The sequence below is a fragment of the Tamandua tetradactyla genome, chromosome 10 (genome assembly GCF_023851605.1).
Source record: "Tamandua tetradactyla isolate mTamTet1 chromosome 10, mTamTet1.pri, whole genome shotgun sequence".
Lineage (NCBI taxonomy): Eukaryota > Metazoa > Chordata > Mammalia > Pilosa > Myrmecophagidae > Tamandua > Tamandua tetradactyla.
The window spans coordinates 83,666,706-83,738,794 of record NC_135336.1 but is presented as its reverse complement, the minus strand read 5'-3'; the positions used below and the strand labels follow the sequence as shown (position 1 = coordinate 83,738,794).

Below are 72,089 nucleotides of genomic sequence, written 5' to 3'. Positions count from 1 at the left end.
GATAGAATCTATGCTCCAATTTTCTTATAAGTATTTTCTAAAAGAGACCATACGATATATTTTTATTTTCTTTGTGGCTTGTTTTTCACCACATAATGCCCCCAAGGTTCATTCACCTTGTTGCATATTCACAACTTCATTCCTATCTGTAGCCACACAATGTTCCGTCATTATGTATACACCACACTTCGCTATTCTTCTCAAGTCAATATATCCTACAGCCACTTCCTTCCATTGGGCAGCATGTGTAATGTCCACAGTCAACAATCCCTGTCTCCCATTATCCTCACTTCATTGTAAAATCATTGACACTTTCAATTTCAGACAGTTTTTCAGTGCTTCGAAGAAAAAAAAACAATGAACACACTCACCAAATAGAAAATCCAAGTCTCCCCTTAATTCTTGTTCTCCCCCCAATTATTTCTACCTGATATTGCTATGTTATTGTTGATATCTTCCTGTTAAATGTAGACCATAGCTTGCAATGGTAGATTTTCCCCTATACCCCTCTATTATTTACTCTTTGTTCAAGATTCATACCTTTGAAGTAGTTCATGCAAGAACTTATTGATATTTGTAGTGTTAATTGGTGAGATACATGGCTCTATATAACCTCTTTCAACTGTATTCACTTTAAATATGTCAATATTACTTATAGACCCACTAGTGAACTGCCTTCACTTCTGTCTATTCCCTTACATTTAAGTTCAAACTCATTGGCTAGCCATTCAACTATGTCTGGCTTCTGAGTATGTCTATGTCCTTTATATTCTACATTATAAGCCCCTGAGTCTACCTTAACCAAGGTCATAATAGCAAAATCATATAGTATTTATCCTTTTGTGTCCAGCTTATTTCACTCAGCATTCTGTTCTCAAGGTTCACCCTTGACGACATATGCTTCAGGATACCATTTCATCTTACTGCTGAAAAATATTCCATCCTATGCTTATACTACATTTTCTTTATCCATTTATCTGTTGATGGGCACTTGAATTGTTTTTGTCTTTTGGACACTGTGAATAATGTTGCTATGAACATCTGTGTGCAAGTTCTGTTTCACTGCTTTCAGCTCTTCCAGGTATATATTGAATAGTTGTATTGCCAGGTCATAGAGCAACTTAAAATTTAGCTTACTAAGGAGCTGCCAAACTGTCCTTCATAGTGGCTGTACCATTATACATTCCCACGAGCACTGTATGAGTGTTTCAATTTCTCCGTATTCTCTCCAACATTTGCAGTTTCCTGTTTTTTAACAGCAGCTTTTCTTATAGGTGTGAGGTGATATCTCATTGTAGTCTTGATCTGCATTTCCCTCATAGCTAATGAAATGAGCATCTCTTTATGTGCTTTTAGGCATCTGTATTTGCTCTTCAGAAAAAATGTCTATTCATATCTTTTGTCTATTTTTTAATTGGGTTTTTGTTCCTTTGTTGTTGAGTTGTATGATTTCTTTATGTATACAGGATATCAAACATTTATCCCTTAAGTGATTTCCAAATATTTTCTCCCATTGAATTGGCTGACTCTTCACCTTTTTTGGGAAAGTCTTCTCAGGTGCAGAAGCATTTGATTTTGAGGAGTTCGCATTTATCCATTTTTTTATTTTCATTTCTTGTGTTTTGGGTATAAAGTTTAAGAAGTTACCTCCTATTCCTATGTCTTGAAGATGTTTCTCTATATTTACTTCTGGAATTTTATGGTACTGGCTCTTATATTTAGGTCTTTGATCCACTTTGAGTTAATTTTTATTTAGAGTATAATATAAGGGTCCTCTTTCATTTTTCTGGCTAATGATATTCAGTTATCCCATGCCCATTTATTGCAAAGACTTCTGTCCGAGTTCAGTGGATTTGAGGGCCTTGTCGAAGATCAATTATCTATAGATTTGTGGCCTATTCAGTACTCTTGAGTCAATTCCATTGGTCAATACTTCTATCTTTGTGCCAGTTCCATGCTGTTTTTACCACTGTGGCTTTGTAATATGCTTAAAATATCTGTTAGGATATTGTTAGATATTCAAGGTCTCTATCCTTCCAAATGAATTTGATAACCATCTTTTCCAAGCTTTCAAAGTATGTTGTTGGGATTTTCATTTGTATTGTATTGAATCTGCAGATCAATTTGGGTAGAATTGACATCTTAAGTCATTTAACATTGCTATCCATGAAAAGGGGATGTCTGTTCACTTACTTAAATCTTCTTTGATTTCTTTTAGTAATGTTATGTACTTTTCTGTGTACAAATCCTTTTCATCCCTGGTTAAGCTTTTTCCTAGATACTTGATTCTTTTAGTTGTTACCTAGAATGGAATTTTTTCCTTAATTGTCTCCACAGTTAGGTCATTGCTTGAGTATAGAAACATTGCTGATTTTTACACATTAATCTTGTATCTCACCACTTTGCTTAATTTGTTTATTAGCTCATGAAGCTTTGCCATAGATATCAAGGATTTTCCAAGTATACTCTCATATCATCTGAAAATAATGAAAGATTTACTTCTTCTTTTCTGATTTGGATATATTTAATTCCTTTTTCCTGCCTGATTGCTCAAGTTAGAACTTCTAGTACAATGTTGAACAATAGTGGTGGCAGTGGGCATTCTTATCCTATTCCTGATCTTAGGGGAAAGCTTCAGTCTCTCTATTGAATACAATGCTGTCTATGGGTTTTTCATATATGTCCCTTACCATATCGAGGAAGAGCTTCAACCATGAATGATACCAAGTAATTAAAGAGAAAAGCAAATTTTATACAATATTCTCCTATGAATAAGCAGAGGCAGGCAAAAGTTTCCAGTTACTTAATAAGGCTGGCATCACCATGAATTAAAATTGTAAGGGATATTAGAAGAAATAAAAATTACTGGTGCATTTGATTTGTGATCATGTATGCAAAGTCCTAACTTCGTATTATCAAATGGTTCCCAGGAAACTATGAAAGAGCAATTTTTCCTGCACAGTTTGTTTGGCTCTCAAAAATAAATCAACTTAATTTACCATGTTACCACTTAAATTAAGTGAGAAATCATTTATTACTTAGTTCAAAGGATCAATTATTAAATAAAATTATTAGATTTTGGCTATTTGGGGACCCTTACCTTTCCAAATAAATTTGATCGTTGGCTTTTCCATTTCTGCAACATAGATTGTTAGAATTTTTATTGGGATTACATGGAATATGCAAATAATTTTGGGTAGAATTGATATTTTAACAGTATTTAGTCTTCCAATCTGTGAGTATGGAATGCCTTTCATCTGTTAGGATCTATTTTGATTTCCCTCACCAAAATTTTCTCTGTATAAGTTCTTCATATCCTTTCATAGATTATTCATAGATATGATTATTTCAGCTGCTATTGTAAATGGATTTTTTTTCTTAATTTCATCCTCATTTTTCTCATTGCAAGTGTTTAGAAGCACTGCTAGTTTGCATGCTGAACTTGTAGCTCACCACTTTGCTGAATTAACTCATTACCTCTAGTAGCTCTGTTGTACATTTTTTGGACTTTCTTTCTATAGGATAATGCCATCTGTAAATAATGAACATGCTATTTCTTTCATTCTTCAGATGCCATTTATTCCTTTTTTCCTTAACTTCTCCAGTTAAAACTTCCAGTACTATACTGAATAGTAGGGTAACAGTAAGCATCCTTGTCTTGTTCCTCATCTTAGAGGGAAAGTTTTCAGCCTTCACCATTAAGTACAATGTTGGCTGTGGGTTTTCATATATGCCCTTTATCATGCTGAGAAAGTTTCCTTCCATTACTATTTTTCTAAGGTTTTTTTTTTTAATCAATAAAGTTTGTTGGAATTTGTCAAATGCCTTTTCTACATCAATTGAGATTACCATGTGTTTTTTACCCTTTTTGTTTATAAGAGTTACATTTCTTTTTCTGCAGCAGAAACAGACTATGCTGGTCAATTATTTCTGTTAAGAAGACAATTGCAGTGCTGACTTTAAATCAGTCAACCTAATTGATTCATGAAACTTGTGCAGTCTCATGAAATCCTTTGGCTTATATTAATTTTCTCTAATGGAGACACTATTTAGCAGAACTGATTTAATATTTCAAAGGTTTGCAAGGCTTAATCTCTGATGAAGTGATTATTAAGTCAATACTTTATTTCTCATATAAAATTGGAGAAATAAATAGGAACATATCAACTTAACTAATAGTTAACGAACAGACCTGCTTAATTTAATATCAGTGTCAAGGAGAAAGGCTGAGCCCTTGTTAATAGTTAAAGCTGTGTTCTGATGATGGGAAAGGAGTTTGTAAATATTCCTTATTTACCCTGAATGTTGCAAGATGATTAATGCTCTGAGGTCTAGGTCAGTTGTTTTTAAAGTATGATGCCAAGAACAGCAGCATCACATCACCGGGTGATGTTTTTCTGGAGTACATACAGCGTTTCTCTGGAGTACATACAGCTTCAATCGACCACACATAGAAACTAGTCAGAAACACAAATTCCCAAGCCCCATTGAAAACTATTGAATCAGGAACTCTGGGTCTGGGGCCGGCAGTTTCTCTGTTAACAAGTTCTCCAGGTGATTCTGCTGTTCACTAGGGCTTCAGAATCACTAACACAGGTGAATGACAGGCTTTTATTCAATTCCAATTACTAGCTTTCTGATGAGTCTCTCTGCATACAGAAGAAAAGTATTACCTGTAGATGGAGAGAATTATAATTTTAAATGGATTCTTTACCTGCCTATGTTTGTCATATATTTGGGGAAAAGAAGAACTGGAAGGTGAAGTTAACCAGCATAGATAACTAACTGGATGCTTGTTCAACTTCTGCATTACCTACTACATAAAAACTTCCATAAGCCATATTCATATGTCAATGTTGTGTCATTGAGGGATGAGTAATGAATCTCAGAGAATTTTGTGTGGCTCGAGCCAAATAATTATAAAATCATATTACTAAGGAAGTACCTGGCGTCAATAGTCTAAGGAAAAAAATATGAAAAGTACATTTGTTGGTGGGGTAGAGCTGTAGTATGAGTTAAATTAGTTTATGTTGAAATAGCAGTAAAAAATATAACTTTTTAAACCAGCAGCTAAAATGCATGTATTTGAATGATTTTGTACATAACTAGACATGTTATTAGAGATTTTAAAGCTTCATGAGGTGACAACACTTGTATAATTATTACTGCTTTGCAAATACTCAACAAAAATCTATTATTTTACATAACTTTGTGTAGTGGAAGTTCTATCTAAATGGAGATAGTGTATAATTTAAACTGGGAGCTTTGATAGCAGTGTTGTAAATTGTCAGCTTTTAATGTTGACAATCCAAAGTAAGTATTTTCACTTAGGAAGCTTTAAACTTAACTATGCAGAACCAGTACATTTTGATATTTTGTCCATATTAACCAAATTAGATCTGGAAACTCATTTGCTTTTTTTATCATGTAAAATTGATATTTAAAAGTCATTATGCAGGTATATCTTTCTGATGAGAGATTTTTTCATTTATTTATCCTTCTGCATTTATTACAATTATTTCCACAAGAGAGAAGCAATAAAATAGGGAGATATTATATTTTAAAATATGAAAATATGAATAAAATTTATTTTAAATAGTTCATATTTTAGTCAAACTTAGAAGATTGAATTTTAAAACACATTTATGTAAATACTACATGTTGTTTCTATCCTTCCACCAAATCAGTTTCATGTACATCAAAATGATATTATTGATGGGCAGGAGGTGTTTTGAACTGTAAATAATGGAAGTACCACTCCGCAAATAGAAAGTTCTGCCTTTCCCAAGGCAATAAATTATTTTCACAAAATTTCCTTTGAATAATAAATATAGAGTATTTTCTATGAAATGTAAAATGTATGCATGTATATATGGAAATGTAAAAGGAATAATGAAATATCATCTAAAGTAGAAGTTATTACAGATTTCCGATTTTCACAATAAACAAAGAATTGTTGTTTACAAATGCCAAATTATCTTAAGCCAAAATAAAGAGGAAATGTGACATAAGGCCTACTCATACACTTATGTTCTTGTGGGGCCACAGACTCAGGAAAACTCTAAATTGGAAAGGATCTACACACAGTGAAAGGGAAACTAGGAGGAAATCTAACTATGCTGCCTGAGATTTAGGTAAGAAAGAAGTTTCACCTGTGTATTGAAACTCCTAGATCTTGCAAAATAAATTAGAATTTATGCTTCTAGTAAGTTGAGAATTGATTGTGTCCTTATTGAGATTAACAGGGTTCTAGAGTGCACAGCAGAAACAAACAAAATCCTCTGAGAAGAAACACCCTCAATGCAGACCTGTCAAGTTTCCCACAAATTAAAATCATCCAACCTGATTTTGCAAACACAGTTTTAACCACAAGAGGATAAATCCAAAGTGGAAGGGTCAGCAGAGCCAATGGTCATTAGCAATAGATTCCACTATCTTCACATATCTGAAATTTAAGATAACGAAAATGACATAATATGTTCAAAAAAGCAAATGATTACCAAAAAATAATTAAGAAAGGAAATCAGTACTGCCCAAAAAAGATTGATATGTTTTAGAAGAAACTAGAGCTTTAGAAATCACTAATATTTTTGGAATTAATGTTAATTTTACATGTAAAATATATGTTAACTTGCATACAAGATAGATAATTTTACAAACTAAAAATCTGAAGTAACTACCTTAGACTCATACATTAGGAAGTGCACACAATGACAAATAGATTCAACACACACAAAAAATGAAGAGTTGGGAAAGAAAGGAAAATTGAGAGACTTTCATAATAGAACGACATAAATATCTGTTCAATTTCTGTTGCAGAAAAAACTAATAGAGCAAACATGATGTTAGAGGATATTCAAAGAATTTGCTCTGAAAATTTCCTAAAATTGACATGATACACAAATTATCAGATTAAGAAATTATCACACCTCCCAAATGAAACATATACACTGATAATACCATGGTAACAAATAAAAGACATCTTACGGTAGCCTGGCAGAGAAATGGTACCTCTTCAGGAATAAAAAAACAAAATTCTCTACAAAAAAGAAACTGAGGGAACTCAAGAAGAAATAGACCTCATCCACAGTCACTCTTTTACTTTGATGGCTTTGCTTTTACCCTTTTAGTAATTCCTAGATCGAGCCGATAGATAAAAAAGAATATTAAAGATTTAAATGGCACACTCACAACGATTGATCTTAGAAATATATATAATATACTGTGGCTATAAATTAGAGTGCACAGGCACAGATTTTTATTAAAAATACTTGAGTCATTTATAAAACTGAACAAGTTTGTAATTCATAGAAAAAGAAAGTATCAAAGGAACACAAGATCCTAATGGAGAATTATAATAAAAAACTTTGCTAAAAGGCATTAAATAGGTCTTTTATAATGATATACACCATTCTCATGCATAGGAAGGTTCAATATAATAAATATGTACATGTCTCTCAAATTAAACCACAAATGATAAATCATAATTCTAGTCGCAAGACCAATTGCGATTTCCCTAAAACTCAATTAAGTTGATTGTGTGTGCTGGGGAAGTCTCAGAAACATGGCCAAGTAGCCATCTCCCAGCCTCTCATATTGGACCTTAAACCTAGAAACCAGGAGCAAGAAGCCCCAGCTACTAATCAAGGAAGGAATTTTCAGTAGCAGGATCTCCTCCCTCTGAGGTGAATAAAAAAATACACTCAAGCACTCCCATGCTAAGTGGGACCTATGAAACCGCCATCTACTGACCCTGACTTGAGCAGTTTTGAACTCCCCAGGAGACCATCCATGATGGGACTCCTTCCCTTGGTCTTTCAGACTCTTTATGCTGTATATGTAATAAAGAGGTTATTTGCTTTTCTGGACTCTTTACTCTATGCAATAAAGAGAGATTGGTCTCTGTACTCCAGTGTGAAGTGGAACTGCCAAATCTACCATCCATCAACCCTAATCTGGAAGAGTTTTCAGCCATCTGGGGAAACTGGCCATATGATGGGACTTCTTCCCCTGATATTATAATTTTTGCTATGTAATAATAAAAGGGCATTTGCTGAAAGTTTCCATTTTGGCCATAAGCCTGTGTTCTCATGATGGGCTACCATAGCAACTTGCTCCAGTGTGTGTGAACAAGGATATATATATATATTCTCAGGAAAAATAACAAGGTATGCCAGAAATATTACATAGATATTTTAATTGAGATAATAGTGATATATTGATTCATTGTACAAATACAGACAAAATGGGGAATAGAATTAAAACAGACCTATATGTACAGTAAAAGCGTTTTGACAAAATTAGCATTTCACTTCAATTCAATTGAAACAGAATTTTGAATTAATGCAGCTGGTTAATTATTTCTCATTTGGAGAAAAAAATGAATTTCTTATAATAGATGTTTTACAAAAATGTATTTCTGATATATTAAAGATCTAAGTATGAAGAAGAAAACATCTAAAATGTCCGAAGTAATTATAGGAAAATATTTTATGACCTGAGGAAAGGAAATAATTTCTTAAAGAAAGCGTAAGTTTATTACATTGTTCTTCATAAATTTATAAACTTCTGTATCACAAAACACACCAATAAAAATAGAGACAAAAAGATATGAAATTATCTGCAACACATGTAACAAACTGTTGTTTCCTATTGAAACAGAGCTCAAAGGATACTAAGGAATGATGAGAAAGAAAGAAAGAAAGAAAGCCACAGACTTGCTCAGGGGATCTGAAGCTTGAGTTTACTTCAGACAGACTTCAGAGAATTTTATTCTTAACCAGATCCTGGTTATATACCACAGGATGTCAATAGGCATGTATGCATTTCCTGAGGGAGCAAAGTTCTTATCTTTCAGTGTTCTTCATACTTAACATAACCATTTGGGGTAAACATTCTCTTCCTCCCAGACTGCTCTACATAACAATCTCCACAGTTTACTGCCGCCATCCTGAGGCCAGCTGCTCCCAACAAAACCTGTAGGTCTTGTTTTAACCCTTGGCTCCTACATTTCCCCATTTTTATTTTATAAGGTGACCACGCCTGTCTTAGGTTGCCATTAGGCTCTTAAGGAAGGGTCTTACCCATCATTGGCTGCCAGTCAAGCTCTCTGACTTTGATTCAGGAGGGAGCCAAGAGTTTTTGCAAGAATCACATTGTTAGGGTGGCTTTGCTTAGTGACTGCACCTGTCTTAGGTTGCCCTTAAGCTCTGAAGGAAGGGTCTTACCCATCATTGGCTGCCAGTCAAGCTCTCTGACTTTGATTATTTGTTGTTAAACACAGTTGAGGAGGAAGCAAAGAAGTATAAACAGCCCCAAATTTAACAATGCAGTTCTAGTGACCATAGTCACTGTGATAATTCCAATGATTCCAATGACAGCTATAATAATGAGTCCAATTAGTCTTAGTCCTTTTCAGATATTCTTTTGCAAAATGGATCAGGACTTGTGTTTCTGGAGAGGATTGCCAGGATCTTGACATCTGCACCAGCAGCCAGATACCTCTTCTTCTCCTTGCTGCTACAATCGTCTCATTTTTCTGCAACATAAATGCTTGGAGATAAGTGAATAGAGAATAATTCTCACAATTAAAAGTTTGATTCCCTGTATGTATGTAGTGTTTATGGCTCCTATTTAGAGAGAAGTTATCATTACTAGAATTCACTATGAAAATTGGTCCCAGTCCTAGGAAAATTTCCCATAAATTTCTCTGAATAATGTATTTATCATCCCAAATTTTGGCACAAATCATCCTCTATGTAATAACTCTGGTTTAGCTTGCCTATCTATATAGTCTCAGTTATCTTCAACCCCACAGGGGAATCTTACAGTTCCATAGGAATCATTAATTATGATAACTGCTTGATCCGTATGACATGACTGCCATCCATTCCAATTTTCTTTCCCATCTAACAGGCAAGTATCCTTTGTATCCATAGAGTTATGCATACAGGTCTTTCTAAAAATGGAAGAATTAAATTTGATGCCAATTTTCTTCTTACTGGACCTGGAAATCCTAAACTTGTATTCAGATTATTTTGGTAAAGTTGGATTGGCTCATGTTAGGGTTCACAGATAAACCCAATAAGTATAAATATGTCCTTGTCCTTCAGCAATTAAAATTATATGTCCTGTAATATACATTACCCATTTAGTTATTTTCGTCCAGGTTGACATGTCTGGGTTTTATTCTCTTCGAGGGAATCCAAACCGAGGTTCCGTCATCTGCAATAACAAGAGCAAAACCCCTACCCCCACACCTTTACCATTCCTGGTTTCCATAAATCATCTTTAACCTCTTTCCAATAGATTGGCTACAGCTGCAGTTCTGTTTGGGAAATTTTTCTTTCCCAAATTACTAAAATGTTGTTCTGCAGGAGTCTGTGATAAATTATCATTAATGTTTAAAAAATTTAAAGTGAACAGTGGTTTTGCTAATTGATCTTTTGGGGTACATATTTTCATAACATCATCCTGATCATCATCTCCCACTTTTTGTTTCAAGAGCATAGACTTTAATGTCTGCTTTGTTTGTTTAATAATTCCTTGCCTTGAGGGAGTATGTAGAATTCCTGTGATATGAGTAATATCAAAAGTAGTACAAAATTTATGAAATTGTTTTCCTGTATAAGCAGAACCACTGTCCATTTTAATAGATTGAGGGCATCCCATAACAGCAAAAACACTAAGTAAATGTGATTTAACATGGCAGAAGTGCTCTCCAGATTGTGCAGTAGCCCAGATGAAATGAGAACAAGTGTCTATGATAACATGCACATACTGCATTTTATCAAAATATGAAATATGAGTAACATCCATTTGCCATAATTTATTTGCTTTTTGACCTTGAGGATTAAATCCTGATGCAAATGGGAGTGCATTCAAAGGTCCACAGGTTGGACAAGTCCTGACAATGTCCTAAGCTTGCTGTTTAGATAAAGATGGAAATTTCTTTTGCAGCCCTTTGCTATTGATATCAGTCAATTTGTGAAGTGTTGTGGGATCTTGAATTAAACTCACAAGACTATCTGCTTGCTGATTTTGTAATGACAAAGGACTCAGAAGATTGGTATGAGCTCTTATATGCATGATAAAAAGAGGATTAATTCAACTTCTGAATAATGTTTGTAAATGTAAAAACATTTGGGACAGTTCATCTCTTTCAAACAAAGAAGCTGTCTCAATGTGAGTAACTGTTTGGCAAACATATTCAGAATCAGAAACAATATTAAGAGATTGTGGAAAATTTTGCAATGCTTGAATTACAGCTGCCAATTCAGTACGCTGGGCTGAGGTATAAGGCGTTTTCTAACTTGTTTTCCACTGGGGTGACATATGCAGCCTGCCCATTAATATTATCATCAGTGAAGACAGTAATAGATAGCAGGGGAAGCCCGAACTATTTTAGGCAAAATCCATTGTGTTCATTTTTAAAAATTGTAAAAGTTTTGACATAGCAAATGATTATTCATTTGTCCTTTCACTTAATGCTATTTGCCAAGAGGTATTGAAAATATATAGACTTTGAACCTCTTCCTTTGTGAGATCACACACTATGCGATTAGGATCATGACCTCTTAATTGATATCTTTGGTGACCTTTGGCTATTAAAGAAATAATCTTTTGCAAATATGCATTTAAACATTTTTGTCAATTGTTTGGTAACAAAATCCATTTTAAAACACCATCTTGCTAAAATAGGCCTGTGGGAGATTGCAAGGTAAAGAAAATAATAAAATCAACAGGCTTTTTTAGATCTATTTGAACACGCTGTCCTTTTTGAATGCATTTTTCAATTAATTGTAACTCTCGTTCAGCTGCAGCTGTTAACTGCCTTTTGCTTAATAAATCAGAATCTCCTTGTAAAATATCAAACAAGTTCTGTAACATATAATTAGGAATCCCTAAAGTGGCAGGTAGCAAAAATGAAAGCAGAGTGTCAATAGTGATGTGTACCCATAGTAAATGACCAGATTTTTTAAACTGAATTCATTGGATTTATTGAAAAGGAATGCAGGAATGTGGATTCTTTATAATTGGCTATGCATTTTTGGATATTTTAAATTTACTGCAGTTTTTATGATTTTTCTCACAGTAGTGGCCAAATTCCAATTTGCTTGCATGACCAGGCCAGATTGGGTCCTCCGGGAACTCACTAGGGTCCAAGAGGAGCTTCCTGGGACCTAGATATCTTTATAAAAGTGCACCTCCTTCTGGGAGGATAACCAGTCCTCCCAGCTAGAGTGCACATTTTAACTGCTTCTTACCAAGGTCATGTGATAGCAACATCAGTTGCATGTAATGGCAACATCAGGTGAACAAAAAAGACTCCACAAGTATATTTTTTCCTTGCATTCAGCCTTCAAATCTGATCTGCTTCCAATATAAGCCATGGTTATCTTGGGATAAATTTAGTTTATACATATATAGTTTATATAAACATTGGACAAAGCATTAAAGTATTTTGGCTTAAAAGAATTTAGGTATTTATATGATTTGAATATTATTTAGCCAGCAATAGATTCATTTATAGTATTACTTAGATTAATAGATTAAGCCACCTGGTTTAGGGCAAGAAAAGAATTTTTTTGCCAGTATAATGATACCCAGGAGAAAATCAGTATTTTTTATACAGATAACAACATGATAAAAGTTAACATAAGTTATTTTGATAAAACACAGACTCTTTCTTTGCTTTTTAATTAATGATTTAGAATTTTTTTTATATATCTTTCATTAGAACAGGGTAAGAGTCCAAGAAAACATTGTCATTTTAGACTCATTAACTCTTTCTTGATTTTAACCATAATTTCCATTTTTACAAACCCTCAGCACTTATTATATTAGTTTAGGCTTTGTCCTATATTTTTCTCATTAATAACAGTTATTCATTTTAGGATAAAACTATTCTGTTTTCCTATTAATAAAAATACATCTTTCATATTTTTCATACTTAAATCATTACTTTGAACAAATATTTTACCACATATGATTACCATCAAAATTAAATTTGTTAGAATAATGTTAAATACTTAAAATAGCTTATTTAATGTTTCAAATATGCATTAACTATCAATATATAGTTTTTAACATGAATTTTTAGTTTTAAAGTTCATAAAATATATTTCTTTTTAAAATATGAGTAGGAGCTAAACTCATGGCCAGTTTCCAAATTGCTGTTTGTTGAGAATCTAAGTTAACAAAAGGAGATGGGGTTACTATTCCCATTCCTTGTCACAAGGTTTTATTTGTAGCATAGGTATAATTTCAGTAGAATAATTCTTTAGATTAGACCAAGGTAACTTAACAGAACACTTTGAGTCAGAACTACAATCCTGAATTGCATACCCCTTAGGGGACTGATCTGCTACAATTCTACAGGAACCATTAATTAGTACTGACTTTTGTTCGGCATGGCATTGTTCCTATTGAATATTTTTTGACTTGTGTATATGAATTTTTATATAAAGGCAGCTCATGTTGACGTAAAATTTTTATAATTACGCATCCCATCTTAAGTTATTTATTTGCTGTGCTTTTCCCTTGCCTCAGGTTTATACTTCTGTATTTCTATTTTGAAGATTTTTTTTTTTTTTAAGAAATAGCTTCTTTTTTGAAGAAGCTTTTTTAACCTCTTTTCCCAACTAGAGTTACCTTGTCCCTGGCTATTATTTCCTGGCTGTGTCATCTTTATGCTATTAACTATTTCCCTTTACTGTTTTCTTCCTAACAACAAGAGCATAGTTTCTTTATTTTTCCTAAACTCCCTTCTGTTATTGCCCCATGTGGCCTCACTGTATTGTCATGGAAAACTGTTTTCAAATTCAGAACTTTCTTCATTACTTTTCCCTCAATGTCTCCCAATTCACTATGGGGAGTCTACTTTAGACTCTTCTCTGCTTTATCCACAAGCCTTTTTCTTTAAAATACAAATAACTCTTAAACTTTATTAGAACCTTATTTTAGTAATGGCACCCTAATGATGTTTTTGACACACAAACATACAAACATACATACATACATACTTATACTTCTCCAGCTGCCTATTGTGATTACCCGTTACCCTGATGATCCAAGGAAAATGCTTACTAACCAATATGACTCGAGTCCTCTTCTATTGGCTGGACACACGTGCCTCTAATGAGGCTTTTCCTTGGTTCCTTAATACTGATTTGGAGTCTTCTGCTTTGAGCCCCACGTTGGGCACCAAATGTTGCTTCCTATTGAAATAGAGCTTGAAGGATATTAAGGAATGATGAGAAAGAAAGAAAGAAAGAAAGAAAGAAAGCACAGATGGCCATGCTCAGGGGGTCTGAAGCTTGAGTTTACTTCAGACAGACTTCAGACAACTTTATTCTTAACCAGATCCTGGTTATATACCACAGGATGACAATAGGCATGTATGCATTTCCTGAGGGAACAAAGTTCTTATCTTTCAGTGTTCTTCCTTCATACTTAACATAACCATTTGGGGTAAACATTCTCTTCCTCCCAGACTGCTCTACATAACAATCTCCACAGTTTACTGCTTCCATCCTGTGGCCAGCTGCTCCCAACAAAACCTGCAGGTCTTGTTTAACCCTTGGCTCCTACAACAAACAATATCTAGAATATATATATAATTTTCTACAAATTAATTACATAAAGGCTAAAAATATTAAAGACCAATTAAAGTTAAAGAAAGTATAACTACAACAGATTAAAAAAATAGATAATATAAATAGTGAATGAATGTAGGAAAAGATACTTACGGTAACAGGTTTTCAGAGAAATGCAAAAGAAAATGCCAATGAGATACAATTTTATACATATCTTTGAAAATTTTACCGGCTTACGAAATTAAGGGGTTCAGAGATGAGAAGCAATAGATATCCTTATTTATTACCTCCCATTCATTATTACATGGATTGTGGAGGGCTGTTTGGCCATTCTTCTGTAACTGGAGCTCTGCCAACACTGGAATCAAGCTCCAATTCAGGTTCAGAGTCTCACCTCAAGAAAGATTTGCAAAGGAGAACTAAAGTGAAAGAAAACAACAAGGTTTATTGAAGTGAGAGTATCCACTAAAGGAATTAGCACGGGCAAGCTCAAAAAGACAGTTACATGCTGGGGTGGATAGGGTAGGTGAGTTTTATAGGAGCTTTAGCCTACAGTAATTATTCTATTTTTCCCCATGATTGTCAGGTATTCATATTGTTTCAAAAGAATTGGTTACCACCAGCACTTGTGGTCTTCTTTTGTGCTTAGCACATTGTTTCAAAGAGTTCTTTCTGCTAGCCCAATATGAAACCAATTTGCAATCTTCAGCTAGAGTTAGTGATGAAGTCATATTTCAATTCATCCTGGGATGCTGGTGGTGAAACTTACAACCCTTTCATGACCAGGTAGAGGACTAATGACCACATTCCAGATACCCTATTCTATCCTGCTTCACATCCTTGTGATATTATAAACAAGTAATGACAGCCAATGGTCCACCTCCCTGTGCCTATGCTGTACTACAGTATCTCATCCAAATTCATCACTCTGAATTTGACCAAGTGAATGCTTTCAGCAATAAAAGAATTGCAATCCAACTAACCAGAGGCTTAGGAAAGTGTGCATTAGAACTTGCTCCTCTCCCTTGTTTCTGAGAAACATGAGACTGTCATGTGAACAAACTCAGGCCAGCTGACTATCAGGGGTCAGCATACTTTCTCTGTAAAGGACCACCTAGTAACTAGTTTAAGCTTTGAGAGCCATGCAAAGATTCTGTTGCATATCATTCAATTCCTTTCTTTCTGTATTCATTTTACAGTCCTTTATAAATGTAGAAAATATTCATAGTTGACAGAACATAGACAATCCACCCAAAAGCTAGATTTGATACATGGTTTATAATCTGCTGGCTCCTGAATTAGAAAATGTGAGACTTCACACATAGAGGACCCAGGCATCCAAGCCATGTAAACCAGCTCAGCTGCATCAGTTACCCTGGTCATCTCAGCTAGCCTAAAGTTTAGGGAATGCAAGAAAACTGTTATTGTCAAAAACTGTAATATTTTGAGGTTATTTGTTACCCAGTAATGAGTAACTGATATGTCACTAAAGTCAAAGGTGTGTGTATATTACAGTACAGAAATTCCACTATCAAAAAATACAGACTATTGGCTCTTATTCAATAACTTCCATGTAATTGTGGTCAATAGTGGTCACAGAAGCACTGTTTGAAATTCCAAGAAATTGGAAAACTTCAATACATATCAACTGGAGATTTAGATTGTATCTAAGCTAAATTATCTATGAAAAATGCATGAATTTGTGGAAGTATTTTTCTATATGGCTAAATATTGCAGATATAATTTGAAGCAGATAATGTAGTGCAATGATTTACATGAAGTTTAATACTTGACACTACGATTTAAGGATACAAGATTTGTAATAAATGATTAAATAAACCTTTAAGAATGGGGAAGAAAAACTTTATGATAGTGATTTCCTCTAAAGCGAGGACAATGAAAGGTCACCAGGAAGGAATAGATACGCATCTTCAATCTCTATTATAAGATTTTATTTTTTAAGCTACATGCCACTTCTTGTGCTATTTTTATGCAGATTTTTTTTTTTTTTTTTGCATGGGCAGGCACTGGGAATTGAACTTGGGTCTTCAGCACAGCAGGCGAGAACTCTACCTGCTGAGCCACTGTGGCCCACCCTTTAAGCAGTTTTTATGCTTGAAATATTTAATATAATTTTAATGAATTCTCACATTACTACATCTATGTAACATTCTGCATCCTCAATAAGAAATATTATTATTTATATATTTGTACAATTAACACTTTTATAAAAATAATATAACTAAATCAAAAAATATTAGTACATTTATTTGAAAATCAAACCATGGCTTTTTGGGCAAACCAAGAAATAACACAATGCCTAAGGTACTCATAAATATTTAAAAGTTAAAGAATAATACTGAACTAATTTGAGTGCAAAAATGGATTAATTATGAGTCATAAAATGGCATATAATTAGTTACCAATCAATTTTATCTAATTTCCATAATACAGAATTTCTTAAATTGAGATACAGGAAATACATTTCAGGAAGTTGCTAATAAATCAGAGTGCGAGAGAAAACTTTCATCACCAAATGCAGCTAGGGATATGCGGATTATACAAGGTTAATGTACTTCAGGGAATTTTAGAACTTTTAATAATTAATCTGCCTTGTCAATCTTCAAAGAGAGGGTATAATATATAGTATTTCCTAAATTAAAATTTTCATAGAATTTATTTAAAAAACAATCCCCAGGGCTAGAATTTTTATGGAGCAAACATTTAGAAATCATGTTAATTTTCCAAAAGAAGAGAGTTCAGTTTTTAAATGAATCTTTCAAAGCTTTGTGGAAGATTAGAATGTGAGCTGGATTTTGAGAAAATATTAAGGCATTGCCTAGGTGAAAGGAAATGGGGATTATTTCAACACTAAATTCAGCAACTTCTATGACCATTATTGATAGTCTAATCAATTTAAAACTATGAACAAACAAGGCATCGCACTCAATCAACTAAAGTTACTAAACATTTTCACTTTTTAAAAGGAAATTTAGGTTGAAATACAATTGTTCTTTGAATTATAGCAGAAATAGAGAGCCTGTTATATTTTTAACAAATAAGTGGGCTATCTTTTAATGTGTGTTTTAGTTTGCTAATGCTGCCAGAAGGTAATATATGAGAAATGGAATGGAATTTGTAAAAGGGGCTTATTAAGTTACAAGTTTATAGTTCTCGGGCCTTGAAAATGTCAAACTAAGGCATCCAGAGAAAGGTACCTTGACTTCAAAGAAAGGCTGATGTCCGTCATGTGGGAAGGCATGTGGCTGGCATCTGAGGACCTTACTCATGGTTTGTTGCATTGGGCTTCTGATTTGAGTGGTACCTCTCTAAGCATCTTGGGCCTTCACTTAGGTTTTTTGTGGCAAAGCTCTGAGTTCTGGCTTGCTTAGTACCTCATGGGAAGGTATGTGGCAACATCTGCCGGGCTTCTCTCCTGGCTTCTGATTCCAAGCTACTCTCACAAATCCTGTGGGTCCTTCTGGCATTTTCCTCTGCATCTCCATTATCTGCATCTGAGCTCTGTGTTGGCTCTTTTAAGAACTCCAGTAAACTAATTCAGAGCCATCTTGAAAGAGCAGAGTCACATCTCCACTGAATCAAAAGGCCACACCCACAAGTGGATGTGTACGTCTACAGAAACAACCCAATCCAAAGTCCCACCTAAAGTAGGTCTGTCCCCACAGTATGGATTAGGACCAAAAGAATGTGGCTTTTCTGGGTTACATAATAGTCTAATGCCAGCACAGTGTGAAATCTTCATGAAAATTTAACTTTTTAGTGATAGATTGTGTTTGGTGATAGATTTATCACTGTAATATCTATTTCTGCAACATACTGGCAGAAATAGCTAACATGTTTTCTAATAAATATCCACCGTAGTTTATTGGTTGGATCTGTTTTCTGTTCTTTCCACTCAGCTGAACTGTTTGCCAGGCTTCTCTTCCTCTAATAAAGAATTTGGGTTTAGAAGGCAATTATAGAATGAAGTACCAACTCTTCGGAAGACATCTAGGCCTGCTCTGAATATTCCATGGAACACAAGTGCTTGTGAGAGTTATTTCCATGCTGCAAACAGCACTGAAGACAGCTGTGGCTTTGGCTCTTCCTTGGTCACTCTAAATACTCCAATTAGCCTTGAAAGATGTTTGATCTAATTTTTTTTTTTGTAAAATTTTGTCCACTTGGACAAGCAACATTAAAGCAGAATCAATATTTTGTGCCATGCACTACTTTAAGTGTGCATGGCCCAAGATTATAAGCCACAAGTTTTTTGTGTTTTTTTAATAAAATAATATCAATAACTGCTTTTGAAATCTCTTAAATGTATTATGCCTTTGGGTACTATGTATACAATAAGTACTGCATTCCCTATGAGATATGTACTCATCAATAAAATAAAGATAAAAAGCAAAATACTGAGGTACAAGGGCAGTTCAGTGGTAGAATTTTTGCCTGCCATGTGGGAGACCTGGGCTCCATTCTGGCCCATGCACTTCCCAAACAAACAAAGAAATCAACAAAAACAAACAAACAAATAAACAAAAAATTCAACAAGTGGTGCTGTAATAATGGGATACTCCCATGGAAAAAGAATGAAATGTGACCCTGTCATACAGTATATGAAACAAAAGCAAAATACCATCACAATTCTATATTTTGGTTTTAAAGTTGATTTCACTGAAAATTAAGTTGCCATGGTAGGTTTTATTGGTTGGCTCCTATTTAATCTCATTATTTTTTGCAATTATTATTTTGCTTCTTGATGCTTCACCTTTTTATTCTTTGGGATGGATATTTTTCAATAATTAATTTTAAAATAATTTCAAATGTATCTGAAGTTCCAAGAAAAATACCAACAACTGTTATTTCTCCCTCACTGAGTTCACCCATGGCCATGATAAAAGCCTTTGAAATTTTGTCAGTTGTCCTAATGATGTCTGATTTTTTTTCATTCTGTTCAGAATCTAATCTTCGATTAGAAAGCTATACTTAACGAAAGTTTGCTTTGAAGGACTCTACAGTTCATACAGTCTGTAATATATTCATTTACTGGTCAGCACAGCCTTCTTTAAAGTGGTTTTAATGTTTTTTTCCAATACTTTTCAGTCTCCAGTACTTTCTGGCTTTGTATAAGGCTGAACTAATTGGTTTCTCTGAAATTAATGTTGAGAGTGTCAAAAGCATATTGTTACAACCCTTGTAAACAGAATCTCAGTGTTCTATGACTGCAGTGAATACTGTTATTTTAATTCTGGTTTATCTTCTGTAATAATCGTTTGGCGTTTCTTTAGGCTCCACTGCCAGATCAGCCAGGCCAGAGTTCTGGACCAACTATTTTGTAACATGATCAAGCAGCAATTTCCAGCAAGTCATTGTGGCTTGGCCCCCAGGAGAGCTTCAATAGACTGAATTTTTCTGTACAGCAGATAGGAAAAAACAGAGAGAATAATATAATGATAACCAAATTAAAATTCATTGACCCTGCAAATTACTTAGCATCATCAGTAGATAAAAATGCTGATAACTACCAAGACTTAACCTTCCATTGTGATGCTAAGATTTATTTCTTCACAAATTTGTGGCACTCACAACTTTGGAGTAGGTGCACTAGAAGTTGATTATTACAGTATTTTTACATAGCAAACCTTCAGAAAATAGAAAGAACATGGTAATTTGGTATTTGTTAGTGCTAGTCATCTAGGAATATTCAAATTGCTGCGGTTGCCTCAAATTCTCTCATAGCCTTGAGCAAGAACTTTAGTTGTATTTAAATGTCCAAGTCAAAGCATTTAAATAAGAATACGTGAGAGAGATTGGCAAATTGTTCTGCAAAGGCAGCACAGTATTATAGACCGGTAATATTGAAAACATTAGATTATGGCACAAGACTATTATTCCGCTCAAATAAGGTGTGGTTGTTCTGAAGAACAGAGGAGTTTTTAGTATGACACCTCACTTCATTCAGTCCGTGGTAGAACCCTATCTTATTACTAATCCCTCTTAAGAGCACATTTTTATTCTTTGGCTCTTACCTTAACCTTCCTCTAAACCTTCTGTTTGTTCCATGAGACATTTCTAAGAAGCATACACTCTCTGATATTCCATCTTTTCCCTTATCAGTAGCCAATATATCTGATCAAATATGTGTACTAACTTGACCTAGATGGTAAGCAATATTTATGTAATATGCAATTTCCTTTTGCATGGCTAGTGGCCACTGTGGAAGAAAAGGTCACAGTTAACTTTGTGTCCTACTAAATCCTGGACTTGGGTCTGGTAGACATGCCAAGGTTTTAACAATTTAATTGATTTTCTTAAAAATTATAGAATGTGCAAAAAACCCACAAGGGGAAAGAAAAAGGAGAAAAGTCATCAAATGACACCTTTGAAAGAGAAACAACAAAATCTCCTACTATTCATCTCTATAATGGTGGTTTTATTTATTTTTTTTTTTTGGTATATGGGTCCTCTTGTGTCTAGAATACGATTTATTTGAGGGCCTTTGTGGAAGATAGCATAATGTGGGATAGAGGAGGTTCAGATCAGGAAAACCTGCTGTATTTTCTTTGTTTCTGACTTGAAAATGTTTCCGTAAACTGATACATCACTAAAACCATCATAGGAGAAAAACAACTCCAAGTAGAGGCCAGGGACTATATTAAGGTAGAAAAAAAGTGACTCATCTCAATTTGAGATATTGAAATGGCTTCACAAAAGGAATGCAAATTTTAAGATTACCATTTTATTATTATGAAGACGAGGTGGAGAAACAGAGAAATAATGATAACATAGGTGCAGTTCTGTTTATAGAACTGTGACGTGCTATACCGTGTCCTAGGTGATTTCTCAACATCATCACACGTAAGTCTCACAGGAAATTTATTATTAGCTGTTTCCTATGAAGAAACCAAGGCTTTCAGGGAAGGATTTATTAGCTTAATTTAGCTAAAATCCAAAGTAAGTTTTCTGAATCTAAAACCCTATTTTATCTACTGCTGAATAAATTGAATGTCTGCTATTTGTGGGGCGTTGCCATGTCTTGAGAATAAGACTCTGTACTAGAATCCTACCTACATCAAAGGTGAAGACTACAGAGAGAAAGAAAATCATCATATGGGTCTTGAAGAATGACTAGAATTTTGACTGGTGAATGTGATTCAAATATAGAGTGAATGTAGGGGTAGAAGAGAGTGAGGGTAAAGTTTAGGGAAATCACTGTCTACTAAGCTTTAGGTTTTTTAAGAGGTTAGCAGTGTCGCTAGATCATAGGGTACAAAATGAGGGAGAAGATGAATTTACAGGAGCTGGATTTGGATGTAGCTGCAAAACAGATTGAGGTATATTAAAGGGTACAAAAGTATAATCACTGAAAATTTGTCACAGAAGTCAAAGAGGAAGGGACTTAAAAGAGAAAGAGAAAGTGAATAGAGTCATATACTGCAAAGGGACTGGGCTGAATGAGAAATTAGAAGTTGTATTCAGCAAATAAAAGGTCATCAATTATCTTTGAAATGTAATTTCATTACAGTGGAAGAGAGATAATGCATATGAAGGAGTTAATATATGCTAAAAAATAGAGGACAGCAAAGATAAAAATATCTAAAATATTAGTGAATTTTAAACAACTGTTTCTTCTGCCATGCTTTTAAATAAATTGTTCTATGACCTTTTATAAAAATTTCAAATTTCCTAGTACACTGCATTTTCTTAAATAATTTTCTTAATGTAGAAATGTCACCTCATGCTATTCGACCTTTAAATGCATTTGATAAAATATTCACCTCTTCTTTCATATTGATTGTGTTCTTTTAATCCTAATAGGTTTAAATTTATAACATTTTGAAGTAAAGGTGAAATTGTGATAGCCATACATTCTCCAGTCAAATTTGTTCTTCCAAACACAGGTAGACAGAACGGGAACTTACAGAGATGAAGGTGCCATGCTTGTAAACGTTTACTTTCTGTGAGTTGTTTCTGAGTGCATGCTTAGCTCCTTAAGTCTGCAAAGCAGCTCATCAATGGAATGCAGTGAAAGTTGAGGCTTTCCATGTTGGATCAAGCCTGGTTACTCAAGTCCATGCTGGAAAGATAGATTCTGTATTCTCCAATGAGCTAAAAGTCGCTTTCCCCTAAACTATCACATGTTTTTGAATAGCTCCGGAGTAGATACATAGAGACACAACAAAAACTCACATGTACAAGCACATTTAATATGTATGTGTGTGTGTGTGTATATATATATATATACACACACACACACATTCAAAATATATTTACATGCTTGCATTCACACCCATATTCATATTTATTATCTGGGTCTGTGTGCCTGTGATGCCAAGCACTGGATTTTTATTGTAGCCAATTGAAGCAAGTCTGATGTTTTCTCCAAATAATCAATGCAGAGAAGAAAAAAAAAATTTACCATCTTATTCACCACTGTATTAAACCAAAATACTACTTGCAGTTTGTTTTATTTTAATCCAAATAATAGAGATTCAAGTTATATACCGCCCCAGTTACTTAATTCTAAATACAGATTTGAATATTTATCTTTAATAAGTATCCTGAAGAATTGAACTCAAGACTTTACTCTTTCGTTTCTAGAGGAAATACCACAGTGATGCAGTCATATAGAGGATTCATGATGTAGGAGACTCAGTCTCTCATTATAGGAAGAGCAACAGAGCAAGTAACCATGGCAGCCAACTCAGACAGTAATTACAGTCTTCTATTTGGGTTTAGTAGGAGCCCGTGCATTGATTGCTATTCTGTGGTGTTACAGGTCTCATGATTTCTCCTTATCTTGCCTACCAGAGGGAATCTACTTAACATCAGACAGACAACAAACCAGGTTGGCTACAATCGTTTCTTATTTTATTTACCAGACTTAATAGTCTAGATTTATTCTGATGTTATTTGAGTTCTTAAATAATTAGAACTAGAACTCTTGTTATTCACAACATCACCATCACCATCTCTCTCTACCAATAATGCTTGTTTTTTGGTAATCCAAACCTAATGTTTTTTAGTTCCTTCAACAATATCCCGTTAATCTTTCTTTAGTAACTCTATTTCTGCACACATCAAACAATTCACTCCAAACCAACCTTTAGGCAGAGTTGTGCTGAGTTGAATGTACTGTCTGCTACTCTGGCAGAATGTGCTTTCCAAAAGTGAACACTAGGATGTGAGATATGTTTATGTATCTCCCCCTACATAGTCTGTACAATGTGACACTGATGCTCTTCCTTTGTGAGGTTGGGTTTATGCTCCCTTCCCTGGAATCTGGGCAGAAGTTTGTATCTGCTTCCACCAAAACAGTGAAGCAGAAGTGATGCTGTATGCCTTCTGGGGTCATAAGAGGAAAAACTACTTTTACATTTCGTCTTGTGACAAATGGCTTTGGAGTTGTGAGCCACTGTGTGAGTACTCACTGTGTGAGTAGCTTGGCTACCCTAGAACCACACTTTAAAGACCATAGGAAGAAATAGAGCAAGATCTTGAGGAGCTCCAGCAGCTCCAGCCTTCGGATGTTCAAGCCTTCTCAGCCCAAGCACCAGACATATGAGTGAAGAAGCCTTTGAAATGACAATAACCTCAGGTACAGTTTCATGAGGGATCCCATGAAACTCCCAGCCAGAAACTCCTGACTCATAGAAACCAAGAACGGTAATAAATGATTATTATTATGTTAAGTGACTAAGTTTTGGGATTATTTATTATGCAGTGACAGATAGCTAATACAGCTACCAAGAAATTAATTCATCTTCAGAATATCAAAAATATTACATTTGTTTAAATTAATGGATATTAAAATTGTATTTTAATCTTGTACTTAATACAGTATGTTTCTTCTGGTGTTCCTGATATTTGATAGAAAATATCCTATAGGGTCTTTTCTGTCAATAACTTTGTAAATTCAATCTTCAGTAACTTTTCAATTCCCTTTGGTCTATAGATTCAAGTTACCAGGAAACAGTAAAATATAAGCTCAGTGAAGGTACATGTACTTTTTTTTGGTGATCCTTTTTTCTTTTACTGCCAATAGTTAGTATGACACTTAACCTAGAATACATTAATCTTTGTTGAGTAGTATATGGTCCTCAGGTTTTAATATTAATATCCTGATTTAAATGATTGTTTTCTTAAAAAAGTGCACTATTTGTGTGACAATCTCATAAGCCATGCCTAAATTCACTTGTCAAATAGACCAACTTGCATTGTAGAATAATCCTTGCTCATTTTCTCTAAGTGGGAAAATGTCAGCAAATGTACTTTATGAGACAAGTAAAATGACCCTACTTTCTTTTGCTTGTTTCCTACAATCTACTCTCTGTTCAACTTGATTTTATGGTCAGGAATATTTTCCAGCCCCTATATATAGTTATTTAAGGAAAATTCAACTAGTATAGCACTGTACCTCCTCATTGATGTATAGGTGATAATTGGAAAAGTGAAATATGATTTTGGCTATCACCAACACCAGCATCAAAATTGACAAGTGAGATGGAGAGTCTCTTAAAAAGAAGGAAGGACAGGGATATTTGAAAATATGCTTATATAAGGGTAAAGATAATGATTAACTATAGATGGACCCACAGAGCAGGATAGATTAGTAAAAGGAAACAAGATGCTTGGGTGGGAATGGAGCATTGAAAAAGGGGAGCAGACAAAAATCTGTTTTGAAAATTTCTCGAAGTAAACATGGTGTACATAATGATTGTGTCCTTTTAGAGTATAGATGGGCATAAACATTAATGTCAGTCCTTGAATCTACCAATTAATGTGGTGAGAAACAAAACGTGTGCCATCTCATTATAACCCCAGAGGGACCATAAGTTAGCTGAAGAATGTAATGGCAGAATCACAATCAGGAATCCATCTGGCTCTCTCCCTTCTTATTAAACCCACACAAATTCATCCCTTCTTGTTCAATGGTGCATGTCCATGCGACAAACTAGCAATGTGCTTGAGTGTGCAATGAAGTGATTTTTCCCATTTATGTAACACATATAAATTATTGTCAGGTGTCCACGATAGCACACATAGAGCAGCAGTGAGGAGCAAATTTATGAAGCTTTTTACAATGGTTATTTTAAAGATTGTGCTGCTGTTTTCTTTTCCTCAGTATCTATATGCCACACTGTGCAGTAAATGCTGGAAGCTTGGGGTGAATGAACTTTTGTGTCCTTGATTTTCCACAGAACTGTTATGATCTTTTCAATAGGATAGCTAACATGAGATTTCTGAACTTTACTTCCCTTTGGTTAATATTAAATTCATGCAGTTTGAAGTAATTAAATTCCTCTAAACTGTTTCATTTGCAACTTAGTTATATTCCCTTATAAACTGCATTGATAAATATGTTTTTCATTTCTTGCTAAGCACTTTCAATACCTAAATGAATAAATCTCTGAGCCTAATAAAGAAACTCTCAGAAATAATCAACTGAGTCCTGTAAGAACAAAATCTACTTTTCTCCTTTTATTTTATGTCAGTATAAAAACATTTCAGTAGTATTTCTAGTGCAATTTTGCTGATAATCCTCTCGTTTTTCATTAATCTGAAAATTATTTATTTCCTTCATTTGTAAGGGATATTTTCACTATATAGGAAAATTGGGTACTTTTTTCTTGAACTTTAAAGATGTTGTTCCAATTAATTTTGGTATTCATTGCTTATCATGAGAAGTCAGATGTAATTGTAATTGTTTCTGTTTGTAAAGTATTGTCAGACCTTGACTGATTTTAAGATTTTCTCTTTATCTTTGGTCTTCTGCCATTTGATCCTGATATGCAGCTTTCTTTGTTTGGGACTAGCAGAGTTTCTTCAAACTGTAAACTGATATTTTAAAATTTGGGGAATTTTTAGTCACTATTTCTTCAAATTTTTGTATTCTGCCCCATTCTTTCTCATTCCTTATGGTACTTCAGTTATATAAATGCTAGATCTCTTGACATTACAGTGGGTCCATGTTCACTTCTTTCATTTTTTGCTCTCCATTCCTCTAATTAGATGATGTCTGCTGATCTATCTTAAAATTCAGGCCATTTTCCTGAAATCTCTAATCCAGTACAAAGTAGATCCAGTAAATTTTTAATTTGAGATACTCCACTTTTCACTTACAGAATTTATATTTACCATTTCATATAGTTTCCATTTCTCTGCTGACATTCTGAGTGCATTCACTCATGAGGATATTTATCTTTAATTCTTTGAAAATTTTTACAATGGGTCCTATAAAGTCTTGCTATTTTCTGAGGATGTAGAGCAACTGAAACTCTCATGTACTGCAGATTGAGGTGCAAATTGGTGTAATTCCTTTAAAATACTTTGGTCAACATCTGTTCATGTTAGAAGTGCACATGTTCTATGACCTACCATTTTATTTCCAAATATACACTGAAGAGCAATGCATACATTTATAACCAGGGGATGTGTAAAAAATTTCCATAATAGCAATAAATTGTAATCATTCAAATCTGAAGAATCTCAGATGTCCAATGTAGCAACAATAGAATAACTACGTAAATTGTGGCAATTCACACAATGTACTACTAGAAATCAGTTAAAATGAACATACTGCTCCTTAATACAAATATTGAGTAAATTTCAGAAATATAATTTTGATCTAAAATGAGCCAGGTACTGAAAAATGCCTACTGCCTTATTCCATTTACACAAAGTTAAAAACAAAACAAAACCACTCTATGCTGTTAGAAATAAATTTAGGTGTTATCTTTTGAATAGGAAAAGAGATAAGCATTTGAGAAGAGATGTAAAAAGTGTTCTGGGACACCATTAATATTTTATTCCTAATCAATGAAATAGTTACTGATAAATACTTATTTTGTGATAAATTATGAAGTTGTGCAATTAACTTTGTTCACTTTTCTCTGCATTGCTTATTTTATTTGCAAAAAGACAGACATACAGGGCAGGCCACGGTGGCTTAGCAGGCAGAGTTCTCACCTGTCATCCTGGAGACCGGGATTCGATTCCCCATGACTGCTCGTACAAAAAAAAAAAAAAAAAAAGAAAGAGACAGACACACAAAGCGGATACAGAACATCTCTTTTCTACCCATTGCTCCTGTCTGCTGCCCGGAACGATGGCTGGAGGAGGGCAGCCATGTTGGACCATGCTGTGAAGTACCAAATTTCAAACAGCAGCAGACAGGAGATGTGTGGATCCGTGACACTGTGGAGACGCAGAAACCAGTGCAGATTTCTGTTCTGTGAGAAAGACAAACTTCTATAATGCTAGAAATAAAAAAAATACATTTACCTGTGAAGGGGACAGTTATATCATCTCCAAGATAGTTGATCTGATTTTGTAAATAATTTATGAGCTGAAATGCTTGCTATCACAAAGGAGCTATTTTATGTTCAGATATTTGAGGAGTAGATTTAAATCTTGGATAAGTCCAGATTAATGCTCTCCTTAAGTACAGAAATATATACTAAACCAATTTTTCTACAGTTGTAAACCAATAGAGCCTCTAAATCCATACCCATGAAATTAGTTTTCCTAGGTTTAATTTAAATCCAGTAAAATCATGATTGGTATGATCAGAGTAGAAGGTGCCACTCCAACCCTTCTTTCATGTCCAATTATTCTGGATATCACAGATCAGAACCATACTGGTTCCTGATTCAGAGTATATATCATGCCCATCTCTTAGCTATCATGGTTTAGCTAGTAATGTAACTGTCTTTACTATGCCAATGCACAGTTTTATAAGGTCTTTTATATCTGGATGATAAAGAACATGATGATAGAAGGCAATTCTGTGAGCATCAATTCTAGATGCTACACATTTTTCTGGAAAATGATGTCTGTAATCTAAGCAGTATTGCTATTTTGATAGTGAAATCCAAGAATGTAGTTGAAAAGAAAATCCTAGGTTCCAAGTAAGTGTTTACTCTGTCATAAAAGATTCAGAAGACATGAAAATACCTATTAAGCCCCATTCAGTCGATGCACTTTCTCTGTACAGAAAATAGTGGAAACTAGAGAATGAATTAACTGAAACAAATTTAATCAGGTGCAGTTGTCATCTCTACTCCATATTGGTCATTTAATGCACAAAATCAACCTAATTCCTAGCATAATAAAATATTTTTTATCCCTGAAATGACAACTTTAGAAATAATATTTCATCTAAAAATTTAAGCAGTATATTTTCACAATCCTGCAAAATGTCTCTGTCCCACAATTAATCTAACACTAGAAGCTATTTTCAGATAACCTAAAGAATATCATTTCAGCCTACTACATTGGTGCATCAAATTGCTGGGATCCCAAAAGGCTGACGTAGCAGGAACCATAGATAAACTGGTTAGATACCTATGTGCTACTGTTTTAAGTAAGTCCTACAAAAAATTGGAGACCTGCCAACTCAATGAGGGTTCAATAGTTGAATAATCTGAGAATTATTGGGATATTACTTTTGAAATAAAAGATAAGTAGTTGCATTTTATTTCCCCTATCCTCTTGAACAAGGCACATGAATGATCTCTCAATTTTAAAGAGAACATATACAGTATTTGGACATGGTATATTTCTCTGACATGACTACCTCTATACTTCCAGCCCTCGAGTGGTACACAAGTCAGGTGAAATCTCTCTATCTTAGACAAAGGCATGAGTGGAAAAGTTATGCCTCATAAATGATATGACTCAATACATTAAATGGTGCTTAAATATATATAAATTTTCCAGGAGCCATGTAAAGAGTGGCAGAGCTCAATAATAACACAAGAATTGTGCAGCAAGCACCTTGAGTTTTGAAAAAAAAATGTCCTTTTGGTAATTAACTATTTTTATTTTGAGACAGTTTAGGATTTACTATTGTTCCCTGGGAGAGACTGAAAGTCTGACTGTAGAACACAATGTACTTATGTAACATTTAATTGCTTATAATAAACTGATCCATGACAAATAATGTAGAGTGTACTAAGCAGTATTTAACAATCAAGGGGCAGTGAGCATGTATTATCCATGGACTTGCAAATCCAGAGGCAACAAAATTTGAATGAGCAGGTCATTCATGTTTTCAGGGAAAAGGAGTTATTGTCAAATTGACTGAGACAAATATAGTAATTCTGATCTGCAGATCATTCTGTGTGACAAGCTAAAAACAGCTAGGAGAACTACTGCATTTAGGGGTGAATTTGAAGGAGAGTAAAGCAGGAATATCCTTCTAGGGAGAAAACTTTTGTACAATACATGTAATTATTACTTTGACTGGAAGGATAGATGGCCATAATAAGCATGGATCTTTATCATTCATAGGTAATGGTTTGTCCAGTTGGTAGGAACTTGAAAAAGTGTGTGGGACTATGACATGGAAATTTTAGAAGCGGTATTTGAAGGGGTCTGACTCAGTATTGGCTCAGAACAATCTTTATTCCCTAATCCATCATTAATCTTTAATCGATAATCTGTTGGTCATGCCTCCTTTTGGGCTGTGGGCTCCTGAAGAAGTGATCAAGGTGGAAAGAATGGAAATTAATCAGGGTATCAAAAACAGAAAGTTTCCCTCACTAAGGCTGATTTTCTACTTACAGAATAGGTGCCTATTATGTCTGAGCAGCCACCACAATGCGTCCCAGCACGGTACCATATCCTCGGAACAGATCAAATAACAACTTCCAAAGAATTTCCTCAATGGATTTTCTTCTTCCTCTTCTCCTCCTCCTCTTCTTACTCCTTCTTCATTTTCTTCCTTCTTCTTCCTCCTCCTCCTTCTCCTCCTCTTCCTCCTCCTCCTCCTCTTCTTCTGATTGACGCATATTGTTTTCCCTGATTACCCTGCATTTGCCAGCCACACCATTGGCAGATTTATTGACTATCTTCCTTCCTTATCTTAATATCATAACTAATATTGCTTCTGACCATTTTTTTTTTTAGCAAGGAAAGAAGCTCCCCAAAAAGAAAATTCTAGGACCATGTGAATTCACACATGAATTCTATCAAGCTTTCAAGAAAGAGTTTCTACTAATCTTGCTCAAACTCTTCACAAAAATTGAAAAGGGAAAGATACCTAACTCATTCTATGAAACCAACCTCGCCGTAATGACACAGCCAGACAAAAATACTATGAGAAAAGGAAATTATAGACCAATCTCCTTAATGAAAATAGATGCAAAAATCCTCAACAAAATACTTGCAAATCAAATGCAGCAGCACATTAAAAGAACTATACACTGTGACCAAATGGAATTTATTCTAGGTATACAAGGCTGATTCAATGAAAGAAAGTTAATTAATGTAATACACCAAATCACTAAATGAAAGTGGGAATACTACATGATCATCTCAATTGATGTAGAAAAGGCATTTGACAAAGTTCAACATCCATTCTTGATGAAGACACTTGAAAGGATAGAAACAGAAGGGGGAACTTCCTCACCAAGACGAAGGTAACTGATCTAGTTTGCTAGCTGCTGGAATGCAATATACTAGAAACAGAATGGCTTTTAAAATAGGACATTTAATAAGTTGCTAGTTTACCATTCTAAAGCTGAGAAAATGTCCCAATTAAAGCAAGTCTATAGAAATGTCCAATCTAAGTCATTCAGGGAAAGATAACTTGGTTTAAGAAGGCCGATGATATTCAGGGCTTCTCTCTCAGCTGCAGGGGCACATAGTGAACATGGCAGCATCTGCTGGCTTTCTCTCCAGGCCTCGAGTTCCATGAAGCTCCCAGGAGGCATTTTCCTTCTTCATCTCCAAAAGTCACTGGTTGGTGGGTTCTCTGCTTCGTGCTTTTGAGGCATTTTCCTCATTCTCAAAAGAAACTTGCTGCTTCTCCTGGCTATGTTGTTCTGTTATCATTCTCTGCTCTCTCAGAATCTCAAACCTTTTCCAAAAATTCTCCCTCTTTGAAAGGATTCCAGTAAAGTAATTAAGACCCACCTGGAATGGGTTGAGGCAGGTCTCCACCTAATCAAGCTTAATACCCACACTTGATTGAGTCACATCTCCATGGAGATAATCTAATTAAAGTTTCTAATGTATAGTACTGAATAGGGATTAGAAGAAGGTTTTCTTTACAAAATGGGATTAGGATTAAACCATGGCTTTTCTAGGGTACATAAATCCTTTCAAACCTGGGAGAGTGACCTGTAAATAAATTATCATGTGCCAGTTATCTGTAGTCAGAGAAAGATATTAATAATCTGCTTATGGTTAAAAAAAGGCCAAAGGGAGTACTGGGCATGTTTTGATTTTGCATAGACTAGAAGAAAGAAACTGAGTGTGTGCTGTAACTACACACTTGCCATGTTCAGGCAGAATGTCTTAGTTCATATAAAGCACAGGAAGAATCAGGACTAAGAAAAGATTTATTTCCATGTTATGATAAGGGGTCTAGCTGAACATAGGAATTATATATATAAAATATTGGCTAAACTGTTTTCATTTGTTTCTTTCTACCTACCCAATATAGAAATGTAAACATAAATAGGAAAATTAGCAGGGATCTGGAATTATATACCGAAGCACCTTTTTGTACGAGAGAAGGAGAATCAGAAAAGAAAATATGCAATTAGAGATCATTAGAAGTAGCAACTTTTATGAGATCAAGCATAATAAGATGCTTGAATAATGTATTTATGGTGTTCTTTATTGAATTTCAATGATTTTAGCCTTGTTTATCATGCTAACAGCATTTGGCATCTTAACATATGTAATGTGTCTGAAAGTGCTGGCGTGAATGAATCAATAAATAAATTAAAATAAAAAAGACAGTCAATTAACTAGAAAGAAACAAAAAAAATCTCTTATTGTGTTTACCTTCTATTTTGGAATATCTCTTTAACCCTAGAGCACTAGAATTTTTCTGTTTCTTTCTGATACCTAAAATTACTTTTAGAATCTCTACTTGAAATTCCTTCTTGATTTTTCTTATTAATATTCTCCTATATATATTTGAGACAAGGAGGGTCTGTCTTTACTCAATTGTTTCTGGAATCAATTAATTACTATTTGGATATTGTTAGAGCTGTAGCTGTATTTAACACTTCAAATACAGTAAGTCCTTTTCCATCTGAAAACTAAATTAATGAAATTTATTTTTTAATGAAGTAATAGTGTAAGTGTATTCAAAACAAAGTCATTCATCTGTTTATCTATTCAGTGTCGACTTTGGCAAACCAACTGTGTGCCAAACATTAACTAGGGGTACAGATAGAAAGATGAATCTTTGCCTTAAGAAAATGACTTAATACCTACCCTTTGAGGGGCTGGCATTAAAATCTATAGACAATTATAATATTACGAGAACCCTATGAGAAGCAATCAACCTCAATCATGGAGAAATGCTCTGTTTTGGTTTGATAAAGATGGTAGAATGCCATATACCAGAAATGGGTTGCCTTTTACAATGGGAATTTATTAGTTTACCAATGTACAGCTCAAGGCCATGAAAATGTCCCAATTAAGACATCAACAGGATGACAGCTTCTCTGAAGGCTGCCAACATCCAGGGTACCTTGGTCAGAGAGCAAGACATATGCCAGTGTCTGCTACCTCTTTGCTCTTGGGTTTTGTTGCTTTTAGCTCCTGGTTCCAGTGACCTCTCTCATTTTCTGTGGGTCCTCTCCTATCATCGCTGGGACTTTTCTTTCTATGCTGTTCCAGTTTTTTCTGCCTTTTATCTTTCATAAAGGACTCCAGTTAAAAAAAATTAAGACCCACCTTGAATTTGGTGAGTCACGTCTCAATTGAAACAACCTAATCAAAAGTTCCCATCCACAACAGGTCTGCACCCACAGGAGTGGATTAAAAGAACATGGCATTTTCTGGTGGACATAACAGCTCCAACCACCACATGACCAAGTCAAAATCCAGGTAAAGACCCTTATTTCACCCTTACAGTCAATGAGTTGAGGTTTTTTCAGGAAAAGTCTTGCTAAAGAAAATATTTGAGCATAGGTTTTGAAAACTGAAAAGTTATTTCACAGAAAATAAAAATGAAGAGGAAGCATTAAGTAGGCAAGAAAGTCTGAATAAATCACAGAATTCAGGAAATTAGGAGTACTTCAACTTGTTCAAAAATGAAAAGAGGAGAATTTTCAAGACTATGTGAAGAGTTAGGCAGAATCTCAATAATAAAAGACATCAGGTGCCAAGGCTAATTGGATTGATAAAATTTTATAGTTTAGTGTCTTGCACAAATTTTTATTTCAAAATACACATTAAGAAATACAGTTTGCTTTCTCTGTCTTTCTCTGTCCTTCTCTGTCTGTTTGTTTCTGTTTGTGCATGTCTTTTCCTGAAAAAAAATTATCCTTATTATGTGCAGTGTACTCTCTAATTTTCTTTCCTTTATTATTTTCTTCCATTTAATTCACTTTTTTTGGAGGGTGGTGGTGCATGGTCCAGGAATTGAGCCCAAGTCTCCTGCATGAAAGGCGGACATTCTAACCACTCTATTCATTTTTATTGTGATGTATAGCATACATACAAAAAAGTGTTGACTGTGGACACCCTTGTCTCATTACTGAACTTGGGGGCACTGTTTTCAGTCTCTCACCATTAAGTATGTTGCTGGCTGTGGATTTTTCATATATGCCCTTCTTTGTACTGAGGAAGTTTCCTTTGATTTCTACTTTTGAAATGTTTTTATCAGTAAAGGATGCTGAATTTTGTCAAATGCTTTTTCAGTATCATGTGAGTTTTATGTTTCAGTTTATTAATGTATGCATTACATTGCTTGATTTTCTTCTGTTGAACCACCCTTGAATGCCTGGTATAAACCCTACTTGGTTGTGGTATTGTTGGATTTGATTTGCAAGTATTTTGTTGAGAATTTTGCCTGTATTTTCATTAGGGAAATTGGCCTGTAGTTATTCTTTCTTGTAGCATCTTTATCCAGTTTTGGTATTAGAGTGATGTTAGCTTTGAAAAATGAGTTAAATAATGTTCCTTTTTCCTCAATTTTATGTAATAGATTGAGCAAGATTGGGTTAGTTCTTTTGGGAATGTATAGTAAAATTCTTTTGTGAAGCCATCTGTATTAGCTGGGGTTCTTTAGAGAAACAGAATCAACAGGAGATCTCTGAAAATATAAGATTAATAAAAGTATCTTCCACAATTGTGGGGACTTAAGAGTCCCAGGTCTGTAGGGCAGGCCATGAGCTGACAGCTGCAAAGAAGATCCTCAGTGAACTCTTCACGAGGCTGGCTGGCTGAAGCAGAAAGAGGTATTGTCTGTTCTGAATCCTCCTCAAAAGCTTTCTGGTGATTAGATTAAGCATCATTCATTGTTGAAGACACTCCTCTTAGCTGATTGCAGATGTTGTTAGCCCTGGATGCAGCTGATGTGCTCATTACTTAAGTCCATGAAATATCCTCACAGCAATAGAAAGGCCAGTGTGCTTTTTTGACCAGACAGCTGGGCACTGTGACCTGGCCAAGTTGACACATGAACCTAAACATCACACCATCTGACCCTAAGCTTTTCTTTGTAGGAAGATTTTTGGTGACTCATTGAATCTTTATTTGTGATTGGTTAGTTGAAATCTATTTCTTCTCAAGTCAGTGTAAGTTGTTTGTGTATTTCTAGGAATTTGTCCATTCCGTATAAGTAGTTTATTGATGTGTAGTTCATTGTATTCTTTTAAGATTTTTAAAAATTTCTTCTGTGTCCATGGTAGCAATGCCTCTCTTAATTCTGATTTAGTTGATTTGCATCCTCTCTATTTTTCTTTACCAGCCTAGGAAGGGTCACATAGATTTTATTATCTCAAAGAATGAAATTTTTATTTTGTTGATTCTATCTATTACTTTTTTGTTCTCCAATACGTTTATTTCTGTTTCAATCTTTGTTATTTGTCTTATTCTAGTTACCTTGGAGTTAGTTTGCTGTTGTTTCTCTGGTGCCTTCAGGTGAATAGTTAGGTTTTTTATTTTTAGCTCTTTCTTCTTTTTTGATATAGGTGTTCAGGGTTATAAATTTCCACCTGGCCCTGCCTCTGCCACACCCCATAAGTTCCGATATTTTTTATTCTTGTTTTTATTTGTCTTCAGATATTTACCAATTTACCTTGCATTTTAGTCTTTGACCCAGTGAGTGTTTACGAGTGTGTTATTTAATCTCCATGTATTTGTGAAAGGTTTTTTTGTTTGTGTGGTTATTGATTTCCAGCTTCATTCCATTATGGCCGGAGAAAGTGCTCTGAATAATTTCAATCTTTTTAAGTTTATGAAGTTCTGTTTTTTTCTATTCATTTTTTTTTACATAATTAAAGTCCTGAGTGAGTCCTGAAAAGACTCTTACTTTTGATAAGTAAGGTGTTCAGTTGGTTCACAATCTTCTACAGCATTATTTCATCATCTAGAGCAGGTATTTCTAGAGCAAATAGCTAAGTTGTTTTTGGTTGGCCTTAGATTTTTTTGGCATAGAAGTAGTGTTGATATACAGATTTGAAAGAATAGGCATGACCCAGTGTTTTCCATGAGACTATAATTTTACACAAATGTTGAGTGAAATTGTCATGGAAGCTCATTGTTGAGGGCTCAGTTCCTACCATCACAGTGATTCTCAGAAAGTGAGTTAATGAATGCAAACTTTCACTGGATTTGAGTGGATAGGAGAAGAAGGGGTGTAAGAGGAAGCAGAACAGGAAAGTGTCAGCTAAATGTGCTATAATTATATGGAACTTTTTGCTTAGGATGTTTTATTTTTATTTTTTTATTGGTTGTTAAGCTGCCTGAATGCACTATACCAGAAATGGAGTGGCTTTTATAAAGGGAATTTAGTAAGTTACACATTTACAGTTCTAAGCCCATGAAACTATTCAAACTAAGGCATCCTAGAAAAGATACTTTAATTCACAAAAGACTAATGTATCTGGAACACCTCTGTCAGCTGGGAAGGCACACTGGTCCCTGGCTGGTCCCTTACTTCTGGGCTCCATTGCTTTCAGCGTCTGTCCCTGTGGGGATTCCTTACTTTGCTGCTCTGGGGCTGACTTTTATCTCTTGGCTTCACTTGGCTCTCTCCATGTTCTGGCTTGCTTAACATTTCATGGCAATGTCTGCTGGGCTCCAAGCAGACATTGTCTCTGTTCCAAACATCTGTGTCTCTGTTCTGTGATGCAACTGTTCTTCAAGGGTGTCTATTGGCTCTGACATTTCTGAGGTTTCTCCAAAATGTTTCCCTTTTCAAAGACTCTAGTATACTAATCGTGACTCACCTGGAAGAGATGGAGTCACATATCCATCCAATCAGAAGGTCACATTCACAAGTGGCCCTTTCAAATCTCCGTGGACATAATCTAATCAAAAGTCTCCAAGCTATAATACTGAGTCAGAATTAAAAGAAATGGTTGCCCTCACCCCACTCCAAGGTTGGGTCAGGATTAAAACATGGCCTTTCTGTGGTACATAATAGATTCAAATTGGCACAATTTTATTCTCCTTGAGGAATTGAGATATCAGTCCTAAAGTGTTAATTGATAGGGACCATCTTGGTAGAGAACCGTACCAAGAAGATGCAAAAAAATGGTGGTAAATGAACTATATGTGTTTTCTTCCATTGTATGAGAATCATTACTGTTACCATTTTTTTTATTAGCTAATAAAATTCAGGCTATGCTAATTCAGAATTTGCCTTTTTTGTTGCCATCTTTACAAGATTTTGAGTGTTAACTTCAAATTTCTCCACCTCTATTGGGTTTAGTATATCTGTAATTGTTTTTGGATTTTGACATGAGTGGATTAAATTAAAGATATTGAACTTTCATTTAAATGACTAACATATTTATTTTTTATGATAATTTTAATGTTGTGAAAGGTGCTTCTAGAAGTTCAATAAGTTATACTAGATATGGTGCTTTGCTTTGATTTGCTTCCAATGAATGGCAGGCTTTCCAAATTTTCTCCAGACAACAGTTTGCCACAACTTTATGAATGATATTGAACAAACTTTTACTGAACAGAATGCAAGTATTTCTTTAAACTGGATATTAATTTACTCCTCTCTATGACATATGATTAAAGATAGAAATCTGAACGTGGTTGAAAGAAAAATAATCCTTTAGATACATTCTTATAAATGTAAACTTTTATCCATTCTTATATCACGAACACCACTGATGTCCAAGGATTCTCTCTTCAATAATTGTTTATTCTCTACACTTTGGGTGAGAAAACATTTTAGAGCAGACCATTTTCCACTTGTGTTTGCCTGTTATTCTTAAGAGCTTACAATATACATTTCTGGAATTCAAATGATCCTATCTTTAAAAATCTTACCTCTTTCCTTCCTGCTTTCTTCTTTTCACAACTAGGTAACACTTTTTCTTTCTGTAATGTAGAGCCACAGAGCCCAGGGAAATCTGCACTGGGAAGTGGTACACATTTCACATTAAGCCAATATTTTTAGTTAATGACTCTTCTTACATCTCTAATCTTTTGACTTTAGTCTCCATGAAGAAAAAGAAAATGTACTATATTTATATTTTATATTTTATATCCTACATGCAAATTCTATACACACATAAGCAATTCTTTGTTTTCTGTTATTTTAATACCCTGAGAAAAAGCATTCATTACAGAATATGGTTAAATTAGTGCTGGTGATTAAAATCTTAGCCTACATTTCTTTCTCTGTGATAATAATACTTTATTTTAAGAAATAACTAATACATATTTCATATTATATGTATTATATATTTAACTAAATACTCTATTTGTGTCCTCCATCTGTTTAGGGTTTCTGACAATGGGATCTCTATGAATAGAAAAGCTATAACTCCTATCACCTGCTTTAACTCTTTGATTGCCTTTGTAAAAAATAATAGAGAAATTTAGATTTTAGTGTATTCCTAGGTGCTTTAATATAACAGGGTCATATTTAAAGACAATAGATATGAGGTATAAGCTATAACAATAAATTAGGTCACTTACATTTTGAAAACAAACATATTTGAAGTTTGAAGATATGATATTATTTATAGTCATTTACATTGTATTTTCTCTACACTGCTAGTTCCCAACCTATGAGTAATCATTGAACTTGACCTTTTTTACTTTTTCTTCATCAGAGCTATTTATGGAAACACAATCACGTTTAAAGTCTATATTTTCATAAAACAAAGGGAAAGTGAATATTTAAGTATACTCATGCATATTATAAACTTGGTAATATGCTAGACACACTGTAGATTTTCAATAAACATTTATTATAGGGTTAAATGTTTTATGTACTAAATATAGCTCTAAATTTTATATCATCAAAATAACCAGAAATGTATCAATGCTTCTAAAATTATTTAAAAAATAGTTTTTCAGAAATGGTGGCTTATAAACTTAAATTTAAATGTGGAGATTTCAGATTTCTGACCTGCAAAGAATATATGTTTTTCAAATAATTTAAATGTGTAGATCTTATTTTAAGAAGTTTCTCTCTTTTGAATTCTTGTTCTACAAGATGTACTTTCTATTCTGCCCATTTGAAAGTACTGCAAAGACATTATCTATAATGATTGCAAATGCTATTCTAACTAGAATATTTAAGAAAAAAAATGGTGGTTGTAGTTTCATTATGAAGAAAACTATCTCATTAATTAAAATAAATTATTTTTAGAATGTGATGTATTAGATTTTCTATTACCATGTAACATTATTATGCATTTTGTAGCTTTGAGCAAAACAAATTTATTTTTAAATAAATTTTATTCAAAGTTTTTGTGGTTCAAGAGTCCAGGCCTGGGTTAACTAGATCCTCTGCTGAGGGTCTCCCAAAACTGTGACCTGAAGGAAAGCACACATCCAGGATATGAATTGTCTCCAGTGATCACTTATGGCCAGATTCTCCCTCATTCATATATTCTAACCACCCTCATGGGTAGGGGATTGATTATACAATATGTGCATAAGAACTCTACCAACCATATGATTTTCCTTTTGTTTTTATTATCTCAAATATAACGATGGACTAAGAATGTTCTGATGGAAAAATGAGAGTTGATTTCTTCTGAAATGCTCTGCTAACTGAATTCAACAAATTTTGCAATAAAATTCCTATTTATGGTGCTGACAATAATGATGATGAAAATATCCATAAGATTTTACACTGGTAGACTTTTCTACAGCATTACCAATTTTTAATGACATATCATGAGTAAACATAAGTTAATTGAATAGAACACTTGTTACAAAAGTGTTAAGTATTACCATCATAATCACCTCTACCTTTTATCAGCCTTGTGATGATTGCAAAGAATAAACATTTATGTAAAGGAGGTAGTGTTTGTGGGAAGGAAAGAGCATTACCATGACTCTGAGTTAATAATAATTAGATAATTTTTACTATAATGTAATACTTTTAAATTTAGGAAATAGAAGAATTTTTCTTATTAATTCTTATGCATGAATTGCCTTTCAAAAATGGAGAACAGAATTGAGATTACTTAAGAAACTTAATTATTGCTCAGATTTCAGGCATCTTGAAAATTAGCAGAGCAGCTTTTCTGAATTCATATTTTCCAACATCAACCATTCTAAATTGCCAACTCATTAGATGTGGGTCATCTCCCAGATAGTTTTAAAAGTACCCAGTGGCATCTCCAAGTCTCTCACCAAAATTTGGGAAGAAATAATACCCTCAAGTGTATCTTGAACCATTTTCAAACTTAAATTTTAGTTTACCAGGGAAAGTGTAATTTACTCCTCAATGTTTCCAAAACCTCTTAATATTTTAGAAGAAAAATTTTAAAAATTAGATTTTTAAAAGGCAATGCTGTACCAAGTGAATAATCTATAAAAAAAATACTGTATTTCTTTGGTACTCAGGAATTCACTTGTTAATATTTTTCGTATTTCCGATATGCACCAGTCAGGATTCAGTCAAGGAAAAAGGTCAATCTAAATAATATGACAATAAAAGATGTTTCTCAAAATCTTTACTTTACATGAATTCAGGAGAAAAATCAGTGAAATTAACAATTGATATCAATTCAGCCTTTCCTTTCCTTCTTGTTCTTGTTTAAGTCTTCTTAAGAACCAATACTTCTGGAGATAGGCTTGCAGTATTGTAGATAGATATGATTTATAATAAAATTGGAAATTATTTTGGCTTCTCTTAATTATATATCATCATCATTCAGCATTATAATTTTAAAATAGTAGATGCAGAAGCTAGGTTAAATAACTTTCTTTTGGTCGTCATTGTTGCTTCCTATGAAATGGAGCTCGAAGGATATTAAGGAATGATGAGAAAGAAAGGAAGAAAGAAAGAAAGAAAGAAAGACACAGATGGGCTCAGGGGGTCTGAAGTTTAAGTTTACATCAGACAGACTTCAGACAATTTTATTCTTAACCAGATCCTGGTTATATACTGCAGGATGACAATAGGTATGCATGCATTTCCTGAGGGAACAAAGTTCTTATCTTTCAGGGTTCTTCCTTCATACTTAAAATAACCATTTGGGGTAAACAAACATTCTCTTCCTCCTAGACTGTCTCACATAAATCAGATAACATAAAGCAGCTTACTGCCGCCACCACTCTAATGCCATCTACTCCCAAGTAGTTTCGCAGGTCTTAGGTTAATCCTATCTCCTACATTTCTCCCTTTTTATTTTATAAGTCGAGGTGACTGTGCCTTTCTTAGGTTGCTCTTAGGCTCTGAAGGAAGGGTCTTACTCGTTATTGGCTCCCAGTCAGGCTCTCTGGCTTTGATTCAGGAGGGAGACAAGAGTTTTTGCAAGAATCACATGGTTAGTGTGGCTTTGCTTAGTGACTGTGCCTGTCTTAGGTTGCCCTTAAGCTTTGAAGGAAGGGTCTTACCCATCATTGGCTACCAGTCAAGCTTTCTGACTTTGATTATTTGTTGTTAAACACAGGTGAGGGGGAAGAGAAAAAGTATAAAGAGTCCCAAACCTAACAATGCAGTTCCAGTGACCACAGCCACTGTGATAATTCCAATGATTCCAAAGACAGCTATCATAATGAGTCCAATTAGTCTCTTAGTCCTTTTCAGATATTCTTTTGCCAAATGGATCAGGACTTGTGTTTCTGGAGAGGGTTGCCAGGATCTTGACATCTGCACCGGCAGCCAAATACCTCTTCTTCTCCTTGCTGCTACAATCATCTCATTTTCCTGCAACATAAATGCTTGGAGACAAGTAAATAGAGAATAATTCTCACAATTAAAAGTTTGATTTCCTATATGTATACAGTGTTTATGGTTGCTATTTAAAGAGAAGTTATAGTTACTAGAATTCATTATAAAAATCGGTCTCAGTCCTAGGAAAATTTTCTATCAATTTCTCCGAATAATGTATTTATCATCCCAAAATTTTGGCACAAATCATCCTCTATGTAATAAACTCTGATTTAGCTTGCCTGTCCATATAGTCTCAGTTATCTTCAACCCCACAGGGGCCACATCTTGCAATTCCATAGGAATCATTAATTATGATAACTGCTCAATCCACATGACTTAACTGCCATTCATTCCAACTTTCTTTCCCATCTAACAGGCAAGTATCATTTGTTTTCATAAAGTTAAATTTGATACCATTTTTCTTCTTCCTTAAGTAGTTTTAGAAGCCTAGAATCTACTGGGCCTGGGAATCCTAAAGTAGTATTCAGATATTTTGGTAAAGTTGGATTGGCCCATGTTAGGGCTCACAGCAGAGGTGGGTTAGGAATATAAACCCAATAAGTATAAATATGTCCCTGTCCTTCTTCAATTAGAGTTATATGTCCTACAATATACATCATCCATTTAGCTGTTTTCATCCGGGTCAACATGTCTGGGTTTTATTCTCTTTGAGGGAATCCAAACTGAGTTTGTCATCTGCAATGACAAGAACAAATCCCCTACCCCACACCTTTACCACGCTTGGTTTCCATAACATCTTTAGCATCTTTCCAATAGATTGGCTACAGCTTCAGTTCTGTTTGGGTTGTATCATTTTTCTTTTCCAAATTACTAAAATGCTGTTACGCAGGAGTCTGTGATGAATTATCATAAATCTTTAAAAAATTTAAAGTAAACAGTGGTTGTACATATTTCCATAACATCATCCTCCTGATCTCCCCCTTTTTGTTTTGAGCATAGACTTTAGCATCCAGTTTGTTCATTCAATAATTCATTGCCCAGAGGGATTATATGGAATTTGTTGTGATATGAATAATAGGAAAAGTAGTATAAAATTTACAAAATTGCTTTCTTATATCAGCAGGACCATTGTCCATTTTATTAGATAGAGGGCATTCCATAACAGCAAAAGCATTAAGTAAATGTGATCAAACATGGCAGAAATGCTCTCCAGATTGTGCAGTAGCCCAGATGAAATGAGAACAAGTGTCTATGATAACATGTACATACTGTATTTTACCAAAATGTGAAATGAACAGCATCCACTTACCATAATTCATTTGCTTTTTGACCTCGAGGATTAACCCCTGATGCAAATGGGAGAGCATTTAAAGGTCCACAGGTTGGATAAGTCCTAACAATGTACTGAGCTTGCTGTTTAGATAAAGATGGAAATTTCTTTCACAGCCCTTTGTTATTGATATGAGTCAATTTATGAAGTGTTGTGGGATCTTGAGTTACCCCCACAAGAGTATCTACTTGCTGATTTTGTAATGACAAAGGACCAGGAAGATTAGTATGAACTCTTATATGCATGATAAAAAGAGGATTAATTCAATTTCTGATTAATGTTTGTAAATGTAAAAACATTCGGGACAATTCATCTCTTTCAAACAAAGAAGCTGTCTCAATGTGAGTAACTATTTGGCAAACATATTCAGAATCAGAAACAATATTAAGAGATTATGGAAAACTTTGCAATACTTGAATTACAGCTGCTAATTTAGTGCACTGGGCTGAGGTATAAGGTGTTTTCTAACTTGTTTTCCACTGGGGTAACATATGCAGCCTGCCCATTTTATTATCATCAGTAAAGACAGTAATAGCTAGTGGGGAAGCCTGAACTATTTTAGGCAAAATCCATTGCGTTCTTTTTTTAAAGATTGTAAAAGTTTTGACATAGGCAAATGTCATCATCAAAAAAATGTCAGCAATTTGTTCTTTGAAGTCACTTAATGCTATTTGCCAAAAGGTATTGAAAATATATAGACTTTGAACCTCTTCCTTTGTGAGATCACACACTATGCGATTAGGATCATGACCTGTGACTTCTTAATTGATATCTTTGGCAACCTTTGGCTATTAAAGAAATAATTTTTTGCAAATATGTATTTAAACATTTTTGTCAATTGTTTGGTAAAAAAAAATCCATTTTAAAACACCATCTTGCTAAAATAGGCCTGTGGGAGATTGCAAGGTAAAGAAAAAATAAAATCAACAGGCTTTTCTAGATCTATTTGAACAAGTTGTCCTTCTTGAATGCATTGTTCAATTAATTGTAATTCTTATTCAACTGCAGCTGTTAACTGCCTTTTGCTTAATAAATCAGAATCTCCTTGTAAAATATCAAACAAGTTCTGTAACATATAATTAGGAATCCCTAAAGTGGCAGGTAGCAAAAATGAAAGCAGAGTGTCAATAGTGACATGTACCCATATGTTCTAGTTTGCTAGCTGCTGGAATGCAATATACCAGAAATGGAATGGCTTTTAAAAGGGAGAATTTAATGAGTTTCCAGTTTACAGTTCTAAGGCTGAGAAAATGTCCCAATTAAAACAAGTCTATAGAAATGTCCAATCAAAGGCATCCAGGGAAAGATACCTTGGTTCAAGAAGGCCGATGAAGTTCAGGGTCTCTCTCTCAAGTGAGACGGCACATGGCGAACACAGTCAGGGCTTCTCTCTGAGCTGGAAGGGCACATGGTGAATACAGTGTCATCTGCTAGCTTTGTCTCCTGGCTTCCTGCTTCATGAAGCTCCCTGGGAGGCATTTTCCTTCTTCATCTCCAAAGGTCACTGGCTGGTGGACTCTCTGCTTCATGGTGCTGCAGCATTCTCCGCTCTCTCTGAATCTCTCTCTCTCCAAAATGTTTCCTCTTTTATAGGACTTCAGAAACTAATCAAGACCCACTCAAATGGGTGGATACATGTCATCCCCTAATCCAGTTTAACAACCATTCTTGACTAAATCACATCAACCAGGGAGATGATCTCATTACAGTTTCAAACATACAGTATTGAATAGAGATTATTCTACCTTTATGAAATGGGATTTATATTAAAACACGGCTTTTCTTAGGGGGCATACTTCCTTTCAAACCAGCATACCATAGTACATAGATTTTTTAATTGAATTCATTGGATTGATTGAAAAGGAATGCAGGAATGTGGATTCTTTATAATTGGTTGTGCGTTTTTGCTAATTTTAAATTTATTGCATGCAATTTTTATGATATTTTCTCACAATAGTGGCCAAATTCCAATTTGCTTGCATGACCAGGCCAGATTGGGTCCTCTGGGAACTCACTAGGGTCCAAGAGGAGCTTCCTAGGACCTAGATATCTTTATAAAAGTGCACCTCCTTCTGAGAGGATAACCAGTCCTCCCAGCTAGAGTGCACATTTTAACTGCTTCTTACCAAGGTCATGTGATAGCAACATCAGTTGCATGTAATGGCAGCATCAAGTGAACAAAAAAGACTCCAGAAGTTTATTTTTTCCTTGCATTCAGCCCTCAAATCTGATCAGCTCCCAAAATAAGCCATGGTTATTTTGAGATAAATTTAGTTTATACACATGTAGTTTATATAAAGACTGGAAAAGCATTAAGATATGGAAAAGCATTAAGATATTTTGGCTTAAAAGAATTTAGGTATTTATATGATTTGAATATGATTCAGCCAGTGATAGATTCATTTATAGTAATATTACTTAGATTAATAGATTAAGCCACCTAGTTTAGGGTGAAAAGAAGTTTTTTTGCCAGTATAATGATACTCAGGGAAAATCAGTATTTTTTATACAGATAACGACATGATAAAAGTTAACGTAAGTTATTTTGATAAAACACAGACTCTTTGCCTTTTATACTAATTATCTAGAAAAAAAATTTATATCTTCATTAGAACAGGCTGAGAGTCCAAGAAAACATTGTCATTTTAGACTCATTAAATCTTTCTTGATTTTGACCATAATTTCCATTTTTTCAAGCTCTTAGCAGTTATTATATTAATTTAGGCTTTATCCTATATTTTTCTCATTTTGTAACATTTATTCATTTTATCTTAAGATAAACTATTCTGTTTTTCCTATTAATAAAAATATATCTTTTAAGTCATTATTTTAAGCAAATATTTTACCACATATAATTACCGTCAAAATTAAATTTCTTAGAATAATGTTAAATACTTAAAATACTTTAGTCAATGTTTCAAATATGCATTAACAATCAATATATAGTTTTTAACAGGAATTTTTAGTTTTAAAGTTCTTAAAATATATTTCTTTTTAAAATATGAATAGGAGCTAAACTCATGGCCGGTTTCCAAATTGCTGTTTGTTGAGAATCTAAGTTAACAAAAAGAGATGGGGTTACCATTCCCATTCCTTGTCACAAGATTTTATTTGTAGCATAGGTATAATTTCAGTAGAATAATTATTTAGATTAAACCAAGGTAACTTAACAGAACACTTTGAGTCAGAACTACAATCCTGAATTTTGTTCAGTATGGCATTGTTCCCGTTGGATATTTTCTGACTCAGGTGTGTATGAATTTTTATATAAAGGCAGCTCATATTGATGTAAAATTTTTATAATTATGCATCCCATCTTAAGTTATTTATTTGCTGTCTTTTTCCCTTGCCTCAGGTTCACACTTCTTTATTTCTATTTTGAAGATTTCTTCAGATCTTCTAATATAGTCTACATATCCTCATTTCATTTGTCCTTTCTCTTCTTTAATTACTCCAAATATTCTCTCAATTTTTCTTTTAAAAATAGCTTCTTTTTTGAAGAGGCTTTTTTAACCTCTTTTTCCCAACTAGGGTTACCTTGTCCCTGGCTATTATTTCCTGGCTGTGTCATCCTTATGCTAATAACTATTTTTCTTTACTATTTTCTTCCTAACAACAAGAACACAGCTTCTTTATTTTTCCTAAACTCCCTTCTGTTATTGCCCCATATGGCCTCACTATATTGTTATGGAAAAATGTTTTCAATTCAGAACTTTCTTCACTCCTTTTCCCTCAATGTCTCCCATCTCACTATGGGGAGTCTGCTTTAGACTTTTCTCTGCTTCATCCACAAAGTCTTTTTCTCTAAAATAAAAATCACTCTTAAACTTTATTAGAACCTTATTTTAGTAATGGCACCATAATGATGTTTTCAACACACAAACATACAAACATACATACATATGTACTCCTCCAGCTGCCTATTGTGATTACCTGTTACCCTGATGCTCCACGGAAAATGCTTACTTACCAGTATGACTTGAGTCCTCTTCTATTGGCTGGACACACGTGCCTCTAATGAGACTTTTCTTTGGTTCCTTAATATTGATTTGGAGTCTTCTTCTTCGAGCCCCACATTGGGTGCCAGATGTTGCTTCCTATGAAACAGAGCTTGAAGGATATTAAGGAATGATGAGAAAGAAACAAAGGAAGAAAGAAAGAAAGAAAGACACAGATGGGCTCAGGGGGTCTGAAGCTTAAGTTTACATCAGACTGACTTCAGACAATTTTATTCTTAACCAGATCCTGGTTATATACTGCAGGATAACAATAGGCATGCATGCATTTCCTGAGGGAACAAAGTTCTTATCTTTCAGTGTTCTTCCTTTGTACTTAAAATAACCATTTGGGGTAAACAAACATTCTCTTCCTCCTAGACTGTCTTACATAAATCAGATAACATAAAGCAGCTTACTGCCACCACCACCCTAATGCCATATACTCTCAAGTAGTTCTGCAGGTCTTATGTTAATCTTATCTCCTACAATTGTTCTCAATTCTTTCAAAGAAGTATTCACATTATCAGAAAAGCTATATATCAATTTGCTTCTTTTAATAACTTTAATATAGCTTTTCAAACAGGTTGAGGATGGCAGTGTCTGTACAGTACTTTGGAGGACTGGAAGATTGATGAGATAAGCAAAAGGTTTGATTATTAGATGAATAGAAATTAGATAGTCAAGGATATATGCATTTAAAAATATGCCTGATGAGGTTAGACACTAATGCTACTTTTAGTCATAAGAATGGATATTTTCCAAATCCATTGGAATCGATTGCTTTCAAGCTCTTTGGTTCTGGCACAGCAGAACCTAGGGATTCCAGATTTCTTGGTAGATCAGCTTCCCATCCACATCTTGGCCAGCCTAGTGGGATAAATCCTGAAGATCTTCAATGCTAGAAATTCCTGGTAGGGAGCTTGGTCTTAGCTGGGCACCTTTGTTGATTAGCCCTTCAAGAACTTGAAAATGTTGGCAATGCTGATGGCTTTGATGTGTAACTGTGTACTCGTTCTTTATCAGCATTTTCTGGAACTGTTCTAGTTTGCTAGCTGCTGGAACGCAATATACCAAAAACGGAATGGCTTTTAACAAGGGGAATTTAATAAGTTGCAAGTTTACAGTTCTAAGCCCGAAAAAATGTCCCAATTACAACAAGTCTAAAGAAATGTCCAATCTAAGACATCTAGAGAAAGATACCTTGGTTCAAGAAGACTGATGAAGTTAAGGGTTTCTCTCTCTCAAGTGAGAAGGCACATGGTGAACACAGTCAGGGCTTCTCTCTCAGCTGGAAGGGCAAATGGCGACCACGGCGTCATCTACTCACTTTCTCTCCTGGCTTCCTATTTCATGAAGCTCCCCGGGAGGCATTTTCTTTCTTCATCTCCAAAGGTCACTGGCTGGTGGACTCTTTGCTTCGTAGTGCTGCAGCATTCTCTGCCTTCTCTGAGTCTCTCTGAGTCTCTCATTCTCTTTTTATAGGACTTCAGAAACTAATCAAGACCCACTCAAATGGGTAGAGACATGTCATCCCCTAATCCAGTTTAACAACCATTCTTAACTAAATCACATCAACCAGGGAGATGATCTCATTACAGTTTCAAATATACAGTATTGAATAGGGATTATTCTACCTTTATGAAATGGGATATATATTAAAACATGGCTTTTCTTAGGGGGCATACTTCCTTTCAAACCAGCACAGGAACCTAATGCTCTAGGGCTTATTTGTGAGAGCACTAATTAGCTGCAGTTTTTCTTTTGGCTTGAATACTTGAGAATCTGAACTATTTCTTTCTTTATGTTTTATGTCTACTGTATCTGTTTTGTTGATCAGTTCATCCAAAGACTCTTCAGAGTGGCAGCTCTATCACCCATTGTGTAGAAGGACAGGTTAGTTCTCTTTTCTACCTTATGGAACCAGATCACTTTTACTACTGGATTAATTCTATGGCTAATAATACTGTTTCATTCATCCCTTCTAGTTTAAGATAATTTTATCTCTGGTATCCAACTAGGGCACTGTTGGTCACCCCTTGTGATGAGGACTGGATATCCTTTTTCAATGTCTCACTGTAGCGAGCTCTGTTTTAACTGAAGGTGATGGAGTGATGTGGTTTCTTCCATTGCTCTCCTTTAGGAGTTGCTGATTTATGTCACTCTACAGTATTTCCATGTTATGTTCATCCATGGTTTTCTGTATTGCCTCCATAGCAACTTGGAAAATATTTAAAATATTGCCAATGGAAGCAACATTCTTTTGAAGTCCCTCTATTGTAGCAAACAGGCTAATTAAGTCTGAAGCTGACTTTGCATTAATTTTGAGGTGGTAGAGGAGAAGTCAAGAGAGGATTCTGCTTATTCATTTTTGTGATATTTATCTAGACTTGTTCAAGCCAAGCTCTTCAGAGTCAATGTTCTCAAGTTGGTTTTGGTTGCTGAGTAGTTCCTCATTAAGTTTTGGAATTTCTTGGACTGTGCTTTTCTGATTACATTCCATTGTTCTGAATTTTTCCTTGAGAGCATCCAGATCCTCCGTGAGAGCAACTTGCATCCACACCACACCAACAAAGTCCATGACACGGGCTGCAAAGAGGATAAAAACACAGAGGGGATAACAGATTTTGTAGCATCTTAGATAATGTCCCTTGACAAAGTGAGAGTAATTTCCAACTACAGTGAATACTGAATCTTCCTCTGAGCTGGACTCAAGCTTGGGTCAAGGGATTCAAGGTGAATTGAAAAAAAATATGTGCTTCTCTTCGGCTTTTTGTCTCCAGCTGTCTGCAGCCAGGCCAATCAATGTATTGAGTTCTTTGCACTTTTTAATCTTCTTGTGTGGGGTGATTGGAGCACCAACTCTTGAGCTGCCAGGTTTGTACCCAATACCCGATTATCTTGTTACCTTGGGGTTGTCTTCCAGGGTGGGGAATTCAGGGTCAGAGTCTCTGGATGTAAAAGTAAAAAGTAAAAGTAAAAACAGACCAGATCTGCTGAAGGTTGAGCTTTGGAGCCCAGAGAAAACTAGCACTCACATGGGTGAGGGAAATCACAAAGAAGGAGCCAGGGAATTGTTGAGCATCAGTTAGTTAAGAAGCTAGAAAAGGGGCAAACTTTTATCTCCCAAAGGAGTAAAAATGTCCAAGTCAAGAATGAGAGGGTCTTAGCCCTGAAAAGTAAGTAATATTCTTAAGTATGTCCCTGGGCAATGTTTAGTTTTGTAATTTATATGATAAAATAATTATAGCATATAGTTATACCTCATTTTTGATCCTTCCTAATTTTTAAAAAAAATATGTAAAATAAAAGCAATATTTAACTAAAACCTAAAATATGACATGCAAATATTCCATTTTTTAATTTAAAAAATGAAATGTGTTTTGTGTAAGAATTCTCAGGAAGAGTTTATCTATTTTTATTTCTTTTTCCAGACTAATCACTTGACAAGAAAGTTCAAATAGGCAAAGAATGGGCAACTATTCAATTTCCCAAATGCGTCACAGAAGACAAAGCAGAATAAAGGTGATGTGTGTTTTATCTTGGTCATTTAGACAGCAACAGAGTTGATATTTGCACTTTGAATAAAAAAATAACTTTTTGGCATTATTTATTTTCCTCAAGGAACAGATCATATGCAAAAAAATCACATCTCAGAGAAAAAAAATCTTTTAGCAACCATATTACATGACTGCAATTTTCCTTTTTAAATCTTAGAATGTGGTTGTCACAAAAATGTCAAGGAAGATAAAGTAAAGCAGACCTTCAACTGTGTCTCATCAGAGTTCATTTCTGGAAAGGCCAGTTTAGAACAGAGAGACTGCCCAGTGGTAGACCTATAATTGTCTGTGTCCTCTTTTTGAATTTTCCTTTCCTTTCCTTTTCTCAGAACAAGATCAACCAATGATGGAGTGACATATAAATAACCTCAGGGAACAATTCTTTTGAATTTCATTTATATCATTTATATCAAGTATATGAAGTTTGGATATGTATAATTCTGTTTATCTTCAGACTATTGTGAGAATAAAATTATATCAAACCTGAGAAATTATTTTAACAACTTTTACACTTTTTCAGGAATTACTTTTAAGGGCAGTTTTTGTTTTCATAAATCAAATACTTCAATTGTTTTTAGAGATTATAAGAGCAATACATGAAATTCCAGAAATGCTATTTAACAAACATCAGTGTAAAAGAAAAACAAAAAGAACCAAAACTCAGCAAAATTCCTCCACTGGAGGTAACAGTAAAATTGAGGAATATATGTTCTTCCAGACATCTTTATTTACAATCAGAGAAGCACACAGACATACCTGTAATTTTCTACGTATAATAAAATATTAAAATGGATATTTCAACCGACATGAAAATTTGAAAGACATTGCATTGCAATGTGGTGCCTGAGTTACAGGATGATGAAGCACTTTTAGAGGAAACCAGAATAACTGATTGCACTTTTAATTTCCCTTGCCCTCTTTGTGAGAATAACTGGGTTGAAAAAGGGGGAGAGGATCTTAAAGGAAAGTTTCTCTAGAGAAATCTGATTTTGAGTGCTTAGGGACCATATCTTTTCTACACTAATATGGGATTGGGAGTGTTTACTTATAAACCTGTGCTGGTTTGAAAGGATGTATGTACCCTAGAAAAGCCATGTTTTAGTCCTAATCTCATTTTGTAAAGGCAGCTGTTTCTTCTAAACCCCGTTCGGTACTAGATATTTGAAACTTTAATTAGGTTATCTCCATGGAGATAACCCACACTCAATCAATGTGGGTATTAAACTTGATTAGATAGAGATGTGTCTACACCCATTCTATGTGGGTCTTGATTAGTTTCCTGGAATCCTATAAAAGAAGAAACATTTTGGAGAAACTTGGAGATTCAGAGAGAGCAGAGAAGAATGACAGATTCATGAGAAAGCCACAATAGAGAACATCTCAGAACCATGAAGCAGAGAGTCCACCAGCCAGCTACCTTTGGAAACGAAGAAGGAAATCATCTCCTGGGGAGCTGGAGAGGAAGCTAGCAGACAATGCTTTGCTCACCATGGGCCCTTCCAGCCGAGAGAGAAACCCTGACTGTATTCATCATGTGTTTTCTCACTTGAGAGAGAAACTCTGAACTTCCTTGGCCTTCTTGAATTAGGATATCTTTCTCTGGAAGCCTTAGATTGGACGTTTTTATAGACTTGCTTTAATTGGGACATTTCCATGGCCTAAAAACTGTTAACTTGCAACTTATTAAATTCCCCTTTTAAAAGCCATTCTGTTTCTGGTATATTGCATTCTGACTGGTAGCAAACGAAGACAAACCCCAAAACTAATGGGAAAGGGGCTTTATGAGATCATTGTGGGAGCTATACATCCAGTTACCAATGCAGAACCATGTGAACACATAGCTACGGTCTTTCTTAGGGCTTGGGGAAAAAACATGTACTCTAGCAGTATCACAATTATAATTATCACAATTCCAAGATGGATATTTAGGGTCTATGTATATTTTTTGCCTCAGCACATCATTTTATAAACATTCTCACATATGCTTGTGCATTTGCTACTTTATAATAAAGTCTAAAACTGGACATGTTGGGCCAAAGTACTCATAAATTTTTATTGTTGTTATTGATATGTGTTGCTAAGGCCTCTTAAATTAAATTAAATTAAATAAATCAAATCAAATTTTATATACCTAGACACAAGGTATTTTATTGAATTGGAAGAAAAGGTAATCAAATAAGAAAACACAAAAGAAAAAGTTTTGTACAATAAAAATCACACCACAAATATATTGCATACCTGAATATATATGTATATATTTTAGATCTATTCCTATATTTTCTACGAATGTATATAATTATGAAAATATTAAAAAATTTCTATTGTGATTTTTATAAAAGCACTGTAGATGATTATTTAATCTGCCAATTAATAGACCCAGAGGAGGACTGGGTGCAAGAGAAATCAATGATTTGGAAGAAAATATTAGAATTTCCATTTATTTATCTGCCTGAAATAAAAATAGAGAAACATCCAGCTTTATTGTCGTTCCACATAGGCATTCATATTGATATTCTCACTCAATCCGAATGTTGGTCATGTAGCCTACATGTAGGGAAGGGTGCTGAGAAAAGAATACATGGATTGTAATGGACTCTCTCACATATAAATTAGCTTTCTGACTATTGCAATGCATTTCAGTTGACATAGAACGTGCTTTTGTTTTTTAAAGATGGCTCTCATATGAGAGACTTAAACATAAAATGTAGGAAGACAGAGACTGTATCTCATCATCTTTTATCTCTTGGAAATTCACTAATTATCTTGCAGCAAGGAAGTTCTTAAGTTGCAAAACTTGAAATAAGTTATGCAATTCTTTAAAAGCTTTTTTCTTTTTGGAAAAATCCAACACCATCATCCATTACCAAAACACTTTCATCATTCCAAAAAGGAACTGTGCATTTTAAGCATTAACTTCACATTCCCTATCCCTATGCCATCCCCTGATAAATTTATTCTATATTCTGACTCTGTGAATTTGCTTATTTTAATTTTTTTAAGTCAAAGAGATCATACAACATTTGTTCTTTATTGTCCTCCCTATTTCATTCAACACAATGTCTTCAAGTTTCATCCATAAGGTCAATGTTTCAGGACTACATTTCTTTTTATACCTTAAGAAGATTCCACTGCATGTATATGCCACATTTTATTTATTTGTTTAGCATTTGATAGACATTTGTTGCTTCCATCTTTTGGCCATTGTGAATAACGCCATTATAAACATTAAGGTGCAAATATCTGTTCAGTTCTTTTGGTTACATATCTAGCATTGGGATTGTTGGGTTATATGTTACTTTGATACCTAGCTTTCTAAGGAACTGCCAAACTCTCCACAGTGGTTGTGCCGTTTTACACTGCAACCGGAAATGAATGAGCATTTATTTTTCTCTGCATCTGCTCCAGTGCTTGTTACTTTCTTTTTTTTTATAGCAGTCATTCCAATGCATATGAAATGCCATTTCATTGTGGTTTTAATTTGCATTTCCTTAATAGCTGTGAGCATAATTAACAGCACTGAAATCTCTATCTGAATGTTATTAAAATGGGAACTCTTCGATTGAATACATATAACATTAAATTTAAAGAAATCCGTGCATATTACAAAAACAGTGAACCCCAAGTTAAACTATGGACTATATTTAATAGTATAAATTATAAAAGTATGCAATCATCAATTATAACAAATGCTCTATACAAATGTAAGGTGATACTAATAGGGTGATATATGGGAATCCTGTATTTTATGTATGCTTGTTTTGTAAACCTACAACTTCTCTAATAAATATTCAACTGTTCCAACTTTTTGGTCACTTCTGTTATAAAAAGAGTCATCAGTATTTTGCTAAATTGCATATATGAAGCCATACCTACACCTACTGACATTAAGATACCCCCACACCCACCCTTCAAAATAAATTTGTCGTAAAAATAAATGAAACCATAACTGCTTTCTTGAAAGTAGCTACTGTTATGGAAATAGCCTTTTGAAAACTGGTGTTTGGAAATATTTTTGTAATTTTATATTTAATGCCATGAACACTACAGTAAGTTAGGTATGAAAATCATACAACTCGAAATTTTGAATATTGGAAACAAGTTTCTAATTGATCACAAATTTTAGAAAAATAATTTGAACTTTTTTTCATCGCAAACAGTCTACTTTAGAGAGCATTGGCATTTAGTTGCATGATTTCAACAAAATAATTTGTAGAGCTAGTGGGTTTAATTAGAAAAAAAGTGAGATGTTTTAGTAAGGATAAAAAAGAAAGTAGTTCTTTTATTTTAATGTGTATTTCTTTGTTTTTTCAATTACTACTAAAACAAAGTGTTGATGTATTTTGAACTCAGACCTAAACCTTCAAATCATTAGCTCATAAAGGAATTTTGTAAAATAGTGAATTAATTTAAATCAAAGGTTTAATTTTAATATATATAAAATAAAAAAATCTTTATTTCATTATTTTAAATCTGCTTCTTAGCATGTTTTACAGTGTATACAAAAGAAAATTTGTGCATGCATGCAATTTATAAGAAAATATGCAAATATTGATGGTTAACTTAAATTTTTCACCAAATGGATGTATAAACAAAATCATTTTGAAATAGAAGTGCTTGCTGCCACCCTATTGTGTACATATTAATTTGTTCCATAAACACTTTTAAGATCACAGTAAGGGACATTTACAAACTATTATTGCTTTGCTTAATGGATAACAGTTCTACAAGAGTGATGTAAAGATGAATTATACATAGATCCTCTAACTAAGCAATTTAAAGTCTATTGTTTTTTATATAATTTTACAGACTACAACAGTTTTTTGAAGCAAAGAAACAATTGTGCAGTTATATTTATATATTTTATTTATATCAATTAATAATGATAAATAGATATTTTTAAATTGTGGTTAAATTTAGGAATATATATTAAATCTATATTCACAATGAAAGGAGTGGATATATGTATGTTAATTCTAGTTTCATATTCATGAAAAACAAGATTATGGCTTCCATAAGCACAAAGATTTAGTTGATGTGTCAAGCTTTATTAAGATTTGTTTGTGTATTTTAAGCTGATGAATGTCACGGGTAAAGACTCAAACTTCAGTGAGCTCTATAGAGCCTATCTAAATTGTGGGCGATCTTATCCATACTTAGATAGCTTTTTAAGACAATGATCAAAAGTCTTTATTGTAAAGGGTAAGACAGTAAATATTTCAGACGTTCTCTGTTACAACTACATATCTCTGTTGAAATGCAAAAGCAGTCATAGACAAAATGTAAATAAGTAGGTACGACTGTGTTCCAAGGAAACCTCATTTCAAAAGGAGGTGATGGGCTGAGTTATGAAACAATAATCCAGGGATTGCATGTTTCTGTACCATCTCATGAACAGAAACTTTAACCACTAATTTTCTCCAGGTAAAACATGTAGATGGAATTCATAAATCATCGAAATATTTAGATCTCTAAGCCCTAAAACAAGTGATGTCTGAAATTGCTGATGATTCAACTAGTTGGATTCCTAAGCATCTGTTTTAGGATTGAGCTATTACTTTCATTTTATATCTTGATAGCCCCTCTTAAACTTCAGATATCATTGTATTTCTTGATTCTCTAATATGAAGACACTTTTACATTCCTCAAATAAATCCTTGTCACTCATGTAGATTATCTTTTAAATATAAAGATATGAATCATCATGGTATACTATTCAGATATTTCCATGTATCTAACAAATTGATTTAATCTAAACATTTTTCTCATTTTATTATTTTTTTTATATTTTTACTTTTTGCATTATATTGTCAGTTTATAAACAATTATAAAATACAGGATTCCCATATGCTCCCTGTGGTAGTTAGATTCAGTTGTCAACTTGACCAGGTGAAGACACCTAGTTCTCTTGCAGTGGACATGAGCCAAGGGTATGTGAACCTCATCTGTTGCTCCTTATATCTGCAGTTGGCTAGGAGGTGTGCCTGCTGCCGTGAATGATTTTGACTTAATTGGCTGGTGCTTAAATGAGAGAGCTCAATGTAGCACAGCCTGAGCAGCTCAGCATACCTTATCTCAGCACTCGCAGCTCAGCCCAGGCCTTTGGAGATGAAGAAAGGAATCACCCTGGGGAAAGTTGGTGGAACCCAGAGGCCTGGAGAGAAGGCCAGCAGAGACCATCCTGTGCCTTCCCAGACCATCCTGTGCCTTCCCACATAAGAAAGAACCTCAGTTGAAAGTTAGCTGCCTTTCCTCTGAAGAACTAACGAAATAAATCCCCTTTTATTGAAAGCCAATCCATCTCTGCTGTGTTACATTCCGACAGCTAGCAAACTAGAACACTCCCTAGTATTAAAAAATTCATTAATGTGGCAATTTGTTATAATTGATGAAAGCACATTTTTATAATTGTACTAGTTAATAAAGTATATGATTCAACTTAGGGTTCACTGTGTTGTACAGTTACATGGATTTTTTTTCTTAATTTTAATTCTAGTAACATATATGTAACCTAGTTTTCCCCTTTAAAACACATTCAAATATATAATTTAGTGTTGTTTATTATGGTCACAATGTTGTGCTATAATCATGACCATTACCAAACTTTTCCATCATCTCAAGTAGAAACTCTGTATATTTTAATATTTAAGTTCTTATTTCCTACTCCTATCCCCTCCCATCCCCCATAACCTAGATTCTAGATTCTGATTGTATACATTGGCTTATTCAAAATATTTCATATCAGTGAGATCACATAATACGTGTCCTTCTATGTCTGACCTATTTCACTCAACATATGATTTCAATGTTCATCCATGCTATATACATGTACCAGAACTTTCATATAAGTTCAACTTATCATTATATCAATTGAGCCTTTTTCATTATGTTTATAAGACACTTCTACATCATGGAAAAACTATATTTTCCTACTTTCTTGTTAAAAGTATCATAGTTTTATCTAGCTAACAAGTTAGCTCTCTCTGTATATTTTTATTTATACCACATGATTTTTAATGATTTCCAAATGATTCATTTTAAATACTTTTTATTGTGGAAAATGTAAGGAGATGCAAAAAACAGACAAAAGAATACAATGAACTGTTGGATCCATCATTCAGTCTCTCAGTTATCAATTCATTGTCATTGTGTTTCACATTTTCACCCAAGAATTTCCCTTCTCCCATTTTATTCATTTATTTATGGTTATCATTTTGCTTTGTTTAGATCAAAACAGACTCTGAAAACTGATGTAGAGAAGAGGTTTATTGAACTAAAGTAGCATTAATGTGGAACAGCAGCAAAAGGTTTCTGCTCAAAGCGTAAGTTTTAGGCAGGTAGTATATATGGCTGCTAGTAACAAAGGGAGGTATGGAAATGGGCCATGTTTCATTAATTTTGCAACTTGGACAGGCAGAATGTCCTTGCAGCAGCAGGGCTATCTAGTGAAGATAAGTAAGTTTGTTGGTGTAAGCATGATTTGTTTCTTTTCTGTAGGAGCAAAGTGCTGTATGTCAGCCAGACTCAGTTGTTCTCTGCTGCCTCTTTATAGCTCCCTAGATAAAAACAAAGCTCAAGCATATCAAATTGATTAGTGAAGCTATTAACCATTCCATTTTCACAGCTTTTATTAAGGTAAAGTTTTCAAAGCAATACATTTATCTATTTTAGTTTACAGATCTCAGAAGTAGTGAAGCATCATAGAATTGTTGTTAAAAGCAGCCTCTCTATCATGATTCTACTTCTTTATCCTTTACTAGTTACTGTGAGCATGCCACTTAATATCTCTGTGAATGTCTGACAATAGTTTTATCAGGAATTAAATATGATAGAATATAGAAAAGATTTCGGGTGCCCACTCGTCACCCCAAAATCTCTCAATGACCTAATGTATTCTCTTGGTTAGTCAATTTCTTTTCCCCAGCATCAACTCAAGTCACTAATGGAACATTTGGGAAGTCACTGTATGCCTGGTGCTATCTGTACTCTACCTGCTAGCAGTGATGAGATTGGTTTTCAGCCAGAGAGTAAGTGATACAGCTCTCAAATTTCATCTTATTGCCTTTTTTTTTCAGACCACTGCTGACACAGAATGTTGTCAGTTGCATTATCCAGGAAAAAGACTCAGGGGATTTTGACTGTGCATGATATTTATTAGATGGTGCCCTTCAGATTTGCAAATATAGAAAGGAATGGATAGAAGCAGTTTTGGAGTCTACTCTGTCATGTAGACTCCATTACACTCTGAAAAGTATGCTCAGGTGATAATCTTACCCATCATGGCCATCACGTATTAGTCCAAAATATTGTAATTTTTGCAGCACTGCTTCTATCAATCATTAAATGTGGGCCACCATGTAAAAGGAATGGCTTTAGAAAAGATGCGTTACTGGAGCAGAGGCAATTTCAAAACGGCTGTTTGCTGAGGGTTTTCTATCACATTCCAGCAACTGGTTCTTAAGCCTTTTTTTTCTGAACAGCAAGACATCATGCCCAACCCCTTCAAACTAATTGTTAACTATTATTATGCCTTTCAAAAGAACATGTTAAATCTGACGTGTGTTTTCCTATGCACCTATTGATTGTAATGCCATTGTAAATGAAATAACTTTTAATTATTTTTTCTAGTAGGTTATTTCTGATATATATTTAGGCAATCTTTTTGTAAAGTAATCTTTCATTTGGTCATTTTGCTGAATTCTCTATTAGTTCTATTTATTTATTATTTGGAATTTTTCTTGCTTGAAAACCATATTGTCTGAAAGTTAGGATTTGTATGTTTTTCCCTTATATTCATGCATACAACTTATTGTGTCCACAGATTGTTTTTGTTAAATTCGGTTGTTCTAGTTTGCTAGCTGCCAGAATGCAATATACCAGAAATGGAATGGCTTTTAAAAAGGGGAATTTAATAAGTTGTTAGTTTACAGTTCTAAGGTCAAGAAAATGTCCCAATTAAAACAAATCAATGGAGATATCCAATCAAAGGCATCCAGGTAAAGATACCTTGGTTCAAGAAGGCCAATGAAGTTCAGGTTTCTCTCTCAAGTGGAAGGGCACACGGCGAACACAGAATTTCTCTCTCATCTGGAAGGGCACATGGTGAGCACGGCATCATCTGTTAGCTTCTCCTGGCTTCCTGTCTTCATGAAGCTCCCCAGGAGGCATGTTCCTTTTTCATCTCCAAAGGTCACTGGCTGGTGGACTCTGCTTCTCATGACTATGTCGTTCTGCTCTGCTCTCTCTGAATCTCTTTCATTCTCCAAAATATTTCCTCTTTTATAGGACTCCAGAAATTTATCAAGACCCACCCAAATAGGTGGAGACATGTCATCACCTAATCCAGCTTAACATCCACTCTTGATTAAATCACATCTCCAGGGAGATGATCTGATTAGTTTCAAACACACAGTATTGAATAGGGATTATTTTGCCTTTATTAAATGGGATTTAGATTAAAACATGGCTTTTCTAGGGAATATACATTCTTTCAAACCAGCACATCAGTACGTGATAAATAGTTGATGTGATAGAGGGTTCTGATATTTATTTTTCTCTTTAATTGGAAGGCTTAGCAATTTCAAAAGTGTTTACCATACTTAGTGTAGTTCCTTTGTTAATATAACTTTTCAAGCTTATGAAGAGAGGAAAGTTTCTGGTATTTCTAACGCATGAATAATTGTTTTAAAAACTTTATTGTGGTAACATATATACAACTCAAAATGATGATGTCTTCAAGGTTCATTGATATAGCATGTATCACAACTTTATTCTTTTTTGCAGCTGAATAATATTTCATTACGTGTATATACTGCAATTTTTTTACATATCCATCTGTTGATAGACATTGCAATTGCTTCCATTTTTTGATAATGGAATATCAAAATTTTTGTGAATAATGCTATTTTAAATATATGTGCACAAATATCTGTGTGAAACTCTGCTTTCATTTCTTTTGACCATATACTTAGAACTGCCATGTCATACACCCTTCTATGTTTAACTTTTTGAAGGACTGCCGAACTGTTTGAAGACCAATTAAAATATTTTTTATTAGGTGTTACAGGTTTACAGAAAAGTCATGCAGAAAATACAAATTTCCCATATCCTACTGCCTATGCAGGTTTCCCTAATAAGGAAAATTTAAATTAGTGTGGTACCTTTGTTATAACTGATGAAACAAATCTTTTTTATCCTGAACGTGCCTCAAACTTCATGTTATTTTTCCTGCCTCAACTGGCTCATGTAACTCTTCTCCTTGAATCTATGAATGTTGTGTGTTAGCTAATAGATTTTCTAATGTGGAATATCATTTTATTTCTTTAATAAGTCCTGATAGCAGAATAGTATTTTTAACACATGATAAATTCTATTTGCAATATTCTACTAGGGGAGTGAGATTTACTTTTTTTCATTTTTTGAGTTGGACTTTTTAAATTTTGAAATCAATTATATTAGCCTTGTTAAATAAATTGACATGCTCCCGATTTTTATATGACTTTAAATTATTTAGTAAGATGAAAATTTTATATTCCTTAACCATGTGGGTTTTTCCCTCTAGAAATTGTTGGAAATGGCATTTTGATTATTTGGGGATGCAGATCATTGTTTTTACAGATTTTAGTAATTTGCATTTTCCTAGGTAATTGCACATTTCATTTAGGGAGAGTCAGAGGTAATATAATAGTGGCTAAGAAATTATTTGCTATCCAGATTTCCTTTGACTTTGCTGTCCAGTGTCTTTAAAAATTTTGAAATTGAAAAGCTTTAGTTAGGGTAGGAACTTTTTCTTTCTGTGTTCTTAACTACTCCATTATTTTACACAGACATCCATTTCTCTTGAATTGAATTATCCCTGAAAACATTTGAGAATGCTAGCTCTGTTATAAAATTGTGAACATGTTGGTACAAATTTTGCAAATTACTTTCTTTCAAGTGTTTAACAATTTCCTCTGCCTCTACATTTTTTCTTTTTACATTATTGAAGTTATATTAGTGTTATCTATTTTTTTTCATAATTAGCTAACTAGCTTCTGGTTTTATTGGAACAATTATAATTTTGTTGTGTTTTGTCTCAGTTCATAATTTTTGCTCTAAAATTCTTAGCTTCTTACATTTAATGTTTGATTTGTTTATTTTAATTAATTTTGCTTCTAATAAGTGCTGTTAAGGTATCATTATTATCCCCTGAATTGAAATTTGACAGCCCTGCATGACTAATTTTCATCCTAATTAAAATATTCAAAGTTATATCAGTTTTATCCAAATGGCGATTGACAGATTTTCTTTTGAAATTCTTAGGATTATTGATAATTTTGACTACTCTTTGCTTTTTTTACTTCAAATCAATTTTCCTTATAGTCAGACAATGTGGCTCAAATGATATTTATGTTTGGAATTGGGTGATATTTGGAACATTGGACATTTTTTGAATATTCTATATGCTTTCAAAGCTATAATATATGTAAGAGATATTAAAAATAGAGCTATTTTAATTTCATTTTTGACAAAGGATCAAAGGTATTACAGTACCTCAAAAGATGGGGCTTGCGAGAGCAAAGGTTAACAAACCATAGCCTATAAAATAGGTCATAATATGGCAAAAGAATCCCTTGGGTATCCATAATTCCTTAGATCACAATTTGTACAATGTATTTTACATATAATGAGATGTGGAATTATTGTAAAAACATCAAAACATTCAGTATTCGAAATTTCTTTTTTAAAAATATATTGGTCATTTAAAATTTTATGAAGAATTACAAGCATTATATTATTGGTCAAAAAAAACAGTTCTATACTGACTGGTGTTATCAGAAGAGAAACTCTGATACTGGATTGGAATGAAATTTCATTTATTATGTACCAGATGCAAATAATTCCAGACATTAAAGATCAGATATAAAGACACATGGCTTTTTAAAATTAAATCTGCTATTGTTTATTAAATCAACGCTCAAATCCCACAACTCAGAAAGTATTGCTGCTTTATTACAATGTGCTTTGCCTTTGATGAAAGAGCAGAGAAAAAGAGAACTGATCACAATTAGCATTCCCTTCACCGGACACAGTAAAATAATTGCAACTTGAAATCACATTACATTAATCGAGAACTCTAATGGAAATTTTCAGAACACTGGTGTGTTATTAAAAATCACTTTACATTCCAGTATTCTATTGTACGTCTTTGAATTCACAGGGAAATATTTCCAGCAATTGGCCCACTAGTGACTCTAGTATTTCCAGCTGTTACAAGAACTGAAATTATTATGCTTCTGTCCATAAAATTGAGACACTACATCCTTCTAATAGAAACATTCGAAAGGATGCAGACAGATAGGTGGGCTATGACTTGTTCTTCTGTTTTTTTCAGAGGACTGCATTTATAAATACACAAATGAAGTTAGATAAGCAGTTAAGCCAGGCAGCGAGGAACTATAGAACAAGATGGTGCATGAAAAATGTGTCTCTTGAGGCTTAAGAAGTGTTCATTTTCTAGGATTGCTGTAATGAATGCCACAGATTAGTTGGCTTATGAGGGAATTTATTATCTCCCTGTGTTGGAAGTTAGAAGTCCAAAAGCAAGGCATCAGCAAGATTTTTCTGAAATCTGTAGTATTCTGGTCATGGTTTGCCAACGAGGCATAACATCATCTCTGCTTCTATCACATGGCCATCTCTCTCCATGTCTGTATCCTTCTCTCCTTTCCCTCTTATGCCCAAATTCCCTCTGCTTATGAGAACTCTAGTTATGCTGAATTAAATCCTTACCTTAACTAATAATATCTTCAAATTTCCTTTTTATATATGGGTTCATATTCACAGGTTGAGTGACATGGACTTGAGCATGTCTTTGTGTAGTCATAATTCAATCCATAACAGGAACTCACTGTGGTTAATTGGAAGATAATACACTGAGTCAAGGTCATGCAAATAGAGATGAGCAGCTCACTTGTTTTTGACAGTCCTGCTTTTTGTTTCTACTTCATGACAGTTACACTGAACTGAAAATGAGAATATCATAACATGAATCATGTGATATATATATATATATATATTTTGTGTGTGTGTGCTGTATGTCGGGAGTGACATTTCATTCTTTTTCCATGTGAGTTTTTCTTTATTGCAGAACTGTTTGTTGAATTTTTTGTTTGTTTTGTTTTTCATTTGTTTGCTTATTTGTTTGTTTGTTTGGGAAGTGGATGGGCTGGGAATCGAACCCGATCTCCTGTATGGCAGGCAGAAATTCTACCACTGAACTACGCTTACACCCCTATTGTTCTAGTTTGCTAGCTGCCAGAATGCAACACACCAGAGATGAATTGGCTTTTAATAAAAGGGGATTTATTTCATTAGTTCTTCAGAGGAAAGGCAGCTAACTTTCAACTGAGGTTCTTTCTTATGTGGCAAGGCTCAGGGTAATCTCTGCTGGCCTTCTCTCCAGGTCTCTGGGTTCCAACAACTTTCCCAGGGGTGTTCCTTTCTGCATCTCCAAAGGCCTGGGCTGAGCTGCGAGTGCTGAGATGAGGTATGCCAAGCTGCTTGGGCTGTGCTATGTTGAGCTCTCTCATTCAAGCACCAATCAATTATGTCAAACATCATTCATGGCAGCAGGCATGCCTCCTAGCCAACTGCAGATGTAATTAGCAACAGATGAGGTTCACGTACCATTAACTCATGTCCGCAGCAACAGAACCAGGTGCCTACACCTGGCCAAGTTGACAACTGAATCTAACTACCACACCCATCATATAATATTTAAAAAGAATAAGTAATTCCAAAATGCAGCATTTATTTATTTATTTATTCATTTATTCAGTTATTTACTTAATTTACAATAATTCTAGCTCCCAGAAAATTATTAACATCAACATTGAATGTTTTATCTAGATTTGCAGCATTCCTCCATGAGTATTTATAGACATTTAATTTTAGCAAAATATGAGTGGCAGAATATTAGACACAAAATGTATGAGAGCTTTTGGAGAAATATAAACAGTATTTGCAATGTTTTTGCTTGTATGATATGGCTTTATCATTTGGTTTTGTCTTGTACAGAATCTGCCAGCTCTTAAAAGAATGGATATGAGAAAGAGCTTCAGCCTCAAGTGCTCTTAGATTCAATGGTTTTTTGTGAGCCCTATTAAACAGATTAATTTTTAAATTAAATCTATTCATAGAAATCATTTTTATTTGAATAGAAGATTCAAATGTATCAGGGTTTTGTGGCCAAATTATAATTTTGTCCTAGGTTGACTTAGATAGTTATAACAATTTTGCCACTCATGTTCTAATTACTTAACTGAAATAAAAGCTAAAATGTGTTAAATATGATTCTGAATATGAATCTAATTTCAGGGGATAACAATATCACAGTAGTATATTTTATTGAGACTCAAAACAATTTTTTCCCTTTGGAAAATACAGAGTATGGGAGCCTTTTTTCTAGTCGACAGAATACCTTTTAGTTTGTCTGATATTCTGCCACTTGTATTTTGCTAAAATGAAATGTCTATAAATACTCATGGAGGAATGCTGCAAATCTAGATAAAACATTCAGTGTTGATGTTAATAATTTTCTGGGAGCTAGAATTATGGTAAATTTAGTGTTATTGTTAAAGTCGTCCAATAATGCCTCCTCCAAAATTGATTACTTGGTTCTTTCAAGTAAAGTTTGCAAACCACCATAAAAAGCATTTGTGTTAGGGTGGTGCGATGGTGGCTCAGCAGGTAGAATTCTCACCTGCCATGCCCATGCAAAATAAATAAATAAATAAACAAATAAAATAAAAAATGAAAAAAACCACTTGTGTTAGTTTGAAAACTGTTGGGGTGCAGCATATCAGGAATGGAATGGCTTTTATAAAGGGGAATTCAATAAGTTACAAGTTTACAGTGCTAAGGAAGTAAAAGTGTCCAAATTAAGGCACCACAAGTGATCACCTACACTCAAGAAAGGCTGATGGGTCAGGAACACTTCTGTTAGCTGGGCTGTCACATGGCTGGCATTTGCTGGTCCCTTGCTCCTGGGATCTGTTGCTTTCAGCCGCTGATTCCTGTAGGGTTTCCTGACTTTACCTCTCCAGGTGGACTTTCATATCTTGGCTTCTTGGCTCTCTCAAGGTTCTGGCTTGTTTAACATCTCACGGTAATGTTTGCTCAGCTCTAAGCATCTCCAAACATCTGTTTCTCTGTTCTTCAAGTATCCACATCTGTGTCAACTCTCCTGTGAAGTTTCTGTCAGCTCTGAGACTTCTGTCATTTCTGTAGGCTGTGTCCAAATACTTCCTCTTTTAAAGAATCCCAGTAAACTAATCAAGAACCACCTGGAATGGCAGAGTCACTGCTTCATCCAATCAGAAGCCACACTCACACCCGGGCATGTCACACCTCCATGAAGATAATCAGAAGATTCCAAACTATAGTATTCTATCAAGATAAGAAGAAACTGCTCCACAATCTGCTCCACCAGATTGAGTCAGGATTAAAACATGCCTTTTCTGGGATACATAATACTTTCAAACCAGCATAGCACTTAATTAATTTGTTTGTGACTCCCAAAAAACAAAACTCCATGATGGCCGGGTCTGGGTTTTATGGCCCTATATGGGGAATGCCTCATGCCTAGAAAATGCCTGATACATTAAATCAGCTTAATATTTGCACATAACAGTTATGCTTTAACTTCACTGGAGTATTGTTTGATCTCAATAACTGTTTTTGAATTGAAGATAAAAATAAAACCCCAATTATCACACATTTTCATGTATTTTCAAATATATATATACAAAAAATATATATATATATATATACATATATACGTTTTTTCAAACCATAGTAGATACTTTGGTTTTCTCTCCCCTAAAAGCATTTCTTTCCTACCTTGTGTTGGACAGAGTATCAATTTTGTTCACTTTGACCTTAGTGTACTTAAGGAATAGTTTTGTTCTTGAGTAAACCTGAATATGCAGGCTTAGGCAATCCATATTTTAGAGATGAGCATGTGGAGAAGAGGGGAAATCTATGTGTGGCTTTTAAGAAAAGGTCTTCTTGTTAATCAAAATATAGCCATAGAAAGACCCAGTGACTCACTTTAGGCTCAAAGTTGGCTGCTACGTATGCAAATTGTGAAACTGTGCTAGCTAGATCCATGAGAAAAGCTAAGCCGATGTACTAAAGATGGGAAGCTGAAAGTAGCATATAGTTTTATATCTTTAAGAGTATAAATTAAACTATTCTGAAATTATTCTATTAGGAAATTTCTTATTGAGATACTAAACATTTTATTTTTAGGTTACTTTCAGTAAGGTTTTATTTCTTGTACCTAAAAGCATCATAAATGATAAACTTCTTGAATGTTTTATTCAATGCTGTTAAAATAAATTATTTTAAAAATACTTTTAAATCTAGGGAATAACTATAAATGCTAAATTTAAATATTAATTTAAATTGTTTTAACTCTAATGTATTGCATCAGGTGTTAAAGAGTCAAGCTGTAGAATATATTTTCTAGGACCTCTCTAGAAAATCCTATATAGAAATAGGGGAAAATATTCCTTGAATGCATCAGAAATGTCCAAATTTTGTCATTTAATCAGTGCATCAGATAACCATAACAAGGATCATCTTTCTCTGTGTTTTCCTCTGCTAATCTGTAAGTGCAGCCATGCTGTACACTAGACCTGAACTAATGTGTGTGGGAGGCAAAGCAAAAAAAAAAACATTTTAGGGGTTTTCTCACAAACTTACCATTTGAGACCAGAATCTTCAATGAGAACCAGAAGCCTCTTGGACACAAAGTTACATGAAAATACATCATGAATGAAGTAGTAGATAAAGATAGCAACCCAGAGTAAACAAAACACAAGATATTAACCTGATAAAGAAAGATCTCTGTCATTTATGAGGTTTTTAGAGAAGTGTAGGGATTTCATACCCAGAGGATAAGGATTGGAGGTGGGTGCAATCACTTTATATCTCAAAGTATTTTGAATTGAAAGAAAATTATTCTATTCTTTTGATCTTTCAGTAGGAGTCCTGTTATTTAAACAGATGTGTATACAAAGAGAGAACTAAGAAGGAATTTGTTCAGCAATTTCTCTCTCATTTCAAACTCTAGCTTCACCACATAAATGCCTAGCTGTGCATCATTGTGAGGATTAAAAGAGATGATGTATTTAAACTATTTTCCTTAGTTACTCAATAAATACTAGCTGTCGTAATTCTCAAAAGAGGTTGATGATACTTAAGTAGTTATTCCTTAATATATTCATCAGAGAGATAAATGTATCCATATAAATGTAATAAGGGATAAGAAGGAAATACTCTGTGTTATGGTTGTGTTATGGCTCTGTATCATCTGTTGAGTTACGGGAAGATGACCCAAGAAGGTGGCTGTTGGGCTAAGACATGAAATAGGGGCCAAAGGTAAATAAAAAATCCAGGTGATGCAGGTAGGGACAAAGAGAAGTTACAAAGGTAAGTCTAAGATACTGCCTGTTCAGTGACCTGAGGCTGGAGGGATACTGACATTGAACTTACATGAGACACTGATCCTTCTCAGCTATAGGTAAGCACTGTGTCAAGGTCAGGTTCATGTGTCAACTTGGCCAAGTTGTGGTACCTGTTTGTCTGGTTGGGCAGGTGCTGGCCTGTCTGTTGCAATGAGGACATTTCGTAGAATTAGATCCTGATCACATCAGCTGCATCCACAGCTGATTCCATTTCTGCAACGAGTGATCCTTAATCTAATCACGGGAAGCCTTTTAAGGAGGATTTAGAAGAGACAGGCTCTTCCTGTTTTGGCTGGCGAGCCTCTCCTGTGGAGTTCGTCCAGACCCTCCATCGGAATCATAGGCTTCACAGCCTGCCCTGCAGATTTTGGACTCTGCGTTCCCGCAATCACGTGAGACACTTTAAAAAATTTTATATTTGTGAGTGTTCCCTGTTGATTCTGTTTCTCTAGAGAACCCTAACTAATACACACTGCCAGCCTGGCTCATATATATGTATATATATATATGTTCACATATACTAGACAATATTATAAATCAGAATCAATGAGAGAGACACTGCTATTTTGTGGCTGTGAAAGTGGTGATTTCATATATCCAACAACTAGCATGGATGTTAATAGGAACTTGCCTCTATAAATACTGATTGACATAAAATTTTACAAATGCACACATATTAATTGCTTAAGTCAGTATTATATGAACATTTAGGAAAAATATGTATTTTACTGCTTATTTAAAATAAACTGTTGTTGGGTATTCCTGGGAAATAAGGTAAATTAAGAAGAGACAGGAATAGGACAGTTATTAAGAGATCATTGTGGTAAAGAGAAAAATTGTTAGGAAAATATAATGACAGAAAATATTGTTAATTTCAAACTAATTTTAATACTATTTAAAATTTATATTTAATAAGCTTTTCTCATATATAAACCAAGCATTATTTTTGAACTGGATTTGGAAGTATTAAGATCTTGAAATGCTTATAGTGGTTAAAATGTGTTTTTTTTAATGGCTGCTGAGAGATATAAATGAATTAATATTCTCTGGGATTGGTTATTATATGGAATAGAATTATTTTAGCTGCCATTTGTACTTTGTAACTAACCTATTGTAAGCTTTATGTGGAAGAAGAAGTCTTATCAGATTGTTGTTCTTAGCTGCTTTTTTTTCTCTCCCTCATTTTTGTTGGTTATTCCTAATGAATGAGATGAATAAAATATGTTCTTACTCTAGACAAAAGAAACACCAAGATGGGGAATGACAGGAGACTTTTTATCACTTCATTGTGTTAGATATAGTTTTACACTCCTGTACCTAAATAATTGACATAGGCAGACTTACTTTATGTTGTAGTATTTAAACATTTATTTAAGTGGCAGCGATTTTCATAAAATGAAGTTAAGAATTATTAATTTAAATATGATATTACATAGAAAACTTTTGCTTTTAAATAGGCAAAATTACTCATATAAAATACTCTTGCGAGCGGTGCTCAGTTGCAGAATTCTTGCCTGCCATGCTGGAGATCCAGGTTAGATTCTTGGAACCTGCCCATGCCAAAAAAAAAAAAAAAAAGTCCTGTTAAATTGTTATTCATAAAACTAAATTTTGCGCTTCAAAAATTCCATGAGTACATATAAATGTGAACTTCTACAAAAGAATTTTAGTGTTTTTATTGATGACAAAAATATTATATTATGTTTTGAGTCTATTCCATGATATCTATTTTTTACAAGACCATTTTGGCAGAAATAATATTTCCTTACCATAAAAAGCAGTGGTGACACAAAATCCTCTCAGTGGGAAGAACTTTAAGCAGTGCGCCTGTTATTCATTTTGCTAAGAAAGACAACTGGCCAAAGGTGCATTTGTATACTGACTCATAGACTGTTGCTAATGGTTTGGCTGGATAGTCAGAGACTTGGAAGGAGCATGATTGTAAGATTAATGACAAAGAGCTCTGGGGAAGAGGTGTCTGGATAGACTTTTCTGAGTGGGCAAAAAACATGAGGATATTTGTGTCCCACACCAGAGGGTAACTTCAGCAGAAGAAGGTTTTAATAATCATGTGGATAAAATGACCTGTTTTGTGGATACCAGTCAGCCTCTTTCCCCAGCCACTCCTTTCATTGCCCAATGGGGATGAACACAGTGATTGCGATGGTAGGATGGAGGTTATACATGGGCTCAGCAAGATGGGCTTCCACTCACCAAGGCTGACCTGGCAGCCACTGCTAATTGTCCAGTCTGCCAGCACCAGAGATCCACATTCAGCCCCCATTTTGGCTGCCTTCCTCAAGGAAATCAGCCTGCAACATGGTGGCAGTTTGATTATATTGGACCACTTCCATCATGGAAGGGGTAGTGATTTGATCTAACTGGAATAGATGCATACTTTGGATATGGGTTTGCTTCCATGCACACAATGCTTCTGCCAAAACTACCATCTGTGGGCTTACAAAATGCCTTATCCACCATCATGGTATCCCACACAGCATTGCTCTGAACAAGGAACCCACTTTAAAGCAAATGAAGTGCAGAAATAAGCATAAATTCATGCAATTCTCTGGTCTTACCATGTTCCCCATCATCCTGAAGCAACTGGATTAATAGAAAGGTGGAATGGCCTTTTGAACTCTCTGTTATAGAGCCAACTAGGTGGCAATACTTTGCAGGGCTGGGGCAATATTCTCTAGTAGGCTGTGTATGCTCTGAAACATCATCCACTCTGTGGTGCTATTTCTCTCTTAGCCAGTATTCATGGATCCAGATGTTAAGGGATGTAAATGGAAGTGGCAACTCTCACTATTACTCCTAGTGATCCATTAGGAAAGTTTTTTCTTCCTGTCCCTTCAGCCTTGAGCTCTGCTGGTTTACCTGTCTTAGGTCTAGAACAAGGAATGCTTCCACCAAGAGAAACAGCCATAATTCCATTGAATTGGAAGTTAAGACTGCCACCTGGCCACTTTGAACTTCTCATGCCCCTGAATTAACAGGCAAAGAAGGGAAAGGCTGGAGAGATTGATCTTGAGTATCAAGGGAAATAAGACTGCAACTCCACAATGTAGTGAAGAAGAGTTTTCCTTGAATATAGGAGATCCCCTAGGGTGTGTCTTAGTACTATCATGCCCTATGATAAAGTCAATGGAAAACTGCACTAATGAAATTCAGGCAAGACTATAAATGGCCCAGAAACTTCAGGAATGAAGGTTTGGGTCAGCCCACCAGGTAAAGAACCATGGCCAGCTGAGGTGCTTGCTGAGGGTAAAGGAAACATGGAATTGGTTTGGAAAGAGGTAGCCATAAATATGAATTATGACCATGTGGCCATAATTACAGTTACAGAAACATGGACTATACTGGTATGAATATTTCTTCCTTGCTTTGTAAGGAATACATGTGTATTGTATATAAAGCAAATATCTATGTTTTCCTCTCTATCTTATCCCCTTTATCATATGACATAATTTGCATTGTTCATGCTATAGTATGTTGCTATCAGATATTATGTTTAAGAGTGAATATTGCCCAAGGATTTGTATCCTATTCTGGAGAGATTTAGTGCATTTCTGCTTGTATGCAGGAGAGTTGAGTATTGTTAGGTGAAAAAAATGTGTCTGTTATTGTTTTCTATTTAGAGATTAAACATAGTTTAAGGTGATGTGTACAACTACCAAGTTGACAAGGGTTGGACTGTGATGGTTAGGTTTATGTGTCAACTTGATGAGTTGATGTTGCCCATTATCTAGTAAAACAAGCAGTAGACTATCTGTTGCTGTGTTAGTTTAGAAGCTTCCAGAATGTGATATACCAAAAATGGAATTCCTTTTAAAAACGGACTTTAATAAGTTACAAGTTTACAGTTCCGAGGAAGTGAAATTTCTCACTTTAAGGCACCTACAAGAAATTACCTTCACTCAAGAAAGGTTCATAAGTCAGGGATACCTGTCAGCTGAGAAGTCACATGGCTGGCATCTGCTAGCCCCTTGCTCCTGGGGTCTGTTGC

The 72,089-nt window shown here is 34.5% G+C and overlaps 1 long non-coding RNA gene and 1 pseudogene across 2 annotated transcripts; one reads left to right on the top strand and one right to left on the bottom strand.

Annotated features, from left to right (window-relative positions):
* The first annotated feature begins 23,376 nt into the window (after positions 1 to 23,376).
* Positions 23,377 to 57,890, top strand: LOC143648015 (uncharacterized). Of its 2 annotated transcripts, XR_013158317.1 has the most exons (4): positions 23,377 to 23,451; positions 33,369 to 33,458; positions 50,445 to 50,535; positions 57,795 to 57,890. It is a non-coding gene; the product is annotated as an uncharacterized LOC143648015 (long non-coding RNA). The 2 variants fall into 2 exon arrangements; XR_013158316.1 differs by lacking the exon at positions 57,795 to 57,890 and having other exon boundaries at positions 50,445 to 50,573.
* LOC143648865 (EF-hand calcium-binding domain-containing protein 14 pseudogene) lies at positions 47,693 to 50,278 on the bottom strand (annotated as a pseudogene).
* Positions 57,891 to 72,089: the final 14,199 nt, after the last annotated feature.